This window comes from Coptis chinensis, chromosome 3, assembly GCF_015680905.1.
Source record: "Coptis chinensis isolate HL-2020 chromosome 3, ASM1568090v1, whole genome shotgun sequence".
Taxonomy (NCBI): Eukaryota; Viridiplantae; Streptophyta; class Magnoliopsida; order Ranunculales; family Ranunculaceae; genus Coptis; species Coptis chinensis.
Window position 1 is genome coordinate 5,259,294 of NC_141458.1, and position 71,225 is coordinate 5,330,518.

Here is a 71,225-nt window from a genome sequence, read left to right on the forward strand (position 1 = left end):
ATTTTTTATTTTTTTAAAATTATATTATTATTCTATTTTCCTGCCAAAAATACTGCATAATAACACCTCTGTAGAACACTAGAACTTGCCAAAACCAACACATTTAAAAAAACAAATTGCTCCATAAAATGCACATGTACACCATCATTCTTATTCAAGAATATAACATTCATTTTATCATTGTACTTATATTTTCCTCCAAAAGAAAAGTACAATACAAAAAGTACATTACATTAAATTAACTGCTAGCTAGAAAGAAAATCTAGTTAGAAAATTTCCAAGTTGTTACAGTATAGACCACCTCCATTCTTCAAGGCAACAAACAAATGCCACATACGTTGCCTGTTTCATTTAAAAACAGAGTTTAGATAGACTTCAATCTTAATATTCATAACTTAGATGAAAGCTGGTAGGCACTAGGCATGCATTCCACTAATAAAGACTACTCATCTCGACAAAATGAAAAATAAAATAACAATTAGGAAATCCTTAGGTCATGCATCCATATGCAAGTAAACAACTCAAAACATATAAGTTTAAGGTAATAGGTACCAAGAGTTCAAGGGTGAAACAAATATAGCAACAACTATAGTTATCCGAAAAACAAACTACTTACAATAAAAGCCTTGTAATGTAGGAAAGAACTAAAATTTCAGATGAACTTCATGGGGCCATGCAATCATTTCTAAAACTCAAAATGATATGAACATTGTGTTGCGAATGTGCTTTGGCCGGAAAATTAAATGGGGTAAAAGAAATTAATTGTGAATTCACTTCAAGACCGTTACAACTTCTGACCTACTGTAAATATCTATTTCGACCTACTGTAAATATCTAGAATAGTACAAGTAGACGATAATGCAATATAATTTACTAGATAAACCAAGTCTCAATTAAAGACTTTAGGAACAGATTAATAGATATGTATGAAAAATCACACCTGAAAAAATAATAAAACACCTGAAAAAATCAACCATACAGATAGTTAGACATATACCGTATTAAACATTTTTAAAAAGGCCTCAACAATGTTGGCTTATTTCCTTGGGCACACTTCAAGATGTACTTGCTTTGGATGAAAAACAAGGGGCTGCCACATAACAAGCTTATATTCAGTAAAAACTTCAAAAGTTTAAAACTAATTCGAGAAAATCTTATTACTAATTATCTTTTACACACAAGGGATAACTCAAAGCCCAGCCCAACCAATATCTTAAATATTTATATACATCAACAAACTGACATACAAGTAACAAACATGTGTAAGAAAAACAAATACGAAAGAGAAGCAGGTCCATGGTAGCAAAGCAGCAAACAAAGAACAACACCCAACAACAAAGTAGCAGTGCAAAAGCAGCAGAAAGAAGAAGAAAGTGTCAAGCAAAGAACACACACTCCATCCAGCAGCAACAACACCCAGCAGCAATAGCAGCATATACCTTGCAATTAGTAGCCAAGAGGGCGACGTAAATCCCTAAGTGTGAAAGGGGATAATATAGTTACAAGGCCTAACCAAAAATGTCATTGCCACAGTAGAAATAATTTAGTTTTCTTATCTAAAAAGTCAATTTTAAACAAATAACAAGATGAAAGAGTCTTTATGTGAGCCCTGGTCTTCTTCCTTGACTAGTCTACAACCATACATTATTTTGGCTATGGTGTGGTACGCGCCAACTCGAAAGTATTTTGATATAAGTACCCAACTGCAATTGGTATCAAATTTTAACATGTAACTTATTAGTTCGGTGCACAACCTCCAGATCTTAACAACCATTATATGTGAAACAAAGCCAATTCAACAAAAAAAAACTTGAATTATGCATAACAAAGTGATCCTCTAAAAGATACATACCTCTTAACATGTTGTACTACGTGGCCTGCCCCTCACAATGTCAAATCCAGGAATTGCAGCGAATCACAAGGAATACCAAGCATGTCCACCACAAACCATAATGCATTTCAAAAAGAATAACAAACACAACCTAAAAGATACAATCAATACATAAAAAAGAAACTGAATATATATATTCATACCATTGCATGCAAATATATTAACTAAAACAAATGCTCGATCAAGTTAAACAAATCAAGTAAATATATTTTGCACTGGAGGGTCCTATAAGCCTCACCATATAAAAAGGATCAATAAATATCTTACCGAACAATAAATCACAGACTAAGCTAGTAATAACGTACGAATCGATAAAGAGAATTCACTTACGTAAAACAGGAAGTTGTTAACAATTAGATCATACATAAACATTTTGCCAAAGATTTCCATCTTATACACGGTATTCCTAGAATGGTACGATCTATAGAGCTTGTGGTCCTTGGTGCTCTTTTCCATTAAGCATGTTTGATTAGGGAATCTACACTGAGTATATAGTATGTTTTTGACTACCTCTTCCCTTACCATCTGCCCTCTCTATTAGATACACACTTGTTTGGGACGATGATCAACCATGCATAACGGTTAGCGGACCACTACTAGTACTTATTTACTATTGAAACACCAATTTCACTAGATAGAATAAATTAATTAAACAATGCTAGTGTTGGTAACAAACTTGTAGTTACCAATTGACGAAGAATTTAACTTAAGAAAATGTGAGCAAGACCCACTTACTAAGTAATATGATAATCACCTCTCAGAAAGCAAAGTTCCTCTTGCAAGCAACCGCAAAACCTACGAAATCAAAGCACTACACCAAGACTTTTTTCATGTATCCATCCAATACCTAGAAAACCCAAGCACATAAAACATACTTGAATACATTTTCATCTCCACAAGGTGATTGTAATTTTTAATTTCAAAATGTCAACCAATGGTACAACAAGACAAGGTGTTAACGATTGGTAACAGGTTACCATGTAAGCAAAATAAAAAGTTGATAGTGTTAGCAAGGGAAGAGATAGATTCTTTTCACATGTAGATAAGGTTTCTACTTACAATAACATCTTCCTCAAGTGTACTAATCTACATGTACACCTTTGCATGGACCACCTGAAGAAAAGGTAATGAATGGATCCTCCTGATCAACAATAAAATGAAAATTTTCCTTGAGTCACAAACTAGTAGCACCATACAATGAAAACTAACTTCTAGTCCAGTGTTGATCGTAATCAGTTCTGCTTCCATTATAAGTTGAATCAGTTCTGCCCTATTATAACAAGTCAACCACAAAACTATAGTAAGTCTTATAGCCATAAAGTACTAAAGAAAAAACCGAATGGAAACAACCTAATTAATTCATTTTAAATAATATCAAATAACACATCTGAATGTGAGTCATTCTCTTATTAACTTTGTTTTATGAAATCTATTTATAGACCCAAAAGTGTAGTGCTTGAAAACATAAAGAAAATGTAGGTAGCCAACACGTACTATTTGCTTCGGTATTGTACTATACCAAAGCAATGTGCGAAAGGCTAAGTGTTAATTTTAGTTTCATAGCAGATTAACTTTAGTAATGAAGTATTGAATCTCTTAGAACTTCCCAATCCTTCAGAACACTTGAGCACCTTTAAAAAAAGCAAATTGTAAGGAACTCTACTTTTCCATGTTGGTTGCCAATAAAAAAACCACTTTTGGCAAGGGTAGCCACTTAACCCAGACCAAGGCACTATGGACACCTAAATTACCAAGCTAGCTAAGTATAGGGAAACCACCCATCATATATCCAATTTTAGCTCTAACGTTAACACTACCAAAAAGAGCTACTTGTCAGTCTTTGCTTTTTTATTCTTATTTTTCTATTAAAAGCCCTTGTTATTCACATAAAAGCAAGAGAAAATAAACTAAACATAAGCACCAGATATACATTTTTTACCACTGATTATATTTCAACAACTACAAAACCAACTACTTCTTTCCACTTCTCTTCACGCTTCAAACACAACCATTTAATCTTTGTCACCGTTTACTTTTACCAAAAATGTGTCCGGCCACCGAAGGAACCATCGAACTCACAAATAAAACAATAAATCTACCATACAAAGCACCACTGCATATTGTACTAACGCTAAGCTGAAATATGGAGCTAAAGTATGCAAATATCTAACACAAGTTGAACACAATATTCATTACCAACATCTCTATATTACTTGTACGTGCTGCATAGCTACTCCATACACAAATATGTAATTTGTTCAAGGTTGCTTATTAAGCTAAGAATCAGGAGGAGTAACGGCTGACTAGCAAAGAAGAAAAAAGGAGCAATACGACAATGTTAAAAATTTATTAGAAATTTATTCAAACAGTTTCTGTGCACTTTTATAAAGACCACAGGCATTGTAAGAAATCGCAAGATCTATAACCAGCCATTATATCCACCACAAACCTTGAGAAATCTTAGCTGCCTATATATGAAGAATAGATTTTTTATATCATTACCTCGAGAGAAACACTGTACACTGAGAGGTTAAGTCGCTGCTGTTGTTCCTTTGTTGAGCTCGCTCACTCATCTTTTTTTCTAGAGAATAACCCAATGAATTCAAAACAAGGAAACATGAATTTTATTTTATTGAATTCTAAAAAAAACTAGGAATTCAAAGTCGGGATGTATATATGTCAAAATAATATAGAATTAGTGAGCAACTAAATTCAAAACTGGGAGCGAAGAGATCTCTCAAAATTTTAGAGAGGAGAAAGCAATCTCATTTGTTGGGTTAGGGGTTTTGAAAGAGAAGAGAGAAGGGGCAGAAGAGGTAGTATTGCCCTCTAATTATTTTCTGCCCTCTTTTCGATTCAATTTCTCTGATGGTCCACAGACCGAGAGACGAGATTTTTGGAGGCTATTTTCTTCACACTTGACTTAATGACTTCTTGACGCTTGACTAGTTGACTCTAAATTAAAACACTACAATTAACTAGTCAGTATGGTTTAAGTTTTGGTTATCATAATTCCGTCCCATAAAATTTGTCGACGCCTCTTAAAATAACGTCATTATAAAATATGAAAGTTGTCGGTTTGGTCAAACCCGTCATAATATTTCATGACACTTCTTTTAATTATGTCATAAATTGTGCGCAGGCGTCATAAAAAAAGGTTTAAACTACTTATTTTGACAGTTTTTAATAAAGCTGTCAAGATAGAAAAAATAATAGCCGTCACAATAAGTCCTTTTTTTAGTAGTGTCAATTTATATATGGTTAGAACTATAGTGCAAAATATCGCGATATATATCGAGATTTCAGAGAAGGGCATCAAAATATCGCGATACTAATTTGGATACAAAACAGTACAAATATCGATGATATATGTTGATATATCGCGATATTTCGACGATATGTTTTGTACATGATATTGTCGGAGATAATTGGTGCTGGTGATTGCAAACCGACGAAGGAAAATAAAAAAAGGCTACTCCTACAGTCCTACCCTCTCCCACGCGAAATGAACATGGCTATAAAAGCTCATTCTTCTCCACTCTCAGTCTCTCGCACACCTCTCAAACTTAACAAGTGAGTTTTTTCCTCCACAAATACTTTCACATTTAATTGTATTGTTTTTTATGCTCTGTCATGTTTGTTTGTTCTTAGGCACAAAACTTTTCTTTCCCACTTTATGGAATTTTGGCACTCATATCTGGTAAAACAATGCATATTCGTATTGTATTTTTTTTTTCCAGTACTCGTTCTTTATATAATGGAATTGAACATGTTCTCTATTTTTAGCTATTTATGGGTTTAAAGTTAGATCTTCATTGTTGTTGCTATGTGATCTTTGTACTTTTCAGTGTTTTTAGAAGTTGACTTACTACGTGCTAAAACTCAATAATTCCTTACTCACTATTTTTTTTCTTTGAGAATGTCGGAGTCTAGTTCGAAAGGGTTGGCATTTTATATGAAATACTGATGTTGATGGATTTTTGATCTCCAACTTGGTTCAAAGACAAGAATTTAAATGATCTGGGGAGTTTGGAATCTACACTTTGGAGAACTAAGAATGAGAAGGATTTTATAGATAGATTTTTTTACACAAGTTATCTAAAATTTGTAAGTTTGTTTATAGTTAAATGAGTTCCAAAGAGAGAGATAAGGAAGGATTAATCCTACTCATGCAAAGGCCTAGCTACAAGTCTTTTAGTTTAAACCAAAGAAGTCACTACCATCTCAAATTTTAACATAATATACCTATCTCAATAAACATATCATGCTCCCATGTAGATTATTTGAAATGATATTTCATCTCCGAAATATCATTCCAACTCTATTTCTAGTTTTACAACAATTGATTAGATAATTGTCAATAACCTCATTCATTTTGGGACGAGGATGAAAAATAGAACCTAAGTCTTTTAAGTAGTGATTTTGGAATCCTAAATTTGTAGCATGATCCTCACACATGAGCATCATTAACCCTCCCCTTGGGAAGTTTTAGCTCATGATCCTAGGATTGAATTAAACTACAAGAAGATATGTGAAATGAAAAGAAAGAGAATGAAACAAGAAAACTACAACTGTTTACCTAAATGAAGAAGAGTTTTTAAAAACTAGAGAGAGTTCCCCATTAACAAGTTACAAGTTTTTCTCTAAAAACTAAGAACTAAAAAACAAAATTAAAGACATGGATGTAAAAAAAAAGTAAAAGTCAAAGAAGTAAAAGCTTCCAACTCCCAAAATCATTCCCCCCTTTACATAAGAGAGCCTTTTTTTCTTCTCCCATTCTAAACACTCTCCTCTCATTTATTTTCACTTATCACAACAAAACTAACTCCCATTTGACACCTTTCATTTTTAGATAATCATCACCTAAATCCAACTAACTCATTAACTTCATGCAAGGTGTCAAAATTGCACCAATTATTTGTACCTTTGTCTTGACTTGCATGATGACTCATCAAATCTTATGGGCCCATAATTAGTGGGTCCCGCGTCTGATGTCGATTAAAAATCCGGTCTTTTGGCATTTTTACAACTTCCCGCCCTATTTGTAGAGTTCATCGATCGATCGTCGAGCAGCTCACTCGTCGCGATTCGAGTCCTGGTTCAAGAGATATGAGCTTCGAAGTTTGATGCTTAACGTATATGTAATCCCGTTTAAATTGGATTCAAAAAGGAATAATTTGAGTATTTGGGCTTTAGTCCGAATTTTTTTCCCATGGGCTTGATCGGAAGGCATGTGTATACTCCCTATTCCGTGCTTAAATGGCTTTATCATAATTTTTACATTAGTTGTCTCCAACCGCAAAAGCCAGATTCTAAGATCACGATTATTTCATGATTATTAAGCACAAAATTGTTCTATCTCATGCCAAGAAATGTTATGTCTCTTTACTGTGTTTTTATAAATACAAGCATTTTGGGTGCTTATCACTATATCCAACATTTATTTTGGTTTTTTTTGGCTAAGTGAGCAGATTGTATTGATATGTTGAAATATACATAAGTACATTACACATCAGGTTAATTGATTATGCAACACTTGTTTTGGTGGTTCTTTTTATGTTGAAAATGGCCATTTTAACTCAATCTAAGTCCGTAATATAATTGGCATTTTATATGAAATCTAAGTCTTGTTGATGGCACCTATTCCTTTTTGATCTCCTCATTCTCTCTTTTTGTTGGTTCAAAGTTACTCTCTTCCATTTGGGGTTGTTTAACATTATTTAAAATATTGGGAGTTTGGGATCATAGAAGACCTTGTGTTTCACTTCATGAATAATTAGAACTTAATTATTTTCATTTGGTTTGAACAAACCCGGTTGAACCATTTTACAGTATTGGTCCTAAACTAACAAAGGTTTTGTCCTTCCAAATGAGTTCCATTCACTCGTGTATGTCCTTCTAGTTCAGTCTCATATTTATTTTTTCTAGTGACTATGCTATCTAATTCCAACTGGCGATTGAAAGGATCAAAACGATTTGATATCTGTTAGTAGGGAATGCTCTTCAGGTTTAATTTATCCGAAGAAGTGCAGTGACGTTTCATCCCTTGATTAGATATTTTAACACTTTTGAAAACTCAATTGCAGAGCTCAATAAGGTAAGCTTTCTTGTCCCCTCCCATCCATGATTATTTGCTTTGTGTCTAACTTTCCAACTCTAAATACTGTTATTTGTTTTAGCACTCATTTAAAAGTTTATTTTATTAATTTATTAGTAAGAATAATTCAAATAACCTGTTCATTGTTGGTGCAGTAGTGGAGTTTGATTTGTAGTAGTGGAGTTAGGTTTTGATCCTTTCAACCCTCTTTAATTATAATTATAACTGAAAATACAAAACAACATTTGTCTCAACTAAAATCTATTACACCTTAAGGGAAAACAAAACATATCCTGAATGTGACGCTAATGCAAACCACAAGCAGCAACCAACCTTCTTCAACATTAATCCTGCCAAGACTTATCAACTATGTTCATTTAATGAACACACCCGATAAGCAAACATGCAAATCGGGTAAGTATTATAAACAATGCTAGTGTGAGTAGCCCTAAAATACAAATCATACTAATACATATATATACCCAATAAATAAAAAATTTTAGTTAGTTCCTCCACCAATTTACAAATGAAAATTTTAACTTCCAATAACTAATACGACATTCTTAATTACAATAATTAAGACAGGTAGTTCCTCCACTGAGGCGTCTTAGCTTCTAATAATAAAAATAATCATATCGATATGTACATATAACATGTAAGGCAGTTAGTTCCTCCACTGAGGTGCCTTAACTTCCCACTAACCACACAACAAACCATACGCATAATAAAAAAGCATTTAGTTCCTCCATTGAGGTGCCTTAGGTTCTAACTAAACTAATAACCAGCCAAGCATATTCTATACTTAACGTCTTTCCTGCTCAATTACAGAGTGAGTTGTCTCTGCACAAGTAATTAGTTTGACCCACCCTTCTGCAAAACCATATACAATCATAAATTTAAAGATATATCATTAACCAACATATTACCATAATTATATTATTTAAGGCTTTCTTTGCGTGTCCCTAAAATCACGTCGTAACTATGTCTTACCTAGTTTCTCTGGCTACTACAATCACTATCCAACGCCGAACATGTACATCCACATGCCTCCCCTCACATAGCGGACCACTCCGTGCGCAATTACCTTGAGCGGGATGCCCCACCAGGTAACCCTCACACGAAAGCCATTATGTAAGTACTGCCACTATTCGGCATAAAATATCGCGAATCTCGTTCTAAATTTTGCGAACGGAATAATCAAGCCACTATTTGGCTACGCCAGAAGGGCCAATCAAATTACTTACGCCCGAAGGGCCATTCAGATTCACTGAAACGCCAAAAGGCCAATCAAATTACTTATGCCCAAAGGGCCATTCAGATTCACTGAAATGCCAGAAGGGCCAATCATATCACATACGCCCATCACAAGGGTCTAATCACATGAGTTGTGGTAGCTAGATTCTAGGATTTTCGTTACGTAATTTATTCAAGTGTCATATATTTATATCTCATAATAATTCTTGTTCTATCTCATGCCAAGATATACTTAATTATATCCCAACATATGATGCTTAACGTTTCTCGTTATAATACAATCCACATTATCACGTGCCAATACTATTCATTGCACGATATCCAAGTATCTCTATATCAAATCTCGAAACTTATTATTTCATGTGCCAATCATATATTGCACTACACCATATGGAATATCTCAAGCCTTCATAAATACTACAATTCATTTAAGTAGCAACTCATAATAGTAATCAATCCGATAATGTATTCGTTCAATATATTTATGTGAACTCAATTCACCATCAAAGCCCAATACTAAAGTCCATAAATCTAAGTCCGTATATAATTTAATTCTCATAAAAACGTATATATCTAAGTCTTATAAGAATTCCCCTCTTGTTACGTGCCAATATTTATATGCTTTACACACTACTCACGTCAAATCTCAATTAGATAATGACAAACCAATTTATACATGCTTCCATAACATTTTAACATTTGTTTTGTCCATACAATTTACAACATAAAACGTAGTACAATTAAACAGTCCACAGTCCACAATCAAAGCCCAAAAATCTAAATATTTAAAGACCCCTTTAGATCCATTTTAAGTTATATGGACCGGCCCCAAAACAAACTTGAAACTGGTCCAAAACTTAAACTAAACTGGTCCAAAACTTAAGATTAATTTCGGCCCAACAACTAACAAAGGTTTAGGCCCAATCAAACAAAATAGAACTGGCCCAACCAACCAAATAGAATCGGGCCTAAAGAACCGAAAAAAGAAATTGAAATTTCGGCCCAAAACATTTTAATAAAAATAGAAATGGGCCCAACAACTAACTCATGTTTAGGCCCCAAAACAAAATAGATTTTTTGGCCCAAAGCCCAACCGACCAAAATGGTCGTCTTCTCCCCACTTCTTCCTCCTCCGCACTAGCTTCTAATTTTCCCGCCACCACCATCTCTCCTCTCCATCCCATTTCAACCCAAATGGTTGGACAACAACATTAAGAAAACCCTAAAACTTTAATACATACAACAATCGAGTTTGTTAACTTCTGAAAACACTCCTTAACCGATCTCAACCGCCATTAACAGCCATTACCAACCCTTCAAAGCTCCGAACAACACCAATCTCCAGCACGCCATCACCCCACTCCCACCAAACCTAAATTAACCAACATATAACACAACTAACAACTTCAAACTAATATACCACCACCACCAAAACGATTATCACACTTTCGGCCCCATTATTGTCGATCTCTTTCTCTCTAAACAACGATTTTAAACCTTCCACCACCACCAATCCTCCATCAACCAATCCCATACCACAATATAACAATTTAATTGAGATAGAAAACCAAATAGAGTTCAAACAAACCCATTAAGCCGATTCCAAATTTCTTTTTTAAACAAGCATTCCATTTTCCATTTTTAATATATTCTATTGAGCGAACCCTAACAATGTACCACCACAACCCAACATCCATCCCTAAACCCGACATCAGCCAAACATCAAATCCCGTATACCGGTTCAACCCATTTTAAAAATAAATAATTAAATTTTGGGCTTTAGTAGAAAAATTAATGGGCCCATAAAGCTTCTACAGTTCCATTTCAATATCCGAGTTTCACGGCAGTTCAACAAGTTTTAACAACGACAGTTTAACAAGTTCTAACAACGACAGGACGAACAATAATGACAGAAGAAACCTTGAATAGTAAAATTATACGTGAAATAGGAAAACTAATCTACTTACCTTAATTAAAAGCTCCACGAATCCCTTATAGTCCGAATCGTTGTGCTCCAACACTTTAGCAAGCGAGCTTTTATCTCCGCATCCATTTTTATTTTATTTTTATCTAAAAACCCTATTCTCTGGAAAAAATATGTATATATACCTGGGTTTGAAACCTAAGCCCAACACAGACTCGGGCCCAGAAATCAGGCCCACGTATCCCAAATCCAATCCAACAAATTTTAAATAAATAAATACGTATTTTAAATACGGGCATTACAGAAAGCGTCCTGCAAGTGAAGTGGAATTTGTGAGGTCGTCGAAGCAGCCTGGAAGGGACGCGGAGTTGTCGGGGATTATGATTTCTGCTCGACGAACTGCCGTGAGAGGAAGGGCTGGTACTCCTGGGCTTGCTCCTCGGGGGAATGGGAGGGAGGGGTCTCCGCTTGAGTTGGAGGAGGTGGAGTTTGTTCCTGGAAGTTCAGCGAAGCGGAAGGCGGGTGCCTCTAAGGAGAGGGCGACCAAGGTCGCGCAGCGTACTGTGCTGCAAACTTCAGCTGAGTGAACTAGGAGAAAAAGCGGGAGAAACGCCAGGCCGGTATTGAACTTGAGGATGCCCGTCTTGGAGGGAGTGGATGCATGCACGGGTTTTGGAATGGACACTGTTGGAAAGGGGAAGGCTGCTGCTATTACTAAGGGAGGTGGAAAGAAGCAGAACACCACAGTCTTTGGTGACGAACTGGATCGTCACCTGGTCTACGATGATGAGCGGTCCGGGGACGAGTGCTCTGTGAAGAAAACGGACTGCAGCTTCAAGGTGGCCCCAATCACGAGCTGTGTCCTAGACGTTTCAGTCTTGGATGGGGACAGGAGGGAGATGGACACCAAGAGCTTAAGGCAGAATTTGAGAGCGATGGATCTGGCTCAATGCTTGATAAGCTTTGATGTTCGTGAGGTGTTGATTTATTTTTTGATGAGCGATCTGAACTTAGATGTTATGTGTTATTATGCGGTTGTTGATGAGGATATCAAAAGTTAAAGCGGATAGCACGCATTGTTGAGTTGGAGAGTGGCGAAGTGGAGAAGGTGAAGGACGAGTTGGCGAATCTCCGGGCTGTCCGGGGAGATGGAGAAGAGGGAGGCGGAGGAACGTCGAAGAAGAGTAATGACGAAGGCGTTGGAGAGGATGACATTGGTCGGTGCAAATGCCAAAGTTGAAGGAGGAGTCGGGCATCATGAATCGAAGTATGCCAAGAAATGCAAGGTCGTTGCCAAGGAAGCACGGGGATGCATACAACGCTTCGGCAAATAGTATGAGGACCTAGAAAGCGACCTACCTTCTATTGAAGTGGAATCGAGAACGGGGCACCCTAGGTACACCGAGGAGGAGGAAGTACACGGGAATGCCGGCGATGTTCCGATCCACCCGGCATTGTCATTCCCGGATATATGTATCGATCCACAAGTGTGTAGAAGTGACTATATCGTGGTCGTGGCTAAGGATATTTGTCTACAATGTTATAAATAAAATATGATGATATAGTTAAGTTACAAATGTCTTAAGTGTTAGTTATATTCGCTTGATTGAATTGTGATTTCCAAGAGGGTAGACCCTACTAACTCTTTGTGCAGGGCTCGTGTCTACCCTATGAAAAACTAACTCGGGTAAAGGTAAAAGAAAAGTTAAATATAGTTATTTTGTATAATCGCGTATATGATACTTTGATTATTTTGTTAAGGGGAATAAGGAACTACGATGCCTCTGAGGGAGGAACTACCTACCTTATCCTTAAATCACTCACACCAGCTTTATGCTTATCCCCTTGTAATATGTTTTTTTGCATGGGGGTGCGTTCTGTGTTGGAACGCAAATGGAGAGCAGCAGTGGGAGACCTAATCGCGTCTAGAAGGTATTGTATTTGATCAATTTTATTTGTTTTATGATGAAGTTGTATCATATTTGAGCTCTTTTATTTTGGAAGATGGGTTTTGATGTATAAGTAGTGTGGAGGACGTGATGTATATTGTTGAGGTTGTTATGATAATGTGGAGATGTATATATGTTAGTTTGTATTGTATAAGACCTATATTAGGATTTCTGGGATTTGTTTGTATATAAATTGTTTTCTTTTGATTCGAGGGTTGATTACTTGACTTAACTGGCACTAGTCGAGATGTTTAAGTAGCCGGTTCTACGAATCAGTATATCTTTTAGTAGTTGGGTGTAGTTTTATTGGATTTCCAAGTTATAACAGGATTTAAGTTTATGAAATGTTGAAATACAGAGGAAATTCTGTCAAAATTTTTGTAGGATTTTTTTGATTCGAGAATTGGTTACTTGACTTAACTGGTACTAGTCGAGATGGTTAAGTAGCCGGTTCTGCGAATTAGTATTTCTTTTAGTAGTTGGGTGTACTTTTATTGGATTTCAAGGTTATGACAAGATTTAAATTTATGAAATGTCGAAAATACATAGGAAACTCTACTGAAATTTTTGTAGGATTTTTCTGTCTCTGTGTAGTTTAGGGTTTTGCTTAATTAGTTGGTCTATATCACGTCCTGAGTTTTGTAATAATTATAGATGTCATGTGTCTTTGGTATTCAGTGACTGTTTTATTGTTATCTTCGTTCTCTTATCTCTCTGGAAATGCTAGGGCTAGTTGTTCTTGTGTGCGCGCATCTGTGCTGAAGATTCATACGTGAAGGAATCATCATAAGAAAAGATGATGAAATTAGTCTCAGCAGAAAAGATGATGAAATCGGTCTCAGCAGAAAACGTCTTTGAAATCAATGAGAGTTATATTGGTAAAAGCATGGGAATAATGATGGTCAATGGTCCGAACGAGACGATGGGTAAGGTTCTAGAGTTCTTGCAAGAGACAAAGGATCATGATCATATAAAAGGAGAGGATCTTCTTGATTCAGTGTTGTTTGTTGGGAAGTACTTGGCGGAATCACCCTTTGCTTGCATGTTAAGGCTCTGGATCTTCTCGAGTACCTTCTTTCCATCAAGGGTGAGGATGAACCAAGACCATTCTATTCTGTTTTATTTATGCTTCCCCTATTGTCCCAAATAACAACCTCCATTGAATGATGTAAAATCTGGCTTCAACCAAAGGGCTGCAATATGTTGTAGATTGCCTGATCAAGATGATAGATACGGTTTATGGCAGTGATAGGGAGGATACTAGTGGGAGCATAGTTTTGGCAAGTGATGTAATTGAACACATCATATTGACAACTGATGAAGTGGATTAGAGTTGTGTTGGTCGTCTCCTAAAGACGTTATAGTGTTGGATAGACTCTATAGGCGAGGCATCTATGGACAATGCATGCCTTCACGCTCTCATCATGGATTCAATCACAACAGAAGATCTAATAGATGCGTTATATGATTGAACGCTCAGTGCAAGTGCAACAAGTATTGTAATATGTAGAAAAAAAATTCAAGATTCATTGTTAAAGAATGAAAAGTCAATGTAATATGTAGGAATTATGAGGTGTATTTTTGAGCATTAGAGAGTAATTTATATTAAAAGTACGACTGTGAAGGAATAATATATTTATATATATTATGCACGTGTCCAACACGAATTAGGAAAACTCATGGAAGATCGTTACAACATAACACCTCGTCCAGAACGAGGTGACAACCTCCAGGACTCATGACAGATCGTTACAACATAACACATCGTCTAGAATGAGGTGACAACCTGGCACATGCACGCAATGGGCAGTAACGCTCAACGTAGTTGTGTTAGTTAAAGTCCGTAGCATCAATCGCGCTCATGAATACACTGTCTAAAAGCTCATTTATTCTCATCAAGACAGGGACCTGAACTGACGGAGGAAAAGGGAGAAGCATTGGGTACTTACCTATAAAAAAGAAGAGAGGAACTACGTTTAACTTGATTCAAGTTCATCATAAAAACTTGATACGTAGGCAGCTCGTCCCAAAGCGAGCTCAATCAAAACTCGACCCATCACAATCTTCCCCATTATTCACACTTGTAAGGACTGATCAAATTCAACCTTTACAATGACCACATTCAAAGAAAATATAGTTGATTTGTGGATATTTATCGATATTATCGATATTTGCCAATATATCGCGATATATCTACGATATTTGCAGTCATAAATACCCACATATAGTTTGTGGATATTTGTAGATATTTGTCGATATATCCATGATATTTGTAGATGCCCCAATGTAATATATTCCCAAATAGGGAAATATATCCCCAATACATATCCATAAATCAGAAGTCGATATTTTGTACTATGGTTAGAACAATACAACGCAATAGCCTAATGTCAATAACAGCTTTGCTTCGGTCGTACTGCTTGCCATTGAAAATCAAATAATTATGCGTATTCCATATAAACCCAAATAAAAGCATAGGGAAGGTCCTTCCATAGCTTTATTCCAACATCGCCACACCGGGTGGAAGGCCCCTGCTTAAAAAATGCTCCACTGAAGGTAAGACTCTTGATGGGATGTCTTTCTTCCCATTAAGAAAAAAAAAAAAAATCTAAATATGAACACTATTATACAAAAACAGATTCTCTTCTCACTGTTCTACAGCTTAGCAAGACAGCAATACCAGCACCATTAGTGATAGCACCATAGCATTTTCACACCATAGCATTTTCATCAACACGTTGCAAACATATTCAGTGTCCTGAAGGTTTTAATACTTCGAAATATTACTCCTGCCCATAAGTTTTGGGTATTCCTTGTACTGAAATTCTTCATTGACTACTATGATTAGGAACTCCTTCAACTAGCCACTCCACCTTATAAATGGAAAAGTCGGAGAGGATCACATATGTAAATGAAGTGGCATAACTATTGAACTTCAAAGGAAGGGCTGTATATAAAGGATACAAGATTTGAGAGATACGTCTGGCAACCATGACCTGGCAATAGTAGAGTCGTCAATAGTAGGCTGCAACTGAACACCTTAAAAAGTTGGATTCACAGATCACGAAAGTAACCAGTTACTACACTACACTGTAAGTAGGTAGTTCAACTATAAATCTAGCTCCATAAAAATAATAATCTCTATATAAACATGGCAGTGGAAGCCCAGAATTGAAGAGGGGCATGTTGATCATGGCAAGCATGGTTGACATTAGATGCATCATGCATGAGAGATTACTTAGTAATTAGAAGCATGAGCAAAAGACGGTAACAACTAATTTCATATTTATTTGTTCAGATACTCCTTTCAAACAAAAACCACAAGCACAAAGTTATGCTCTCGAAGGAGATGTGGCCTACTCTAAATTATAATGTTACATGAATTAATGGTACTTACTGGCAAATTTCTGTAGAACATCACCAAATTCCCAGATTCATTACCAAAAATCTTTGCAAGAACACAAGCCATCCTGGAAATGGTGAAACCGTTTGGTATCTCGCATGATGAATTGCCTACCAACAATCTTTGCCATGATCTTCAAGGCCTTATGGCAATCCACACACACACGAAGGTTTTTTATTACCCGAATAGGCATTCGAGCCGCACTGTTGACAAGGCCATGAGCCACAGCAAGCCTTTCACTATGGGAAAGAAGAGCTTCTTCTTTGCTTTAAATTAATCAACATCGTGTAACACTTGTCTAAGCTCGGGCACATAACCAGCCTCTTTCATTTGTGCACTCATTCCCTTCAAGAGGGAATAGTTCTCTGGGTGGCATGTATCCCCTGCCCTGTACTCCTGCACCTTACTTCGCATATCTCGAAGGTCATCAGACCTTTTCTTCTTCTCACCCTCTTTCTCAAGTTCAGATTCTTTCGCTGGCAAAAGGCCTTTTTGGACAGATCTGTCAGGCGAGAAGGATCTAAAAAGTTGACCAGCTTGGCACAATGATCCCCGAGTTCTATGTTACCATGAATTATGCAAAGATTCATCAAGGATTCCCAAACTTCTACATTCGGGTCAAAAGGCATCTTTTCAATGAACTCCATGGCCTCTTCCAAACATCCTGTACTCCCCAACATGTTCACTACACTCAGATAGTGTTCCATGGTCGGCACAATACCATATACCTTGCTCATTGATTCAAAGTGCAACATCCCCTCATCAATATCAAATAGGACACCACATGCTAAGAATACTCCAACAAACATTTGCCCATCGGGTGTTAGTCCCATCCCTTTGAACCGAGTAAATAGGTCGATGGCATCTTCTCCACACCCATTTTTTGCGAGACCCGTTATCATGGTGTCCCAAGATGTCAAATTACGTTCATTCATCTTCTCAAATACGTCAAATGCATCTGACATGGAACCACAGCTGGAATACATCTCTAAAACCTTATTATGAACACTAAGATTTACATGTCCCAATGATCTGATAAGGTGATCATGGACTGTTTTTGCATACTGTAGAACTCCAATCTCTCCACATATCTGCATTAATAGGAGATATCTCGGTAAATCCACAATGATGCCATTATTCTCTAACACCGTCAAAACTTCCACAGCGTCTTTCACTTTATTCTCCTTGCAGAAACCATCCAGCTCCTCAATAGTACCCACATACTGAATCTTTTCAGCTGCTTCAACTGATCTACTATTAAGTCCGAAGCTCATAGGTGTTGAAGAATCACCAACTCTTCTCGGTAACCCATTTGTATTCATATTAAAACCCCCACTGCCTTGATATCCATTTGTAGAGTTGTTAAACCCTTGAACACTACCTGTATAAGACCCAGTTGTATTATCTTGAAAACTCCCACCGTAGTTCGCATTCGACTTAACATTACACCCAACTGTATTCTCATTAACTAGTCCTACAACATTGCTAGCATAAGACTCATTTCGATTTCCCTGAAACTCCAAAGAACTCCCTTGAGGACTAGTGGAATAACCACCATTCGGGTGATTTTGTCTCAAGCCTCTAGAAATCCCACCATTAAACCCATTAACATTCTGTGAATACCCATTAGTAGTAATAAAGTTTGTATCCTGTCCACTTAAATTGTGATTTTGAACTTGAGTATCGTTATAAAAATCGATTCTTTGAGCAGAAACAGTGCTGAATTGATTGAATGTTAAAGATGAATGTAATATTAACAAGTTTTGAAGAGAAGTAAAGTGTGACGAGAAATAATTTACCTTTATGAAAGCTTTACAAGCGTTGAGAGTAACAAGTGTTGCTGCTCTGTTTATGGCCATTTATAAAAATTAGGGGAGAGCTGGAAATGTGATAAAAGGAGGAGGGTTTTTCCAGTTTCATGAAAAAAATGTCTCAACTTTGTCAAGAAAAAGAATGAGTTAAACCGTTATGAATCGCTGAGTTACGGCCACCCAAACCAAACATTGGGCCTACATTACTCAAATGTCTCAGTCTAAGCCCATTGGGTATTTTTCAAACAAAGCCCAAAAGGAAACAGCCCGTCGTGGTCGGTTTTACACTTTTTTGCAGTATACTCAAAATAAGAGGTCCTCTCCAATTTCGGCAACAGCTACTCGGCGTATTTTGCAGCAATTAATAGAGTAATGTCAGCAACTTTTTGCACTGAGTTGCTTACAATGTTCGAATTGGGAACACATTGACATTATCATGGTCGAATCAGAAATTTACTCTAGATATATCAAGTACCATTGATTATGGCCAATGAGTTTGAGGATTTGCAATACAAGACGGTGCCAAAATCTTACAAAATCTAAATAATTTATTCACACCCAAACCAAACCACATTCCATCAACTCGATATTGCAAGAGTCAGTTCAAAACGGTCATTATGTTCAAGCCTTTTTATTTAAGAAAATTATTGAGTTAAGGAGACCCAAACCTATTATTAAAGACTAAAAATCTTACACATGGATTAGACCCTGAGCATTCTCAGTTACATAGTTGTGTAAGGTACTATCTAATAACATGCTTAGCTGCTCTAGCATGTGCACCTTGTTCCTAATGGACAACACAGTGTTAAGGTAGTACCAAGATTCAGAGTTTGTAGATTTTTTTTGCACTCAGACAAGGATTGTATTAAAAATGAAAGAATGTGTTACCGGGAGAAGGTTTTACATTGCTCAAATATTGAATTAATTAAAAATTGTAGCTAGGTTTTTCATCAATGAGACTGGGGAATGGCATTAAAAGAGGGTGCCAACTGTGTTCAAAATCTCACAAATTTATTCACAATCACAATCACACTCACACCCAGACCAAACCACATTCCATCAACTCCTTAATAAAAGACCTGGTTCAAAAATGCCATTTTAGTGAAGCCTTGGAACATTACACAGAGCGATGGAATGCTGGTTTTAGACCTGATAATTTCACATATCCATACATTCTTAAAGCGACAACCCAGCTCAAGGATCAAACCATGGGTCATTTAATTCACAACACTGTGATTAAAACTGGGTTTGAGTCTAATCTCTTTGTAGCCAACAGCTTAATCCTCTTTTATGGTCAATTAGGCAAGTTAGAATCCATTCGTTTTTTGTTCGATGAAATGCCTGTGAGAAACATTGTTACATGGACAGCAGTCATATCTGCATTCTCGCAAAACCATAAATTCGATTCTGCGATTGGATATTTTCGTGAGATGCAAATTGAAGGGGTTAAGCCCAATTCCTTTACAATGGCTACACTTCTTCCAAGCTTTTGTAACAGTGAGGAATTGATTCAGATTCATAGTTTCTTGATAAAATGCGGATTTGATTGTGATGTTTTTGTGTCGACTGCACTTATTGATGTTTATGCAAAGTGTGGGTCTATTTTCCCAGCTCAACAGGTTTTTAATGAGATGCCTGAGAGAAATATAGTTTCATGGAATGCAATGATGTTGGGTTATAACCAGAACGGAGGTGCTCTAGTGTCACTCGAACTATTTGCCAAGATGAGGAGATCTCGTAACGTTCAGCCTGATTCATTCTCAGTTGTCACAGCACTTAATTCTTGCTCAGTTTTAACCACATTGCGGAATGGAAAAGAGATACATGGTTATGTGTACAAGGTTGGTCTAGAAGGAGTTGTCTTTATTGGAAATGGACTAATCGACATGTATGGAAAATGTGGATTGTTGGAAGTGGCAGAGCGGGTTTTCTATGAGATGCGTGAGAGGGATGTGAGTTCATGGACTGCACTGATTACATGCTACGGCTTGCATGGACAGGGGGCCAAGGCCATTTCTATCTTTGAGGAAATGAAGCAAACCAAAAGCATCACTCCTAATTCAGTAACAATAACTGCAATCCTTACAGCTTGTAGTCACTCCTGTCTTGTGGAAGATGGGATCAGGTATTTTGAAGCTATGACTAGTGATTTTGGTATAGAGCCAACCATGAAACACTATTCTTGCATAGTAGATTTGCTGGGAAGAACAGGATTCCTTGAAGAAGCTTTGAAATTCATTGCTAAGATGCCAATTCAAGCTGATGTCCGATTATGGGAATCGTTACTGGGCACTGCAGTTATTCAAGGGGACAAATCTATTGCTGAAATTGCTGCCAAGAGCCTTATTACATTGCAATCTGAAAATCCTGAAGTGCTTATACAGTTGGCGAATGTATATGCAAAATTTGGTAGGTGGGAAGAAGTTGCAAAAATAAGAGTGGTGCTATGCAAAACTCCGGGTCTTAGCTTTGTATCCAAATTTTGATGGAATTTGGTTATAGTCTTCGAAATAGGGAACTTAACCCAAGATCTGGTATGCAAATCTTTAGAATTATGCCAAAAACTGCCATTGTTTGTTATCAAATATTGCACTTTGCCCTCTATGTCCAGTAAAATGTCTAATATCTTTTACACTCCTCATCTTATAACTTTATCGCAGTTGGAGGAGATGTCCTGAAAGAGTCAGGCTATAATGATGAGGAAAGAAGAGCCATTCATCTTGGTATATGTTCTAGAAGAAAGGCAACCGCAGGCTCCAGCACAAAGATATATATGGGCAATCAACTGGCATGAAACATCCGGTTGAATTAGAATGCCATATAGGCACAGCGGCTTCACAAAGATAAATGTTGCAATAGTAGTATAGTACAACAAGAAGAACATACTACCTGTAAGTAACATGTCTATTTCTATTTCAATTACCCGGCCTGCATTCTTATTCTGATACAAACTTTCTTTTGTAGGATTTTCAGGTTTGCGCATTATCCTGTTGGTCTTGGTCCCCAACACCATTTAATGCCTCTGCCTTCCTTGCTGCAAACGCAGGTTACTGTTCACATAGTCTTTGTTTGGTTAGTTTCTGCTTTAGTAAAGTTTTGTGTGTGCACCGGCACCTACACGTGTGTGTACTTAACCTGATCATGGTTAAGTAGTTAGCTTTCCGCTCCTTCAGAGTTCGGGCTTTTAAGGAGTGTTGGATGGTTACTTAGCATACTGTGTCAGAGCCAACTCCAAATTCAAGGTTCGAACCTCGGGAGGAGCGACCTAGATGCTAGTTTAAAAAGGCTTGCTATTATGTATGGTAATGGTGCTAAGTCAGTGGATACTCAATACTGATAGGTGAGCGAGCAATCAGATGAAGAAAGGGCTACCATCAGGCCAGTGTCGCTGGGCTTGGCCAACTTGGGCGTCGACTTTGGAAGCGTGGTGGAATGTCAGGATCCTGGTTAAGTGTAATAAGCTTTCTGCTCCTTGACAGCTTGGGCTCTTGAGGAATATTGGTTGGTTAACAGTGGTGCGTGGAAATCAGTAAAATAAAAAAGAGAGTAGGAAAGTGTGTTTGTTCCTGTGGAGTTATATGCAGTTTGAAGAAGTAGTAACTCTAGGAATGCCACAAATCAGTAAGTGTTATGAAATGGTACCGTAACCTCTCCTGTCCATGAATAAGCTTACCGTTCCACCACGTCACTTAAACTAGATTGAAGAAACATACATACAATTTCTTTTTCTTTTCTTAATTTTTTAGATGGAACGGATTTCAGCATCATCGTCATTGGCAGCAGAAGCATTGTCAGTTTGAATTTCAATTTCAGGAACTTCGGGTGTTATCAAGCTCGAGATATTACTCCCGCCAGGAAACGACCACTGAACTAGAGCTTCCAATGGTTCGATTTTCCAAAGGAATCTCAAAGAAAGTCTTACTCTCTCTTCATATTCTTCAGGTGGGCTCTCTGTGACTTCCTTGTATATGGCGATAGGAAGTTGAGCAAAAAATAGATGCAACATGTCAACCAATAATTGCTCTATGTAATTATATAGATCTTTGATAGATGAGTAACTCCGACGGTTGATGAAGTCTGTGACAATGCCTATTTCATCCCACACTACATCTGATGGCAATGCAGTTTTCAGTTCCCGGATTATTAAAAGTGCACGATCAATGTCAGATGGAGGTTTAGTCGTCCCAACACTAGATCTTCCAAATATGATGGGAAGGAGTACGTGAAAACCCCTACCTTTCCGCACAAGATTAGCTAATTTGGATGTCTCACTATTCCTTGTGCTAACAAAGTTTATCCTATCATTAATAAAGTTAATGGTATCATAAGATTCATTCAACGTCTGTGCTAAAATACCACTAAGAATGGGTGGTACAGAAACAACGGCGATTCTGACAAGGATTACCATCGAAAGAATAGATACTTCTATACCTTCCTCGAGATAAATTTGATCTCTAAGTTCCAGCGTATACAACTGCTGGGAAGGTGGCCGTCTAGAAAGGAGTTTGGACAAATGGTTCAGCGACTCACTTTTACTTGCAGCCATCCATCTCGTCATTTCATCCACACTTTTCCAAAATGTCCACTCATCCAATTCCATATCGCCGCAATTCATATCTTCAAATTCTGCAGCAGCTTTACTTTCTTTGTATTTTGTAATGCAAATTGCAGAGATTGTTCCAACAACTTTATTGACTGCTGTTGCAGGAATTAAGAACGCAAAAATCATAATGTAGTCCCCCATCTGGAGTAAGCTTTGATATATATCTTTCCAAATGTCACGGGCTTCTATTCCCAGTATTGGATGCAAGTAAGTTCGCTTTTCCCTCTTTAATTTTTGGTACTGATTCCCGTTCATTTGGGTAGCCATGGCGAGCCATCTAAAGCTAGTGGCCGAAGTTCCTACTAAAATAGTGAAAATCTGAGTTACAACTATCGTCCACATTGACCAGCCATAATCAGAACTGCCCCCACAAAACTTCAGCTCCTTTCTAATAAGAGATCGAAATGCAGCTTGCATTACGACGACCAGGGAAAGAATGCATAGAAAGCCAATCGTAGCAGAATGCGGATCTTTACACGGTACAAATTGCATATTGGAATTGAATCCATACAAGCAGCACAGCTTCAATCTTCTTAACATACTTGGTTCACCTTTTTGAATGAGATCTTTTTGATGATCAACGAATAACTTCTTTTGATAATTAGTAGCCCAAGCAAGAAACCATAACATTATGAGTAACCCCAACATGCAACAAATGATGATGATATGTTCAGTAATGAATAAGAAGATCACCCCAGTGTACATTTGCATGGAGAGGTTCACAATAACAGTGACTAAAAAGATGCTCAAACCAATCATGTTCGCCAAACAGTCAGACTCTTTGTTAATCCCAATCGAAGGCATGAAAAAACCCATTGAGATGCATATAACGGCAGTGCTGCTAAGCTTAGCCAATTGGTCTGGAGCACTGGGCATTGGTGAGGTGAGATCTATAGGGAGTTTTGCTACTACTGCAAGAAGAGTCAGTGTCATCGAATTGAGCGAGAATAAGTGACATGGTAACCAACGTTTCCTTGTACGAAATGCCACCCAAATATCATTGATCATGAATGCTAGACACACCAGAGTGGCTGCTGCTATGTATAAGCCGATTATAGGTAATGGAGCAGAATACCCAGTGGCATCCAACACGCCATTCGCACACCCCATCTCTTCTATGCCTCAGTAGTCTGAATTATAAACTGGCACATATCATCCTGGAAATACAAATATGTCTCAAATCCGATAGAAATGCTACTACAGATAATCCTTCCCAATCGAGCTACAGACCTTCGCAATTCTTTTTTCAACGGATTACTACCACCATTTTCCAGAAAGCGTTGGGTCTTTTAATTATCTAGTGGATTAAAAAGCAGCAGTCAGTCTCAACTCTCATGGATGGTTCATTGTTTTTTAAACCTTTTATATGAAATGCTAATAAGCAACGCATTCAGAGAGTTTTGCCGATACAAAGGACGATTCAAACTGTTCTATTCTTGGTTCCTTGTTACTAGGATCAGTATTGGGGGTTTCACATCTGTACGATCAGTTACTTAAATGATAATTACTGTTGACGTATTCTTCTAAGTTCTATCTATCTATCTATCTATCTATCTGTAGTTCTTCAGATCTATGGAATCAGTTTGTGGATATGCGTGTCACATGGAAGACAAACACATTCCACCATATTCTTGTTGAATGTATGGATAAAATAATTCGTAGAAACTTATGCTTAGCTTTTAAAAAATACTATAGACGTATGTTCACAATCAATAAAAGGACATTAGGACAATAAATGTCTCTTGCTACAATATGGCAAATGAACAACTTAAGGTGTTAGGACTATGGTGTAGCCCTTTCTATCTCAGAGTTCTCTGGGCACTAAAAATTAAGGGCATTGAGTATGAATACATCGAAGAAGATATTCCTAACAAGAGTCCCCTGCTTCTTCAACTAAATCCTGTTCACAAGAAGGTCCCAGTGCTTGTCCACAATGGGAAGCCAATCTCTGAATCTGTAGTCATTCTACAATACATAGAAGACACTTGGAAACAAAATCCAATATTGCCCAGCTATCCTTATGACAAGGCGGTGGTGCTTTTTTGGGCTAAATTCTGTGATGACAAGGTATTAATCGATTTGTACACATCAGTAGAATTCATCAATACTGGTTGGACAACATGAAGCACTTTTTTCTTCCTTTTTTCCCTTGTTTAATTTTAGGGTGAACTAGTGTTACCCCCCACTACATGAGCCAATTAGGATTCCCCCACTAGATGGGAAATTAGGGTCTTTCTCCTAAACACACGGTCAACTTGGTTTGACCGTTAACTTTCAAATCAAGCAACTGAAAATGACTTAAATCTCCCCACCTAATTAAAATTGAACATTTTCTTTTTGAAAACAATGAGGGCATTTGTATAATTTTCAATTATTTGACTTGAAAGTTAATGGTCAAACCAAGTTGACCGTGTGTTTAATTTCCCATCTAGTGGGGGGAAATCCTAATTGGCTCATATAGTGGGGGTAATACTAGTTAACCCTTAATTTTATATACAAGCATTAAGTTAGTAACATCGCTAATATCTTCTTTTGCCCCATGCAGTTACTACCTTCAGTTTTTGATAGTTTTATCAAACAAGGAGAAGATAAAAAGGAAGCTGTTGCACTTGCTGGTGAGAACATAAAATTCATAGAAGAAGAGCTCAAGGGAAAGAAGTTTTTTGGTGGTGAGGAAATTGGATTTCTGGACTTGTGTCTTGGTTGGACTATAACTTTCTTCAGTGTCTTAGATGAGATCAATGGTCTTAAGTTATCTGATGAAGAAAGATTTCCCTTGCTATCAGCTTGGATGGATAACTTCTCAAATTCTCCAATCATTAAAGACACCTTGCCTGATCGAGAAAGACTTCTTTGCAAGCTTCGTCGAATGCAAGAAGCATTCCTTCCACCCGCAGTTGAATGATATACTTCTGATGTCAAATGAGGCAAGTGTATGCATTGTCGGAGTATGAAGATGTCATCTTATCCAAGAAACCACATCCCCAATATCTGTGATCTTCCATAGTTATTGTCACCAGTTCAGATTAATAATAGATCATTATGAATTACTAGTTGTTGCGTCTAAAAGGGAGGCTTATTTTTCCAGCTGGTTACTATCATTTTGAGTATACATACATTACTATAATAATATAATTAAGTAGTTGTAGTGGATTAACTAGTATTTAGATAAGAAAAAATGATACAGAAAACTAGTGTTATAATGTACCGGACGTGTGCTATGCTCAAATTCAATAGTTTACAAAGGCCGAACAGCTGGTGCTGTTATCATCGGAAACACCTTTTGGAATGTTTAATCATACAGTCTCCGAAAGTCTTAGCTAGAGCATATTTATTAGCTCGATCTGTTAAGTTTTCTTAAGCATCATTCAGTATTTTCCATGGACCAGTGACCTGTTTTCAGACGTTTAGCCATTGCTCCAGACTCATTTAGTGTCAACGAGGCCATTCTGCATCATAAACTATCTAAGTAGTGGCGTCTCAACTCTCAACGTGATTATTTACGCTTGCATGCTGAGCTGAACCTCGTCAACATGCAGAGCTTAATTAATTCAGAAACTCAAATATATTAAATAAAAACAGTCAGAGAAGCTTAATTCAGTGTTTTGGAGGCTGAATGTGGACATGTGGCACAGGGAGGAAGATCAAAATCTAGTTCCCACTTAAAGAACTAATAAAATTGGACCATGGGTTTGAGCTGGTTTCCATGAATGCCCATGCCCCATGGTAGACCGTGCAAAAGTCGAGTTTTATGGCAGGTGTGCCACTCACAAGGAAATTGCCCGCCAGCATTCCTCATTATACAGTGCTTCTTTTTGGATGAATATGGACAAAACTAGAAACGAACAAGAAGGCTACATACAGGCGGTCAAGGGTAAATAAAGTCTGCCTTTTGAGCAACTCTCTGGAAAGTGGAAACAAGGCTATGAATGTTTACCTGTAAATTTTTCCAAGTAATTTTAGACCAAAACAAAGTTTGTTAGAAGGGATGTAAATCCATCACTAAAATCCTACCAAAAGGGGTGCAAATATAGTGAAGTCTTTGCCGCCATTTTAAAACGAGGAATGCTGGAGTGAAGCTTGATTGTGTTATGCTCCACTCCTTAAAAAACCACAACTTTTTCTGTGGGATTCTTACAATCAAGTACACTTCTCATTTTATGGTGTCTCTCAAGACCGCGCAGGTTGAAGAAGATCCGAATTTTCTCTTCCAATATTCTGTTTGATCATGGGGGATTCTACCTCTCAACCGATTTCAAGACAACCTATGTCTTGGAGCTCTCTTTTTAGTAATTCTTGTATTTCTAAAAATACTACACCTTTGAGAATTTATACACCTGAACTTACCGATGGAGTAGCTGTAGTACCTCAAGACCTCATTGATGAGGGCGTTGAGGAGTGGAAAGATACCTTGGTAGGGTATTTTCTAGAAAAAAGACTAGCTTTTCCTTATGTGAAAGCTTCACTTGAGAAAGCTTGGAAATTGAAGGGTTCGATGGAGCTAACTACAGATAGGGACTTGTTTTATTTTACCTTTACTGTTGATGAGGATAGGAAGATGGCTCTAGAAGGGGGGCCAATCTTTATTGCGTTGGGAGAATTTTCATTATCAGACCTTGGAATGTTGAGGCTGAAAGGATGAGAAACAAAATCTCTACTGTTCCAAAGATGGATTAAGATGTCGAATGTTCGAAAGAGTTGTGGGACGAAAAATGGACTGTCTTTTCTTGCTAGTTTGGTAGTGAAACCCATGTGTATGGATGAAGCCACCGCTAAAAAGCAGAGACTATCGTTTGCGAGGGTATGTGTTGAGATTCCATTACTCTTTCACTACCCAAAATCTGTTAGTATTGAAGTTGGTGAGGGAAATGAGCATTGGTGTCGAAAGTATCCATGGAAACCTTCCTCCCCGCTTCCACTGTATGAAGTTTGGACACAGTACAAACAAATGCAATAGCACTGTATTTAATACTTGGATTACGAGAAGAAATGTAAATGGTCAGAGTAGTAATACTGGTGCTCAGCAAACAACAACAAGGATTGGTCAGCTTCCTACTCAAGTGGTGGTCCAGACCATTACAGAGAATGTTACTGCAGTGCCGAACTCTCATCTTGCAGAGTCAGTACCAATAGTTTGTGTGGGTCCTTCCACTGTTAGAACAGAAGAATCTAGCCAGAGTAGTGGTGCTCAGGAGAATGGAACAGTGGTTGAAGAGCTCAATACTAGTAGACATGATACTGGAGCTGATCCTTCCATTGGACTTCAATTAGCACTTTATGTGCCTGCTGAGATAGCAACTCCTATAGTAAATAGGATTGGTGAAACTATGGATACTCCTCAATCGCAAAGAGGAGCTTCAAATAACCAGAGAGATAAGAGTAATACGGTTACACCAACACAAAGTCATCAGCCTAGAGTTATTCCAATTAACCAAATGCCAAGTAGTAGAGAACGAAACATGTATGAAGGGCTAGTTGCTGGATATGAGGATGAAGATGATGATCTCTCAGAGAATGAGACCGAGTTTTTTACGGATGTTGCTACAGTAGCCCCAACAATTGGCTTGCATAAGAGCTCAGCGCCTTCGAAGGATCAAAATCAATGGACTACTATGAAGCTAAAAAGAAGCAAAAGGATCCAAGAGCGTTCTTCAGGAGAAATAGAGCCTACGCTTGCTATGATGAAGAAGGTAAAGTCGCTAACGAAAAACAAGAAGATGAGAAATCTTTAAGACTACACCAAAGAGTTTTGGGATGATACTTTGGGACTTACATATGTGTGTTGTGTGTTGTGCTTGCGAATGTTTCTTTTGCAACTATGAGAAAGCACAGACTCATCTTAGAAAGGATCATTCTAAGATTGTTAAAGAAATCATGACTAGAAAGTAGGAATATCATCTCTACTTTTGTAAGTTCGATTGTAGGATGACTAATATGTTATCTTGTGTATGTTAGGTTTGAAGCTTGTCGATATAGTGCTTTTGTGCTCCTCCTTTCAATGATCTAACTCTTAGGGAGGCTTAGCTTGTAAGGTTTAACCTGTTGCAATAATATCAGGTGGGGGTATACTTTAACCCCAGCTTACTTTTTCAAAAAAAAAGTACACTTCTCATTTTTGTTTTTCATACCATTGAGCCCTGTATGCGATTAGAAGTGATTAGTGAAATGATAATTGCTGAACATGGTCGAATATGTATTTCAATTTGTCTGAACAGAAAATGCAAAATGAGGATTGGTATGCTTAAATGACAGACATGACTGCATTGTAGTTTAAAATGGACGGCCTCACTAACTTCTTGTGAAGTTCTCATGGAGAGAGAATTTGAACTTGTATGGAACGTAAATGACAATGTTGCGCATACCTACTCTATTAAAAATTGAATACCAACTCTTTTCAATTCATATAAATCAGAATTCACTCTCGTAAAATTCGCTAAAAATTGTCATACATACTTGTCCTAATGTTGCATCTCTTCAAGAAACTTATGCTCAAGTTGTTTAAATACTACATAATATTGATGTTCTTCCTCAGTAAAAGAACTTATCAGCACTGAATACTAATCTTGAAACAATGGCAAAGGAAGACCTTAAGTTGATAGGAATATGGTCAAGTCCATTTTACCACAGAATTGTTCTGGCATTGAAAATGAAGGAGATTGAATACGAATACATTGAAGAAGATCTCACTAACAAGAGTCCTTTACTTCTTCAGTATAATCCTATTCACAAGAAGGTCCCCGTGCTTGTTCACAATGGAAAACCGATTTGTGAATCCCTTGTCATATTGCAGTACATAGAAGATACTTGGAAACAAAATCCAATATTGCCAAGTGATCCTCATGAAAAAGCCATGGCGCTATTTTGGGCCAAATTTGGCGATGACAAGGTAATAAATGACTTGCCAAATGCCGAATGAACTAACTAACTGTATGTGTAAACACTCTTTTACCAAATACTGATATAGCATAATTATAAGCACTACATGAATCAATTTTGCTGTTGTTAATTCCATGCCTTTTGTTCAATGCAGTTATTGTCTTCTGTTTTCGGTTTTTTCATGAAACAAGGAAAAGAGAAAGAGGAAGCTCGCAATGTCGTTGGGGAGAACCTGAAATTCTTAGAAGAAGAGCTCAAGGAAAAGAATTTTTTTGGGGGGGAGGAGATTGGATTTGTAGACCTTTGTCTTGTGTGGATAGTTTGTTACTTAAGTGTTTTGGATGAACTAAATGGCATCAAGATGTGTGATGAAGAAACATTCCCTTTACTATCTGCATGGATGGATAGGTTCTCAAGTTCTCCAATCATTAAAGAGATAATGCCTCCTCGCGAAAAACTTGTTCGCAAGCTTCAAAAAATGCAAGCGGCACTCCTTCCTAAATGAGGCAGTTCTGATCTTAATGTGCTCCCTAACGAGGTAGGACTGGAAACAGTTCTGATCTCTGATTGAAGCATTATGATTCTTGAGCCACTGAGATCCTGCGTTTCTGCAGTTATGGATATTTTGTTCTGTTTCTCTGCGTTCTGATGCTCATTTTAGCTTCTTGCTAAAACGTGCCACTCTTTATTAGCAAAAATAAAAATAAATGAAAAAACGTTGATCTGTGTATGATTGCTCCATTAATTAACAGATCAGTTTTTAACATCTCAAACAAAGACGAATCTAGTGCACTAATTTGACCTTTATAATTCCATGTTAAAGTCCTAATTGCCTCATAAAAAAAGTGCCTTCAGAAGTGATTGGTCAAAGCAAGAAGGGTTTTGAAACTGTTAAAAGACAGAATGTCCCATGAACAAGTGCACTATTTCTGTCGAGAATACTCAACATGAGCAGTCAAGAATACACATGTAGATCAGTATACACTATACAGCCTCGTCAAATAAATTATAAATGTGCGATTCAGCTTGATGATATAATTTGCCCTTTTCTTGGGTAAAATTTTTCAACATCTTTCTTTACCATTGCTTAAACTGCAGTATTATAGGAAAGGAATAACAACTTGTTTCATCCATCCTAAATAATCAATTTTTTTTTTTTCATTTTCCAGAACACAGTAGTTTTTGCAGCTGTTATTATTGGTAGACATTATGACTCTTCCTATTCTTCGTTTCATATTAGTGCCAGAATTGGTCGTCAATATAAAGTTCAGTGTTTGTCAGCAAATAAATGATGCCGAATCTGACCATCCTCCTTTTTTCCCGATAAAGTAATGATCATCCTTATTCTTCTTCATATGGGATTGCCACACGACAATTAATTATCCGAAACCTAGGCTACAATTAGGCCAGGATTTGTATGGAGTACACCGAACATCTTGGCATGTTCTCTGACACTAACATTGGGACTTTAAAATCCTACATATGGGATTGACACTAACATTGGCATCTTGGCACGAATGAAATTTAGCAACACACCTACTCCTTTTAAAATCCTCTTTTTCAGCTAAAACTAGAATGCACTTAGTAAAATTCGTCGTTTTTTTTGTCTTACGTATGGTCCTAGTACCTCATCGCTTAAAGAAACTTATTCTAAAATTTCTATAAAATACTATACATTGGTGTACTTAAAAGAACTAAAGGACCATAAAATTTTAAGCCTCAAGTATTGTTGAGAGTTGCAACTATGGCAAAAGACGACCTTAAGTTGTTTGGGTACTGGTTAAGTCCATTCTACCACAGAATTGTTTGGGCATTGAAACTGAAGGAGATTGAGTATGAATACATCGAAGAAGATCTCACTAACAAGAGTCCTCTGCTTCTTGAATATAATCCTATTCATAAGAAGGTCCCGGTGCTTGTCCATAATGGGAAACCAATTCTTGAATCTGTTATCATGCTTCAGTACATAGATGAGACTTGGAAACATAATCCGATTTTGCCTGACGATCCTCATGAGAAAGCCATGGCACTTTTTTGGGCTAAATTTGGCGATGAGAAGGTAATTCATTGTTAATTGGTTTATAAAATGCTAGATTTGAGGTGATCTAGTTCACGTACACTAGTTGTATGCCACGTGAAGCAAAAAGGTACATGTTCTATGGCTCTTTACTATCAATTGAGTTAGAAATTGTTGTACTTGTAATCATGCTGCTTGATTATACAGTATCATACTGAAAAATCTATACTGGAAACATTCTTTCCAGCATTACTACATACAAATATATTGATGGTGAGCTAGACCGTGAAGTGCATTTTTTGTTTCATTGCAGTTATTGCCTTCAGTTTCTGGTAGTCGCTTCAAACAAGGAAAAGAGAAAGAGGATGCTGTTGCTGTCATCAAGGAGAACCTAAAATTGTTAGAAGAAGAACTCAAGGAAAAGAAATACTTCGGCGGAGAGGAAATTGGATTTTTAGACATTTGTTTTGGTTGGATGGTCACTTTCTTTAGTCTCTTACATGAGTTCAATGATTTGAAGATGTGTGATTTAGAAAGTTTCCCCTTACTATCAGCATGGGCGGATAGGTTTGGAAGTTCTCCAATCACTAAAGATACATTGCCTCCCCAAGATGAATTTCGTCGCAAGCTTCAGCAAATGCAACGGGCACAATGAGGCTAATTTTATTAGTTGTCATTAGCAGAATGTGCACTACTATCATACTATCATATTATGTAGGCAACCGCACCTAATAACACAATAACAGCGTATTGACTTCTACTAGTCCGAAGCATTCTCAGTCCTAAGTCCTAAACTATGTGAGGGATTATGCTGCAGCATCAACTGAGTTTAAGGAGGAACGGTCTGTTGTGCAAAAAGATTTGTGATGTAACTCGAGGATATATAATGAGATTCGAGGACACTCGCTACATTTTCAGTTGTTTCTGTTTATGTAGTTTTCAATGTGCACAAGTGAATTAATGTTCTTTGTGAGCATTTTAAAAATACGAGGATCATTCCATATGAGTAATAATTAACTAGTTTCATCCTCTAAATATATTTATTTTTTTTATTCTCCAAAAGAAACACAACTGTTAGCTGCTATAAGGCCTAAAGCCATTAAACTGACAATTGGTTTTCATGCCAGACCTCTGCTTTAAAGTGGATGATAAGTATTAATAAAGCAAATGCACTTCATTCAAATTAATTTTTTGTGGATGTAGTTGACGTAATATAGGATTGTACTGTGTTATAAGCCAACACATACCATAAAGTAAGCCCAAAAAATTAAAAGTAATATGTATGAGATTTTAATCTGCACTCGATTGCAAGTAAATTCAACAAGTGATTTTGTGACTTCGATCAGTGATGAAATTATAAATTGTACACTTGGAAGTCTTTAATAATAGACTATAAATTTAAATTTCTCAACAATGGAATTAGATTTGTATTTGTTTCTATTCCAATGGTAGGTTCATTGATAAATAACTGACAATCCGGTCTTGCATCTGATTTTTACAAAAAAGTTAAACTACATCAAGTGCACTACGCAAATCACTTGTGAAATAACAGGTTGTAAACAGTGCGGTAATTAAAACTTCTTTTTTCATTAGCGAAAAAAAAATTAAAATTAAAACTTCTTTTTGGTTTTTTTTCAGTAATACTTTGCCACTTCTAATGCTAGCTCCCAGGGATGCTTCATATATATTAGAACCATTTGGACCCTCACCTGACTTGTATCCTTTGAAATGTAGGAGTGGACCATATCTGGGCCTCACATGACTCAGTTTTAGGAATTCAAAGGAGAATTGAAACAAGCCTACTCTTTTTTCAAATGTAAGTATGGAAGACCAACTCTCGTATAAAACTAGATTAAAAGCGCCCTTGTAGTTATCGCTAAAATTTGTCACACTCCATTGTCCTAGTGTTACATTTCTCGTCACAATATAATTCCAAGTGTTTAATACGTTAAATTTGTGTTATCCAGCAAATAAAAGGACATTAGGAGGTAGGTGCAATGAATATGTTCTTGCAACAATGGCAAAGCAAGACCTGAAGTTGTTCGGGGTTTGGTCGAGCCCTTTTTATCATAGAGTACTTTGGGCACTGAAGATGAAGGAAATAGAGTATGAATACATCGAAGAAGATCTCTCTAACAAGAGTTCTTTACTTCTTCAGTATAATCCTATTTATCAGAAAGTCCCAGTGCTAGTTCACAATGGAAGACCAATTATTGAATCCGTCGTCATACTCCAATATATAGACGAGACTTGGAAACATAATCCAATATTTCCCGATGATCCTTATGAGAAAGCAGAGACGCTTTTCTGGGCTAAATTCGGCGATGACAAGGTAACTGAGTACTTGGTAGTACTTGTATAGTGTAAATCTCAAGAATATATATAGTTCACCCACTTTTTTTTTTCTAGTCCAATTTGATGACATAATGCTAAGTTCTGTATGTTGATCACAATGTACTCTTCAATTGTGTATAACTCTTTATTTACATTTTCTATGGTTTAATTAAATCTTTTTACATTCAGCTGTTAGCTTCATTGTGGAGTGCTTTTATCAAACAAGGGAAAGAAAAAGAGGAAGCTATTACTGAAGCCGTGGAGAACATAAAAATTATAGAAGGACTACTCAATGGAAAGAATTTTTTTGGTGGAGAGAAAATTGGATTCTTGGATTTTTGCCTCGGTTGGATTTGCAATTTGGTGAGTGTTTTAGATGATATTACTGGATTGAAGACGATCGATGAAGAGCAATTTCCATTACTATCGGCATGGATGAAGAATTTTTCGACATCACCAATTACAAAAGACACTTGGCCTCCTCGAGATAGACTGGTCTCGAGGCTACTTTATGTTCGTGATGCGGTACTTTCAACAGACGCTAGTTGAAACATTTTCTATGTGAGCAGGCCAGTGCAATGGTTTGAATAAGTTCGTGTTTCGTGACGTCCACAAATACTCAAGATCACTTTTGTTATCTTCTGTATTTTCACTTTTCTTATGTAGTGCCATCACTGATTGATGTTATATTATTTCTAATACTCTTCTAGGCGGCAGCCTAGATGCCCTTCGGCCTAGAACGGCTAGAAGCCACTTTGGACAAAGGGATAGATTTCTACATAGATAATGGAATGACTGATGCCAATCAAAACAAGCTCACAATCTGTTATTATGCTCGTCTGTAGTCTATACTCAGTGTATCATATCCCTACCAAGGTTGGTGTATTAGCATCTCAATACAAAATGCAGAGCAGGCATCCCATCTCAATCTATGGAACCCTGACAATGATCAAAGAAGGAAAAGAAAAGAAAAGTACGTGTAAGAAGAAAAAAGTTCTAAAAGTGTATGCATTATAATGTACAAATCAAGAACAAATATACGCAGTGACTGATAGTTCCTTGTCTGCAGATAGCGATGTTATGTACCTACCATACCAGCTCATCATAAGAATCCTTAGGTTCAACTTCTTCTCCGTAAGCCCAACAACAAAGAAGAAAATACATAAAATTTGCAGCACACAAGATAGCAAGAACCCAGTAGAAATAATCATAGTGGCCCTTGTTAGGAGGGTCTTTTACCAACCAACTCTGCTTCCCACCATGTTTGGTAATCCCATTCACTACATATAACACCCCGTGTTTTTATTTAATATTTTCCTAGTACAATAAATAATAATAATAATAATAATAAAATAATAATAATAAGTGATAAAATAAAATAAAAGGATAAATATTAGAAAGAGATAAGGTAAAGAGGATAAACCCCATTCCCTATTTTTAAGGGGTTTTTGAAAAAAATGGTGTTTACACAAGAGTTTACACGGAGAGTTTTAAACAGTAGAGAGAGAGAGTGTTTTTACACAGAGAAGAAAAAATAAAGTTTTACACATAAAGGAGAGGGAGGATTCTTGCTAGAAATCTACTAATAGATAGCTGATAACAGGAGCGTATCACGGGTGAGTGGATTTTTCTTTTTATTTCTCTTTGATATATATTCGCTTCTACGATCTATTATCGTAATTATTAATGTCTTGTGGTTTGACAAAAAATCGGTTAGAACGGATGATGCAAGTGCTGTTTGATATGGTGTCAAGGTTAACAATTAAAATATAATGGGTAATTTCCACGTTGGTTTCCTGTTAGATAATTTCGTATGTATTAATACACTTATCTTGTGCATGCTGGATTTCTTCTCTTAAATTTTGTTAAGGTTTGGTTACTTATATTAACTAGGAATATTTGAGAAGAAGATGAACTGAAAAAGGGTGACCTGAAAAACTACACTGCGCAGTCATAAGTTTCTTACTAGATGGAGGTCAAATTATTATTGGATTGACTTCATATTTAATCTGTAGTTTTATAAGACATTGTAGTCTGACATATTAAAAATTTAGACAGATCCAACGGTTGGATTTCTGTCGAGGCGCGCATAAGCGTGACAAGTTGTAGTGTTTCTACACCAGAAAAATTATAGTGCACAGTCTTTTGTTTCTGCTGAGATGGTGATCTTTCCATACTCGGATTTGTATGAAATTTAATCCATAGTTTCTTGACACATTGTAGTATTTCATATTAGATTTTTAGATTTATCCAACGGCTTGATATCTGTCGAGGCTTCCATTAGTGTGACTGGTCGTAGTAGAAACTACACTAGAAAACTGATGGGCGCAGTCCTTTGTTTCTGCTTAGATGGAGGTCAACCTATTATCGGATTGACCTCAAATTTAAATCCGTAGATTCTTGATATCCAGTTAAATGACATATACAAATTTTAGGCAGATCCAATGGTGGGTTGTCTATCAAGGCACAGATTAACAAGGTTGTTAGAATTAGCTAAAGTTTAAAATGGATATAGTTGGGTGGTTACATGATGGCATTAGATGGTCAGTGGTTATTATACTTTCGATATATTCTCACTATTGTGGAAATATTGGTGTGGAATGAAAAGATATCTATATATTTTCTTTTATCGTGATTATTAAAATATTTAGAGAATTGGTTAAGAACTACGAAGTCTTGATTCCAATCCTGAAAGATTTGGATACGTAGGCAGCTTTGAACAAAAGTGCAGCCACTATATCTATAATATATATATTAGTTTGTGTGATAACTATGTGATTGTGTTAGAAATTACTGTTGTTTTGAGACTACATAAATATATGTGTGAGATAGAAGTTGTATATGAATATTGACTTTAGTATATGTGGATCTGTTTTGGACATTAGTGTGTGTGGACTTGAATTTGGGCTAATGAACTATTTGTTTACGATATTGTGTATATGAGTGTAGTTATGTAAATTGTATTTGTTTGATTATAAGTATGTTTACATTTAATGATATTTAAGTGCTTGATTTGCCTTGTCGCGCGAAAATGACTCTCTGCATGTGTGGTCTGTTTTGACATGAGTAATGCTAGTATAATTATAAGTGATAATAATGTTTTAATGTGTCACCCACATCTTTAGAACTCTCCACGCCTCAGGATTTGGTAATGAGATATTATAACTTGTGATGTCATGAGATAGATGGGTATTCATTGAATGTGCCATGAATGACCCAATAGTTTGGACTGCCCTAAAGAGGAACTAAGGTATTCACCTTGCGGGTTGGTCGTATTCCTTGAATGTACGGGAATGTAGGTTTGGGTATTCCTTGAATGTGGCGGGAATGACTCAGGGCATTCATTGAATGTGCCATGAATGGCCCGTTAGTGTTATTATGGGTATTCCTTGAATGTAGCGGGAATGACCCAAGGTATTCATTGAATGTTACATAAATGACTTGAGATTTTATGGCCAAAGAGGTTGTGATTATGTGTATGGAAAGCCTAGAGATGGCTGTGATATAGTGATATACTCTGTGGGAGAGAGGCACACGTGTATGTGTGATTTGGCAAATGTGTGGAGTGCAAATCGTAGAGTAGGAACTAAAGGTTGGGTTGAGTCTGTTATAAATGAGTCAACAAGATAATTAATAAACAAAGTGAAATATTGATTTTATGTATGAGTGAGTTATTGCCTATGAATATTTATGTATTATGATGTATATGCTTTCTTACAAATAAATATAGAGGTGGTTTGTGTGAGGTTATGGATGTGAAGTGTGACTGAGAATAATATTATTGAATGCTTGTGATCTTTTCTGTGATTGTGGAATGATTCTAAAATGATATGTTATTATGAAAGCATTAATGACTTGTAATAGTCTGAGATATATATAGTTATACACTTGGAAACTTTATGACGTAATGATGTCATGTGAATGACTACCCTTGATATAGGTGGTATGATAAGTAGTATTCCCCGAATATGCGGGACGAACTATGTTGTATTAATTAGACTTCAATGTCTTAAATGAGGTTTGATTATGAATGGAAATTTGACTGGCTGAGATAAATCCTTTTATAGTGCTGTCTAACTCTATTTTTGTAGGAGGGTAGGATCTGTTAATCTTTTATGCAGGGACGTAAATATCCTACCCTGAGACGACGTGCTGGCTTAAAGGTAATGTGTATCAAATCAATATTTAATTAAGTTATCATATGTGTATGTAATAAGTGGTATTTCTGTTGTGAGTTATCTTGGAAATGTATATTGGGATTAAAATCTTAGTTGGGAAGAAACTACACGCCGTTTTGGAAAACGGAACTATATCACAGGCTGCTATCCATAGAATCACAGTGATGACAGACTGACAGTGGATACAAAAACCGATGCTTTCGGTATTTGAAGCCACGACTCCACGAGTGAGGTGTCTATCCATGTGCTTTGCTTGTATAGTGGCAAGTAACATTTGTCCAACAGCCATGTTGATTATAATCCCAGTAAACCAAATGGGGAGAATTCTAGCAAGTGACTTCAAGGCTTCTAGTTGCTCAACCGTGACGTAAATTCCATAGTTTTGATGTGGAACCATCGGGGTTTGAGTCATTCTTAGGATCCCCGACGACACAAGCCTTGTTCATAAACCTCCTTATTTCAAGTAAGTCAGTACCACGCGTGTGTTCGTAGCGAAAGAGTTGAACGATGGTTGCAATATCACCCGTCTAATAATCACATTGAGTTCGATCTAAATATCTTATATATAATGGGAAAACTAGCCGCCGTTTATTAGTTTCCGTATCTTTGGTTTTAACCCAATCTTTTAAATCACAAGGGTACCCAAAAGTTTCACCCACCAAATTTTCTACAGATCACGTTCGAAGGTTAAATCGGTAATTTAAAATATTTCTAGAACTATAAAACTCAACGTCTTCAAAAAACAAAACAAGACACATTTTTGCGGTTTCCCAAATAAAGTAAACCGTTGGTTTGTCTTCTCCGTTTTTCCAGAACTATAAAACTCAACGTATTCAGAAAACAAAACAAGACACATTTTCGTGGTTTCCCAAATAAAGTAAACCGTTGGTTCGTCTTCTCCGTTTCTGATATTCCCAAACACTTTGCCAACCAATGAAACATAAATTTAAACCCTGTTTTCATTTTCCAAATCACAATTTCCCGGTTACCCTGTTTTCCATTTTAAGAATCAAAGGTAATACTTTCTTTCATTTTCGTTTTCTTTAATCCGGTAATATAAGTCTGCACTTTACCCTTCGGCATCGCTTCGAGCACTTTAACCACAATATTCTCTACCAAAATAACTAATCTCTTTCTATCTAGAACTACTCTCATTTATCCATCATTTCGTTGCATCAAACACACAGGCTCCATCACTTCTCTACTTTCTAACTCTGAGAAGACAAATTCGTTTTTTTTATTTATTTATGATTCAATACCATATCTCGATCAGAAGTTCGTCAATACCATATAGCAACGAATTGAAGTTCCCATTACGTACCGCCTTCCCTTTGGATTTTCTAATTGGAGTTCCTATATCTGAACAATTTTTTTTTCCTATTACTGAATTTACTGGTATGTTTTACGCTTTGTTTTTAATAAGCACTTTCTGTATTTTCTTTCGAGTAGGCATTAGACATATATATGGACTCCATCCTGCAAACTTGGAGAGGTATGTTTTTCCCCTTCGTTTCGATTCTGTTAAAAACAGAATTATTTCAATTCATTGTTTTTCGAGTTTAGACCTCAGTACAAATAATCATGCAAAAGTGGCATTTTATTATTTGTCGTTATTGTAACTTGAGTTGGTCATCATTTTATTTCTGCACAAGTAAGAAGAGGAAATTAACAGAAAAAAAAAAAAAAAAAAACGATATTGCAGAATTAAATTTCAAAGTGACATGGATAGGGTTTTTGAATGCGTGTTGAAACTGAACTAGGATGGTAGTGTTGTAGTAAACACAAAACTAGTTAGCAAAAACAAATTATGTTATGGTTTTGGTCATTATATTAAATTTTTCATTGTTTCACTTCATAGATTGCATCAAGTAGATTGTGGGACATTAGTTTTTGGGATAACTTTGCCTTTGGATTGAATTGTGTTTCTTTGTACTTAATTCCAATTTGCTCATGTATATAATCTAAGCAAGTTACTTCGAGATGGCCACCATGCCTCATTTGGTTTTTCCGTTGTTGACCAAGGGGATTACACAAGGGATGAATTGAAGAATGTGGGTTAGCCAAGGATCCACCGCTCTCAAATATTCCTCTCTCTGTGTGTGCAAGTTCTCCTCCTTCGTCGTGTAAATTCAAGTTGCAACAGCAACGATTATTCTAATGAAAAAGGTTTGGATTGATTCTCAATGCGAAAATGACTGTGGGAGACATTTAGATCTAAACCAGTTTTTGAAATTAGATTAAATACATTTATCGGAAAATAATATTAAATTTGCACGCTATAGTCAATATTTTTAATCATATACGTATAGCTAAAACCTATTTAAATTAGATGGTCCCTTTGTTTCTTAGATGTAGAGAATGAAGTATTAAACCACTTTATTCTTTATTTTTGTTCAGGTGATGCTTGATATCATGGGCAGAGCAATGCCTATTGTTTTGTTTCATTTTATACTCTCGAGGATGCTGCTAGAGCAGTGTGTTATTCTTAATCTCCTACATATACACGAAATATCACACACATGAATATTCTGCGGGCTTGAGGTCTAATGAACATGCACTTTCTCTAATAGGTTAATGGATATATCTACTCTCTAACTATGATTGGGTGCAAACCTCTATATATTGTTGTTACCTAGCGTAAGGAAGGAAGGCATTGCTGATGGTTGGAAACTCCAATTTACACAATGTGCTAAAACATTTTTTTTTTAAGTAGATAGGCATTTATTAAGTTTCTTTTTACTTGGAGTTTTCCAAATTATTTGATTTCATGTGAGCACTCCATGGAACCTTTGATCAGCTGGTTGTTTTTGTTGTGGGAAATGCATACCAGTTGGCCTGAGGTGCTTAAGGCAGATTGTGGGCTTGATAGAACTCATTAATGGTTTCCTCCCTTTGAAATGGAAGGTAGTTACAGTACTGTTTCATTAGACAAAGTTCAGTTGTGGTTTAGGGTTTAGGGTAAACATTACCAATGACGGTGTATGGCAAATTCAGCCACACGTTGTACTTTAATGGAGGATGGTAAATAAGGGTACTCGTGCTGTTACAGAGGTTTTAGTTCAATGGGAAAATGCTCCAGCTGAAGATGCAACATGGGAGGTTTGGGAAAAGCTTAAAGACCGATTTCCACTCTTTCAACCTTGAGGACAAGGTGTTTCTAAATAAACTGAATACTGAAAATAGTTATGTCAAATACTATTCGTGAATAAGCCACACAAGTTTTCATGGCAGGCATATTACCAAAACATGTTATGTATTAGCTTTAGCACTGTGCAGAAAAGGATGTCAGGTTTGTGCACTTATTACTTCTTTCTATGAATAATTTCTCACAATATTTTGTCGTCTTTGTTATATCTTATATGAATCCATGGAACCTTCTCAATTGGAACAGATCATTGTGCCACTCCCCGATGAACTCAAAAGGTTAAAGTCGATAATTCCTTTAGAGTTCCACGATTGTGTGATCACTGCAAGCAGTGCTAACATATATAAATGCAAGGTACTAGATTTTCTTTAAATGTTTTAGAACAAATTGCAGAATAATAGATGGAATCTTCTTTAGGCAATTTAACCAGTTTTGGTTCGCAGAAGAGGAAGGGGAAAGTAATATGTTGGGGTCTCCAAAACCATAATATGTCGTTGTTTGCCTATGACGATGTTGGACCAGCTCATTGATTTTGCTTCTAATGCTTGGGGATTAACTATTCTCTGGCGATTTGGATTTTACTGCTGTTTGTCTTTCATCTTGCACACCATTAGCTACATGGTAGAGCGGGTTGTTGGAAATGGATCTTTTGGAGTTGTCTTTCAGGTACACATAACATGAGTAACATGGGAATTCTGTTGATATTTTGATTTATAGACCGTTCTCTTTGATATCATGCTTTCCGCCCTCTTTCATGTAGGGTTAAATGCTTATAATCTGGAGAGACTATGGCTATAAAGAAGGTTTTGACAGGACAGACGATATAAGAATCGTGAGCTTCAGTTGATGTGTTAAATGGATCACCCAAACGTTGTTTCATAAAGCACGTACTGTTTTTTTTCTACCACCAATAGAAATGAACTTAATCTCAACTTGGTAATGGAATATGTCCCTAAAACTGTCTACCGAGTTCTTAAGCACTACTCGAACATGAATCAGAGGATGCCACTCCTCTATGTGAAACTCTATACATACCAAGTATGTTGTTCCCTTCTTTTTCATATATTTTTTTTTATCATAGTACTTTGATAAGACACTATGTAATTGATGAATTTTTTTCAGATCTTTAGAGGGCTAGCATATATTCACACTGTACCTGGAGTTTGCCATCGGGATGTGAAGCCACAAAATCTACTGGTAATTACTCTCTGTGTTTTATATTCAATTAAAGTGTTATGACATGTATTGTTTAAGTTTTCTTCTTTTCGAGCAGGTTGATCCTCATACCCATGACGTAAAGCTTTGTGATTTTGGAAGCGCAAAAAATCTGGTATATACTTCTTGCATTTTCTTACAGCTGTTCTCTTAATAATATTTTCATTGCGGAGCTCCATAACTCAAAAATGATCTAATTATCTGCAGTGGAATATATATATTTATATTGTGGAGAATGGAGATAATTTCTGCTTGCACTCTTACTTGGTAGTAGTACTGTATCACTGTATTGTGTCTCTTATAGTCATTTGTGGCCTCATTTCATCCAGCATACTTTTATTTCTATCAAAATGTTCATTACGAGAGACGGTTTAAACATTTCTCGACTTTGGTATGTAAAAAGAGATACCTCGGTGCTTTCTCTTGCCAGGTCAGCGCCTCACACCAGGAGCAAGCTACGTGGTTATGACTTGCGCCTGATATATCTAATGTTTACCATTTAGCAACCCTCTGATATATCTAACTGGTGCGCATATTTAGCCATATGAAGAGGTTTCGAATTTTTCCGAGAAGAAAAGGAAAAGTTAGAAGCTTCAGAAGGTCATTTTACTAGAGGGCAAAACTCAGTATCTATGAATGGAGGGCAAGAAATCAATAGAGGGTAAGTTATGTGGCAAGAAATCAAGAAAGAGAGAAATGGGATACATAGTGTTTTAAGAAAAGAAAAGTTAGGAGCTTTGAAAAGTCATTTTGGTATAGAAAAGATCTCAGTATTATGACTTTAGGGTAGGAAATCAGGCACAAACGAGCTATGAAGTGCGAGCATACAAATAAAGCAAAATACAAGGTATTGATGTGGTTTAGGTTCCAGTAGACCTTGCTCTTGGAGGTTTGGCACTAGCCTAATCCCTTGAAATGATATTCACCAATTAAAGGACTGCCAAGATTAATGTAGTGCACATCCTTAGCCAGCTGGTTTTGCAGAATGAAAAACACACAGTCGGTGAAAAGAAATGATAGAGAGGAGATATTTAAGAAAAGTTTCAAAGAAAAAACAAACTTGGAACACAGTGTTGAAAAATCCCCACTTGATCACAAGAAGACCCAAATTTTTTTAGCCTGGTGACGTCCCTGATCCAGAATTTTATCAATTCGATGATTATAGAATGGAAGTAAGTTTTATAAACGATCAAATATGGACGTCACTGAAGTTGATCTCCAAGTACGCAAAGTTTTTTGTTCCAGGTTGGTCAGATAGTTGCGCCCCTCGGTTCATCGCAAGACAGCCCGGTTTAGCTCCAGGGGGAACTTACTCATTGTAGATGTCCACTAAATTCAGTTGGCGTTTAACATTATTCTGATTTGCTTTCACTTTAGAAAGGATCTGATGACAACTGGTATTAATCACTGCTACGAGCCAGAATCCGGGCCTGAAAACAGAAGAGCAATGCATTTGTGTTTTGCTAATACGCTATATTGAATTGCATTGATTTATTACTCTAACATACCCTGCATTTTTTTGAAAACAGCAGATGGAAGAGAAGGGACTCCAACAACAATTGACCCGCCAGAAGACAAAAAGTTCCTCGGTGGTATAGCAAAATCATTGAAACAGCATAAGACCGTCCATCTTTTAGAACCACCACATCAAATTGTAAAGGGGATTTATGATCAATCTCCGCCAACAAGCATTCCTCATAAATTTATTTCTTCAAATGGACCTTCTGAACACTTTGAGACTCCAAGCAAAGTGAGCAAAATAAATTTTAAATCTACGGGAAGAATGAAACTGATTAAACCGAAGCGACTCCTGTACTTTCTCAAGAGCATAACACACTCCATCATAAAGAAGCAACTCAGAAAATACGGCAAGAACTTCATCCTCAGTTACCATCAACTGATGTTATCACAAGGTGTAATTCTTCGCAGAATGAAAAAAGATGGAACCTGCGTGTAGGCACGAAACAGATGGGAATGGTTTATTCTTCGCAGAGCAAAATAAAAGGTATTATTTTCTACAAATTCATTCCCCTAAACGTAAGGTGTTAATTTGTGACATTTAATAGGAAGGTCAGAAAATCTTATTTCCTCTATTCTAAGCTGATTATAAAACATGCAAGGCTGTGTTTTTACAAGAGGTTTCAATAAAGCTATCTTAATCAGTGATGCAATGGTGACCGGAACAGTTCAGATAAACTCTGCACTTGCTCGTGGGCCAGATCATTTTCCTTTCTAGGTACACTCGATCATCCCCAAGGGCAACCATTATTTTTAGAATTTTTTTATATCCTGAACTTTTGCGTTTAAGCGGAAACCAGTAAACATCAGTGTTTATGACAGTGTTTGAGGGACAGTGGCATTGGGTCACAATGACTCACCAAAACAATTATCATTGCTTAAACGCGTGTAACAGAAGGTCAACCAACCAGAGAAAATAAAGTTATTTAAGTATTAAAGTTCAGCAATACTGGAAACTTGAATGTTAGTAATTACATCATACTACGAGATATACTAATACAAATTTGTTTCTTTCTTTTCAGCTGAGCAACTATTCTTCACTGTAGGGAGTTCTGTACTACAAGCCTCACTTTGAGCAGCTCTTCGAGGAGCCTGGGAATTTCAGCTAGAACTTACACTAGAAATATAGTATATCGGGATGTGTTGCTTTATGACGATGATGATGCTATGGATGATTTACATTGAACTTTTTTTCATGTCATTATTATGCTATCATTCAATAAATCGTTGTTTGTTTGTTTTTTTTTCCCTCTCTTCCTGATTTTCGCCTATGCAATAAGTTGTTGTGTATAACTGCATTACCTTTATAATATGATTAGTTGTCTATCGCTGTCAAATAAACAATATGGTTAGTTTGGGATACTCACCCACAATAAATCGTTGCAATTAGGGATACCTCTTCCACAACCCTCCCCACTTCCTAAAAAAAAAAAAAAAAAAAAAAAACTTTTTATACCCGCAAAGTTAACCATTCCCTAGCGCTTAAACTTTTTCTGTCGTAAACAAGTTCTGTTAAGCTGCTTGCCTTTTGTTTGTACAATACACGAGTGCCTTTTGTTTTTAGACTCTTACTGTAAATAAATCAAATGGCCCGACAATAAGATTAGCAACTGTTAAAGGGGAGGGTATCCACGACTGGCCAAAAAAAAAAATTAACTCCGCAATGCATTCTACCCTCGTGCATTACTGGTCCCAAGCTCAGATAAAGGAGGAGGGAAAATAAAAATATTTTGATGTTCTGTGCTCATAGTAATGCTTAGTCCTAATAACTACAGTTGGGACTTTTAACATATCATGTCAGGCACTTAAATTTTTCTTAGGAAGTGCTGACTATCCAGTTGTTATTTACTTTCGTTTCAAACTTTTTCCATTTCAGGAATTGCATTTGATGCTTGAGCAATTTAATTATAACTGAATTTGTTTTCAGTTACTGCGCCCCACAAATTTCCGTTTTAAACGCAGAGGTATGGTATACTACACATTCTTCATTTCCAAATTCTTTTTATCGCTATCTGTACTGACTACTCATGTTTTTTTTCCCGTTTGGGATTAATGTGCACTACTTATAATTTATGCTTTACTCTGAAATGAGAAAATAGTTAACAATGAGAATTTGAACACATTTTGCGTTTTATTACTGAACTGAGTTTCTTTCGTCCTCTAAGATGTGGAGAGCTATTTAACCATTATATTATTTGTTTTGTTCAAAAGGCTTGATTATGCTTTATTGCAAAGCGGGGACCATAGTTTGGTTGCATTTTCTTCTGCTGTTGTTGCTAAAGCATGGTGTTATTAGCCTCCTACATATATACTCTATACATGATTATCCCTTTATGTTGCTGTTGTCTAGCATAAAAACATAGAGTAAGGCCTCTTTACATGCTATCCTTTTCTTTTTAAGCAATAACAAATGGATTTGGTGCATGTGAGCCTTCCTAATGTATCCACTGAATAGGTTATTTTTTATGTTGTTGACAATGCATTCCAATGGCCGTCAAATTCTCATGACACGTAAATTGTGCGCTTGCAGTCCAGCTGGAGTCAACTACAACCGTTACTGAGTTCTTAGAATAAAATGTGACCGACACTTTCGTGCTCTTGACGGTATGCAATATCTTAATCTTTGCTCTATCCGAGCCTCTTAGACTACACCTTGCAAGTACCGAGCGTTACGCTCAAGGCTGATCGGATAGTTGGACTAATTCGAGGTGTTTAGCATAGTTCGACTCATTATTCAATTTAGATAGGATATGATGGCAACTCCTATTAACCATCGCAAGGACCCGAATCCGGGCCTGAAAACAAAATAGCATTACATTTGTATTTTGCTAATAAGCTATATTGAAGTCCATTGATTGATTTTCTCGACATTCCCTGCATCTCTTTGGAAAACATCGGATGAAATAGAATGGACTCCAACAACAATTGAACCGCCGAAGAAGAGAAGCTCCTCGTTGGAAATGGAGCTTCTTAACACTCGAGATTCCAAGCAAAGTAAGAAAAACAAATTTTGAATCTAGAGCTAAGAATCTGAATGAATTTCTATTAAAATCCTTTGCATCTCTACGAATGAAACGTCTTTAAATGAAGCAACGCCTGTACTTTTCTCAAAGTGAACACGCTCCATCATAAAGAAGCTACTCGAGAAAATACGGGAAGAACTTGATGCTCGGTTACCATCAACTGATTTTATCACAAAGTGTAATTCTTCTCACGACCAAACAAATGGGATTGAAGCACACCACCGTAACGACTAAAACCCTCCATCTCGGATAAGCAAAGCAGAAAATACACGAAGAGTTTGATACTCGATCCGCACCAATTGAGGTAGCAATAAGGCTTAATTCTTCACAGAATCGAACTCATATTGTTATAGTGGAGTTTTGAATGATGATGAATATGTGGTCACTCGAAACAAGTCAAGGGAAAGTGGGTCTCTTAATGTCTTCAATGATCAAAGTGAGTGAAGCATTGTCCGAAAGACTTGATGTTGGAGCCCTTTGCGCTACTTGGTTGCATCTTTGGTTTTGGACATCACTTCGATAAAATAGAAGAGTTTTTGGATCCGCACGACGTTGAAGTGGATACGGAGAGGATGGAACAGGCCCGCACGAGGACAAGACCGACCAACCTACGGATTTGGATGTCCGCCGTGTAATATAAAATTTCAGTATTACAATGATATCTTTGAACAAAGCTCTCAAGTGTGTAATGTGTTTGAAAATTTTTATTGCTAATGATTTGAATCTTCAAGGTGTACCTTCGAATTCCTAGAACTCATCCTGTTGTTCCCGGCAATTATAGGCCGGTTAGGATGGCAGATTACGAAGTTCCATGACATCTCGGGCTTAGACATCACTTCCGGGGGATTTCAAAGGCATAATTCAAGCACTTCCACCACGGTTACTAGGTGTTCTACAAGCAAAGGCAAGGCCTATGCGGTAGTGGGTGGATCTGGAAAGTAAGCGATGAATGCGATTGTATTTTTTTATCGCTCAAGATAGTGTATGTCTAAGAGGTTCGGGGGCTAGATCAGATAGGTGTGCCAATTTAGTTTTTTTTTCCTGATTGAAGGTGTTGTGTGGTAATTGGTTAATTCAGGCTCATCCTTAGTCCAGAAGATATCTATTTAACTTGGAGCTTTTGCCTTCAATGCTCCTAATCCAGGACAAAAAACTGCGACTATTAATGGAAGTAGTTCATGATTGATCAAGATCCAAGACATGTCTTAATGTAATTGGTATGTATTACTTTTCTATAATAAGATTTATAGTACAAGTGAAACACAATGATGCCGCTCTCTGTCTCTTTTCTCTCGCTTTCTAGCGCAAATACACACCAATACAACAACAATAAAGTTGAACTTCTACTGACAATGATCGCCATTTTCTTTGATTTGCTGCCATGTATTTGAGATACACAAGGAAGCTTTTGTTTAAATTATCAAATTTTTTGTTATCTCTACGTTATCCATCACATGTCATCATGTCAACATATCGATGTTGTGAAATACCAGAGCCAACGTCCTCAGTCAAATAGAAGCAATTATTCAAAACCACCTCACCAACTCACGCTCAACGAGCTTGCCCAAAAGGCTATATATAAATCTATCTATACATGAACAATGCACAATGGCTAGGACTGCAACAAGTAAACCTACTTGGAGACAATCAATTGGGAGTGTCAAATTGTCAATTGGGTTAAACAAATATAATTCAGCAATGCAACTAGATTCAAACAAATGTAATATGTTACTATTCTAATTTAATCAATATTAGAGTTTTTAATACCAGTCCAACAATTTTTTTTTATGAAGAACACTATCATTTTTCCCAATACCTATTTTTATGTTAAATTAGTTTGTGACATATGCACTAATAATTATATATTGACTAAATTACATGCGGTTAAATACCTCTTCAAATATATTTATTCGCAACATGACATAGCATCAAAAATCGAATCGAACAAAGAATACACCTAGCGTATTGAAGTGTTTTTTTCTTTTCTTATTTAAGTTTTTAATTTACTATTCTAATTTACATGCGTTCATTCCCTTGATTTTCTCCACCCTAATTTTCTTTCCTAGCACGTGCGTGCCGGTTTACTAGTATATATAAAAAATGACTTATGGATCCTGTATAGTGTATATATAGTGCTTAAGAACATACCTCAAGTTTTCTGATGGCCTTACAAGGTTGGATTCCTTGCTGCAGCTGCCAATCGGCTGGACAAGCAAGAGATCTGTTTTTGAATGAAACGACAATCACTTGAGCGAATCGGGTGAACAAACTTTTATCGGCATTTACTTTAACATAAAGAGAAGAACCAAGGAGGAATAGTACCAGCTGAAGTAACTCTGTAAGGTTCTCTTATATTTGGATTGTCTTTTTTTCTCATAAATTGATCAGCTCCAAAGGCCATATATGGAGCATGGTCTAACTCCAATTCCAATGGACATCAGAATTAATGATGAATACAGAAGTGCCAATTGGCCGAAACTCGGGGATTTGCCCATTTGTGGCTTTGCTGTTGGAATTATTGCTGTTAACCATAGTAGAATTACTCATAGCTAGTAATTCGCCGAATTATTCACAAATTATTCGCGAATTATAAGGTTTGGCGAATAAAACGAATAATTCGGTGAATTTTTGAATGATACGGTTTAATTCGCGAATTGGTTGGGTCGGGCTTATAATTGCGAATTATTCGCGAATTATTCAATTTAATTATAAGGTTTGGCGAATAAAATGACATTTGTATTATTTTTTCATGAATAAAATTGTAAAAATAAAAATAAAAACGTTATATACTTATATATCAAAATTTTAAATGTAAAATATATAGCCGAATTTTAAAGAAATATATTCGTATTATATCCGTTTAAAACACGTATATCGTATTTTTACCGTTAGCGTTTTATTGGACCGAATATTTAAAAGTATTATTATTGAAAATTTCGAATCTTAGGCGAATAATTGACGTACCGAACTTTTGCCGTCCACGAATTTACTAGCTATGGAATTACTCCCTGCGAGGAAGAGAAACTAAACTGGATGATTAAATATAGAGAGAATTTTGCACATAAAGAAGAATTCTATCAGATCTTAGAATAGCTAGTACGACTAATAAGCAATTTGTACATGGGAAGTTGCGATATAATCAAGTAGTTTACACTGGCATTTTGCAGTGGGAAGTCATGCCATTTTGAAAGTTCAACATGGAATACAAATGTTTGAACTTATTAGAACATTACTTCTGTACCGTACCAATTCAATAAACCAATACAAATATTAATGTGCTAAGTGAAGCAAAACAATTGGAGCTGTGCATTCTAGCTACTTCAGTAAATGTAATACACTTTGGGTGTGGCTATTTATAAGTACTGATGGTGGTCAAGTTATAGCAAATTGACATACAAGAAAGCTTGAGATTGAGCCCATTGCAATCACTTGAAACCTCCCCAAGTATGAATCAGAGAGAAAAGCTCCGACAATAGGCGACAATAGGAGAAAAGCAGACGACAACTGCAAAGTACTTTGACCATTGGCATAACTCATGAGATACACTTCCATCAAGTAATTAAAAATAGTGTTTGGCGCACCCCTTGCATAACACCCCGTCTTTTTCTTTTATTTTTTTTCCTAGTATAATAATAATAATTATTATAATGGATAATAGATAAAATAAAATAGGATAAGTGTTAGTGGAAATAGGAGACGTGGGTTTATGGGATAAACCTTCTTCCCTATTTCGGGAGGTTTTTTTTAACAGAAAATAAACAAAATAGGGTTGGTAAAAAATAGAGAGTTTTATAGAAAAGAGAAGTTTTTCTAGAAATCTACGAATAGCTAGCTGACGGTCGAAGCTAATCACGGGTGAGTAATTTTTTTCTATTTCACTGAATCTAGAGTTTGACATGTATAAAGAAATAATTTTGTTGTCTACAATTTCCGCGCATTTTTACTGCCCTTCTGTTATTATCCTTGGTACTGTCGTTGTATCGTTAAAACTTGTTAAATGCTAGGATATTGCTCGGTTGAAATTCTAAGATTTGAAATTAAACCGTGAAACTCTGAAAGTGAAGTGTTTGTTAACTCTGAAGTGATTTGTAAAAAACCCTGTTGAACTCTGAGATTTTAAAGTGAACTGTTAGAAATTGATTAGTGAAACTAGGAAATTTAATCTGTTAGAGCTCAGACGAGGCTGTTAATGGTGGGCAAGCCTACAAAAATCGCCCTGTATAGTATTTTTGGATTGAACCTTGATAATCTTGTTGTTTTGTTATGGTATACTTGAATGAGGTTTGATTGCAGGGGGTGTGTGAGTGTTGTAGAGTGAGGGGAAGGCGCTGGCGAAGCTTGTAGAAGTCAGTAATGGTGTCGTCAAGCCAAAAGAAGGAAATTGTCGAAATTGTTTTAGTTTGAACTTTTTTTTTTTGTTTTGATTGTGAATATATTGTTGGTGGTTTATGGGTGGTTGATGGTTGTTTGGGTGTTGGAGAGTGTGTGGTTGAAGCTTTGAACAAGCTTTAATGGAGGTCAAAATTCCCAGATCTAGTTTAGAGGGAGTGGATGGAGTTAAGGGTTTTAGTTTACCTTTTGTTAAAGTTGTATGGTTTTTCCTCAGGAGCAAAACTGATATGATAAGGAAGGGAGGAGAGGTGGCCGGAAAATGTGAGCTGGTGGTGGAGGGGATGACCGAGATTTGGATCCGGTGCCCCCAGTCTCACCAATTCTAATTCTATTTCGGTTGGGCTTGGGCCTAAACATTAGTTTGTTTGTTGGGCCGGTTTCTAATTTTTGTGGGCTTAAGATTATTTTAGATTGGGCCCGGGAAAGATTAAACCCTTTGGGCCTTAGTCTTTGGGTTTTTGGTTAGATTGACCCTTGACCAGTTGACTGATGTTAACCAGTCAACCCTTTGAATGTTGACCAGAGTTGACTTTTAACTCGGATTATGTTTCGGTCTATTAGGATAGGTCTAGGGCTATTAGCATGCTTGTCTTTAGGCTAAGACCCGTCTATATACGAGTGTACGTGTATTAACTACTATGTGATATTTCAACTTTTATGATATACAACGTTATGACACTTAGACATCAATCTAATTAATAACGCGTAAACCAAAAATACATGAAACATAATACTCTTACGTTCTCTGAAATAATATATGCAACAAAGTTCAATAATATGTAAACAAATTTACCGCATCCTTTTAGAACTCTTCACGCCTCAAGTTTTGGATTTGAGTTTTATGACTGATGATGTCATATGTTAGGTGGGCATTTATTGAATGTGCCATAAATGGCCCGTTAGCGTTATATATGGGTATTCATTGAATGTGTCATGAATGACCCGGGTATTCATTAAATGTGCCATGAATGACTAGATTGTTTGGACTGCCTAGAGAGGAACTAAGGTATTCGCCTTGCGGGTTAGTTGTATTCATTGATTGTATGGGTGTGCTTGAGCTTACATTTGAATACCTATATGATATCTACATAGGTTATATAAAAGTCCTAACTTTCTTTTGTAGGAGGGTAGGACTTAATAATATTTTTCTTGAGGGGACGTCCCTACCCTTTTATACAAAGATGGATATCAGTAAGTTTTAATTCAGTTACTTAGTTAGCAAAACGAGTTATGATAATGAGTTAATAAGATGGGAGTCTTGTTTGGGAAGAAACTATGCCGGTTGAAATGACGGAACTACCTGTCTTCCAAGCTGAGAATGATTATATTATGATATATTTAAAGTGTTAGTTGGATAAGTCAAGATTGGAAATGTTTATATGTGGTTAATCTACTCATACCAGCAAATTCCATTTTGCTGACCCATGTTTGCTTTGTTTTGGCAACGTGGGTGTGTTCTTGGGAACATAGGTGGAAGGCAGTGGAACCGCGGCGTGTGATTTGGATTTTGTTTCTGGAGCAGTCCGGGAGTTTATTTTAATAGGTCTGATTTTTTTTGGAAGGATGTAATAATGTAGTTTCATATTCATCATGGAATGAGAATACGATGTTGAAGACCTATTATTCTTAGAATGTTATATTGATGATTTTTTTTGAACGGAAGATAGTCTTTTAATAAAGTGATGGTTGAGAAATTTTGGAGATATTTTGTTGTTAAGTTGATTCTTTATGATATAGGTTTTAGGTTTTGACATATGTTGTATCCACCTCGATATAGCCTGGGTTTTTAGACAATTGAACCGAGTGATGTTTGAGATATTTATATTTCAAATATTCACTTTGTAATTGTTTAGAAATTCGGGCTGTGACACCTTGCCACCCTCTCAAGTGATTCATTAGCTACAAAAGGAAACTGTTGTGAATAGGACAATGCGGAAACAACATTATCCACAACAAATAGATCAATCTTACACAAATATCGATCCTTCTCACTAGACAAGACTTCAACACCCTCCAAGCAATATCCCAACACTTCTCAATATCAAATAACAAGCATATAAAGTAAAACAATTAATGTAAAATAGAACAAACCATAAGACAAAGATATATCGTGGTTCGGCAATTTGCCTACATCCACACTGCGAGTTCCAAGTTTTACTTGATGTCAAGAGTAACAGATTACAAGATCTCTCAATTCACTCACAAAGAATTAACACTCAACTCACTAAGAATTGCTCTCTTCTAATCTCTCTTTATTGGTTTTGGTTAGGTTAAGTTTTTACAGAAAAAACTTATATTTATATTGTTTCCAAAAAACTTCCGAAAATAGTCAAACCTTGCTGAAATACGGTGGAGCGTGGGCGCGCCCTCGACCAGGCAAAAGTCGAGCGCGGGCGCGCCAAAAGTACTAGAAGTCGCCAAAGGCATGAGCGCGCCGCGCGCCTTATCCAGTCACACATAGAGCGTGGCCTTAACACCAGAGAGAGAAAAACGTCTTTTTCTCTACATTCTCCACCTCAGTGAGGTTTTAACACATAAAACCGAGCCGAACACATCCAACAAGAACACATTCATCTGGAACTCACAATTAACCACCCCGAAGGGCCATGCCCACAAAGGGCTCTTTCAAACATGTAGGATTTTGAACAAGTCCAAACAGTATTGGAACTTAATTCCGGTGACAACCTTTGTCAGCATATCAGCAGGATTGTCATAGGTGTCCACTTTCTCAAGTGCTACATCACCATCCTCAACAACATCCCGTATAAAGTGCGAATGGACATCAATATGCTTGGTCCGAGCATGATGAACTTGGTTCTTCACCAAACGAATAGCACTCTGACTATCACAATACAAGGCAACATTGTTCTGCTCAATACCCATATCATCCAGAAGAACTTGAAGCCATAGTGCCTCTTTAACTGCCTCTGCCACTGTCATGTACTCTGTCTCAGTAGTAGATAGAACAACTGTAGCCTGTAGCATAGACCTCCAACTAACTGGTGCACCATGCATCATAAACACATAACCAGTAGTTGATCGTCATCTATCTAGATCACCTGCATAATCTGAATCTACATACCCACTGACATAACAAGTGCCTCCACCATAAACTAATCCTACATCCAAGGTACCATTCAAGTACCTCAATACCCATTTCACTGCTTCCCAATGCTGCTTCCCAGGATTTGCCATATACCTGCTTATAACACTAACTGCCTGTGAAATGTCTGGGCGTGTGCACACCATAGCATACATCAAACTTCCCACGACACTTGCATAAGGAACATTTTCCATATGCTTTTGTTCCTCCACCGAACTAGGAGAGAACTTAGTTCAAAGCCTAAAATGTCCAGCTAAAGAAGTAGAAACTGACTTTACATTCTCCATACCAAAACGAGAAATTACTTTATGAAAGTATTTCTTCTGAGATACAACTATCCGTCATTTCTTCCTATCTCTGTCAATGTAAAGTCCTGAATTATTATTAAGGGTAATTGTGTAAATTTCATATCAACTCTAGGGTCGTTATGTAAATTGGTCGTCGGGTTTATTTTTCAAACGTACATAACTGGGTGAAACTTAACTCCGACTCATAAGTCACGTTAGGTAAGCGACCCATATGCGAAAATTTGACAAAATGCCGGTTAGCGGTTTTCTGCGTGCGAAGCTAGCACGAAGTTAACAACTTTACACGATTGGGTCATCGTTATAGCCTGCGGTGAGATAGAATATAGAAGATTAAATTTAACGGGATGGGCCGGAAAAATAATTACGACGCGACGTCAAACGAGTTGGCGGTTAGGAGTGTGAGGACCTTAAGTCTAATTGTAATATATTGGGCTTGGGCCTAAATATATCGGCCCAACTAAAAAAAAAAAAACGAAAATCGCGAAATAGGCCCAAAAACAGAAATCGCGAAAATAGAAATCGCACCTCATCTTCTCCAATTCGACAATACCCAAACCCTAGGAGAGAGAAACCAAAATTCTCTCAATTCACATCGATCCAAACCTCAAATCTTCACACTCAAACCTAGAAACACTAGAATGAAGTGAGAGAATTCGAAATCTCTTGGAAATTCGAGCATACCGAAGCCAAATCGCGGCGGCAGTTGGGTTAGTTCCTCTCCAATCAATTCAAACCAAGAATTAGAACACCCAATCCTTAGAAACTATAAAACCAAGTGTACAGCTTCGAAAATTGAGTTGAATTTCAGCGTAGTTCCGCGAAAGGTAAGTTTGAATTCGTTTCAATTAATAGTTAGCTTCAATTTCGATTTTTTGAGGGTGTGATGCTGAAATGGATTGTATTAGGGGTGTTGAAGGTCGGCAATAGCAGTTGGACGAGCTGGAGTGGAGTGAAACAGTGGTGGAGTCGAAAAATTATTTGAATTAAGGTCGTGTTTTCTTAAAGGTGAGTAATTTGGTTTCAAACAATTAGTTTAAACTCGTTTTAGTGGTATTGGATGAAAGATATTTGAATGGGTTGGTTGTACACTTGCAAGAGCTTCGGTTGAGAAGGAGAGCTGCGATTTTGGTGAAGCAAAATGAGCTAGGAACGATTGTTCTTTGCTGACTTGGTAAGAATTTGGTTATTCATTACAATTTCAAAGAGATTTATGTCGATTTATAAGCGTATAAGAGTTGATTGAGTAATGATCGAGGGATAAGGAACACCCACCGATTTTATTAATAGAATTAATGTTAATTGAGAAGTGGAGAATGGGTTGTAGTTGAAATTTGACTGGGAATTGGGATAGAATAGGATTGGCGTCGATATGAGGGCTGCCATGGCGAAACAACCGTAGAGAGACCGTCGAGTTCACGATTGCGAAATGGCAGTAGCTGCTAACGATAGTTAGATGGAAAGTTATCGAAACCAAATTCTCTTAATGAGAATTCTTCTCGACTTACACTAGATAAGAATTCCTCGTTGTTCGATCAATTTTAATAATCGACATATTTGTATATGCTATTATAGGAATGAATTGAGTGGATTGGGTTAAGCGGGATTGATTCAGTTAAGTGGGCTTGAGGAGAACGGAGCTTGCTAAGGTAGGAACCTACATACCAATATATAGCATGCTTATTTTCATGCATGATTTGAATTGTTAAATTGGAAATAGATAGTTTGTATATCAACCATGCATGTATATATGATATTCATGTTTTGCATTGTATTTCTTAAGCTATAAATTATATATATATATAGCTTTCGTGTGAAAAGGGTTTTGGTAAAATCGGGGTAACGGGGATTTGTTTTCTTGGTTAAAAAAAAAAAAAAAAAAAAACTGGTTTTGGGAAAGGTTCGCGTCTCTTGTCTCAGTAAGGAGACAGAGAGATGGATTTTGTAATGCGGGTAAGGATTACCCGGTTGTTGTGTAACTAGGTGCGAGGGTTACGGATTGTTTCGGGATGGTCGTGTTATTTACGATGATTCGCCGTTTGGGAATCATCGGTTGTTATTTACTATGACTGGCCCGTTTGGGAGTCATAGGTTGTTCTACTCGATTTCGGGAAATCCATGAACTCACACCTATATAATCAACAGTTTTAAAAGAAAAACTAGATATGTAACTAGAGTATTTGAAAACAATCGGTAATACGAGTATATATATATAGATATTACTATGTTTATCACGGGGAATGTAGAAAAGGCGTGAATTCTATAAAGAAGGATTTCTTTGTCGCATTTCGAGGAGGCGGCGATTAAGCTCTAGGATTCCAAGCGTGGTGTACACCTTCGAGGTGGTGGGCCACCTTTAAAGGGATGCATCACTGGGTGTAGTCCGGGAATTCCTTTTCTACTTTTCTAGATAACCATGCTTGTACGTGTCACGCTGTATGGTGATTAGCTTGAGTGGGGTTACATGCTACCTCGATGAGGTTTAGACGCGAGGAGTGAGAGTTTAGTCCACTCCTGGATGTGTGTCAGGATCCTGAGCAGTCTGCAGTCGTCGAACGGTTGACCACCGTAAGTTAGGTGACAGCTCGTATGGGGGTCGTGGTCATAGGGTCCACCTGAGCCCTAAAAGCTTTGGGGATTTTGTGTGTACGAACACAACAACGGCATTTCATCTCCTGCCCGGTAAAATCGGAAAACTGCATGGTTCATAGGGAAGTTGGGAAATCGAGATTGCCCGAGATTCACCGAAAAGTACGGTCGTACCCTCACCGTTCTAATAGGATCGTGCCGGTCACAATAGTGGTATGATGATTGTGAAAATTCTATTTTGAATATCAATGAAGCATGTCGAGATGATTTCTGCTAGTTAGTGATGTATATATACATAGTCACAATATTTGAATACTATTATAGAAACCCTGCATGTTTTAAATGTTTTTATAAGTAGACTATTTATTGGCTATATGCGTTTTCTCTTGGGCATAGTTGTTTGCTCATCCTACTTAACATTTCAGACGAGCCAGTTGCGGAGGAGGCTTTTCCTAACCCTAGCGATGAGGGTTATGGGGATTTGGGAGGATTCCCTTATGCTTGACGGGGATAGAGTCAAGTTCTTACTTTTGGTTGTATATATATAGAGCTCGCTCCTTTTGATGTATTTATTTGATGTATTGGAGTGTAGTTAATATTAAACCTTTTGGATATGTATATGAGCATCACAAATTGGTGTATAGGGTGGAGATTTTGTATATATATGGTTGTTGGAAGGGTATTATGAAGTGTCGGGTTTATGACGAGGTTATAGTTATGGTTTTAGGGTTCTGACGTCGATCAAACAAAGGAAACTCTGCGAAATTTCGGTAGAATCGGGATAGATGTCGCCTCGAGATTCATTCCACGCCCCCGGGATGTGTGTTGGGTCTCGGTATGTAAAAAAACGATGGTATCGAGGCGTCCACTATTAGATCCGTCTCCGGGAGTCAGAAGGGGGGACTTCGATCCACGCCGGGTTTCATAAGTTTTAGTCGGAACCCGATAAAACCCTAACTAGTGTTTACGTTCCATTAAACGTTAATACTAGCTTAGCAATGTCGAGGCGTCGCGACGGGTAGTTGTCTTGTCCGCCGAGAGTGTGGACACGATGTCGGAGAAATTTGTGAATCGGACACCATTAGGTCGGAGTGAATTTTCATTTCGAGGTGCAGTAGCGACTGCGCTCATCTCTTGAAATTTCGCTCATTCATTGCATGTAATGAGTTCCATAGAGCGCGACCTACGCTTCTTGTATAATTTTGAGAACTCTCTCTCTAATGTATCATACATCGTTGGCTCTTTGTGTATGTGCGAGAATAGTCACCATGGATCGGAAAGTACTAGTGGTGATGATGCTACGGATCGTGGTCGGGGAGGACCGAATGGATAGGCTCCTCGCTATGATGAATCAAATGGCTCAAGCAAAATGAGATGAGAGTCGAGATCGAAAGTTTGGGGCTAGTGAACGAGCCCCAACCTCTTCTAACATCCGGCTGTTACTCCACTGGTGTAGCACCGAGAGGTAGCATCCCGACCACAGTGAGGGTTGAGGAGTTCAGGCCACCGATTGCAAAGTCAATCGGGGTTTCGCTTTTGCAAATTTCATAAGGCTACGCCCTTTGAATTTGTGGGGTCTTACGAGGTTAAAGTAGTCAAGACTGGTTGTTAGACATTGATAAGAGCCCAAAACTGTAGTTTTAACCCTTAATAATCATCTTTGTTAGATCAATTATGTGAATAATAAGTAAGAGTTATCGATTACGTGTTTTTATGCATTTCGGGCTTCAAAGTCCATTATGTGTGAGAAATGTGCCACTTTAGCGAGATAAAGGAGCAAAAGTCGTGAGAACTTCGAATGCCATATCTTTGGACTCAGACCCGAATTGGGCCTACCTTATGTCAAAAAACGACCGGCTCGGAAAGAGCTTTCCAATGGACTAAGCCTTGACCCAATCAGAGGAGTAGAAGTGGACGAAAAGTCTGCTGAAGCCAACTGCAGCTGAAGAGGCCTTTTTGGACTGAAAGACTTGAGTTTTGGGCCTGATTCTCTGGCCCAAAACATGGCTCCAAGCCCATGCACGATTTTTGGATCTGGATGTATAAAAACAAAAGCTTGACTCTTTGTTAATGGTAGATAGTTAGGTTAGAAAATAAATTAGATTAGAATAAGAAAAGTAGCCATTAAACCTTAGTTCTAGATCTAGTTTTAGATTAATTAATTAGTTTTTATTCTTGCCTTAAATTCAGTATTAAATTATTGTTATTGATTTCATTAGATAAATAAATTAGTGTTCTTGATAATCTTGTTCAATTTCTTTACTTATTAGCTTAAATCCTTAGATTCAATTACTTGTCATTATTAGTTTAATTCAATTATTGCATGAGTAGTTTCGAATTGAGTTTAAACAAGTAAAGTTCAAATCTTTATATTATGTCTTGTTTAGATTTCATGAGAAATGATAGTTTAATGACTCTAGGCTAACCCTCCATTAGAGGGGTTGAGGAAGCCTTGATGAAGACTTGATTTTGTTAGCGTAAAATTCGTCCTCATAATCTATTCACTCTAGAAGGTCGTGTTTCGCCATGAGAATGGGTGGGCGACCTCACATGCTAGTTAGTACTTGGTAGAAATGCCATGAACACTAGGGATTAGACTCGGAATTCTTGCCGTGAAAACGTAAGAATCGAGATACCACAATCTGTACTAGGTGATTAAGTTGGATTCGAGGTGGATTCAATTCCCCTCTAATTCATTTATCTAGAGTCAAACAATAGTATTTCCATAGCATTTGTAGTTAATTTCTAGTAATCATCTTAATAAAGTATAAGTAGTATAATATTTTCGTAAAGCTCTCATTGACTTAAAGAGTTTAACTAGTTAGACTTAGAAAACAATCCATGCTAGGGAACTAGGAGTGGAACGAACCGTACTCCATTTAGTGCAATTCGCATTGAGAGTAGAAGCTTTGATAATCAAACACGTAAAAGTGCAGTTCTAGTTTACTTACGTTGTGAATCCATAGTTCATTTTGAAGGTAGACTAGTCATTTTACGTTTATCAAAATTACCGCCATCTTAGTTGCACTTTAGCATTGTTTTCTTTGTAGAAGTAGTCATTTTAAGTCCCATTAAACCCACCCACCCTTGTTTGATTCATATCTGTGGTTATTCGTTTCGGCGCCCGAAAAATTCGGAAAAAAATACCGGGCGCCCAGCCAAGGAGAGCGCGACCCGCTATGTTCTTGGAATTTCATCAATACACCGAGCGCCACGCTTCAAAAAGAGCGCGACCAGCGCTTAAGTTCTGTAACTTTTTTCTACCACGTAGGCCAGCAGGAGGAAGAGCGACCAGCTAAGTTCTGGAACTTCGAATTTTACCGGCGGCGCTTACTTTAAGATAAGCGGCGCCAGCTTTAGCTGAAATTTCGGATTTCCCAGTTTGATTCGAACTTCGAAGTTGTCAAGTTTTTCGGTGTTCTAATCTCTTATTTAATGAACACGCGCGTAAACAAGACGCTATTCAAACGGCGTAGCAAGGAGGCATTCAGGTACTCCTTCTTCCACTCCTCGCCCCTTCTGTCAGAGGAGTTTTAATTCTAGTATTATCAGGCTTGTTTTTCGTAGAAATAAATACAACACGCCTATCTAGAATTTCACACACTACACCCGATATTATGGTGAAGAAAGAGAGACTCCTCTCTCGACTTTTATAAAGCCTTGGCGATAGCCCTAAATCTTGCATCGTTCTAGCGGATCCAACGGGGATTTTCGAATTCCCCAAACATATTTAATTGTTACCCGCTTTTCATGGTCTAGACCATGAAAAACCTTACCAACACATCGTGGGATTGAACAAGTCCTTACAACATTCCATCATCCTACCGTTTGTGCGAATGCATTAAACCGAGGGTATTTCCTTTCACCTTAGGCGATAAAGGCGTCTTGGTTAACGCGCGCCTAATTGCGTGGACTCGTGGGCCAAACTCGTTGACTATTTATGGAACATTTTACCCACCCCTAAAGGCGGATGAAATGCTTTCCAAGATTCATTTTTCCGACAAAATCCTCATGAATCATTTTAAAGGGGCTTGGAATCGCTTTTCACCGATCCGCTTATAGAGTGTCCACACCATAACCTAGCAAAGACACGTTAGTTCGTGCCTTTTCAAAGGACTTCAACATCACCATAAAGAAGTCCTTGACATAATGAATGGGGGTAGTTTCCTAAGTAAAGGAGCCTCGGAGGCTTACAAATTTTTAGAAGATCAAATTAAGCGTAATAACAATTGGGGGTAGTCATGATATCCCCGGCCTGTTAGTTCTTCTAATTGATTAAGGCCGCCGGTATGTTTGAGATAAAACCCGATCTAGAACTTAAAAATTTAATCGAATCTCTAACTAAAAAGGTTGAGGCCATTTCGGTACAACAAAAGCCTATCCCCGTCATGAATGTAAATTCAAATCCATGTAGTTTCTGTTGGAGTCCCGAAAGCATCGACTTTAATCGCCCTATAGCCTATGAACATTCTTGTTCAATTAATAGTGAACCTAACGCCCCTTGGAGACAAAATCCCAACTTCGGTTGGAGAAATAACCAACAAGTCACACCTCCAGGGTACAATAATCAATATGTTAGCCACCACCGCGGTTACAACCAAGCTACACGGGGACAAGGCGTGGTCGGGGTAATTATAATAATTATAACAACCAAGCACAACCTCGACAAGGTCAAGCACAATGTCAATATAGTTATAATAATTATAATGCTAATAGAGGTATCGTTAGGTAAATAATAACTATCACAATCCGCCTATAAATAATCAACGCGAGATAGTTCGATCCACACCACCCGTGACTACTACACCCACACAACCGGATCGTCTTGACACCTTCATACAAGTGAGCCAACAACTTTTCCAAACCATGGCTCAATCTAACCAACACATTCTACAACTGTTAATAATATAAACCAACAGTTAGCCCAAGAGAAAGCCCAACAAAAGGCGTGTTTCCTGGCCGGCGATCCCCAACCCTAGAACAACAAACCACACGCTTTGAGGTAAACGGTAATACTAGTGCGGAAACTACAACCGTAGGTGAGCTAAATGCCATCACCACTCTCCGTTACGGAAGAGTGGTTGATAACAAAGTAATTATGCCTATAGTTACCCCATCGATTACTCTACACCGGATATTGAACTAGATACCGAAATAGAAACGAAGAACCTACCTTTGTAGAGGTACCGGTTAAACCACAACCTAAGAAACGAAAGCCAAGGTTACACATCAAGTCGAGCCATACGCTAAATATAGAGCTAAACCACCGTTCCTCGGAAATTAGCCATGCTAACCGGGGATACTAACTTTGAGGAGATTAGGAACGTTTTCAAAAATCTAACGATAAACCTTCCTTTTCTCGAAGCTATAAAAAGCTACCTAACCACGCTAAGTTTCTTAAGGAGTTGTGCACTACTAGGCGTAAGACCAACATACCTAAAGGCGCCTTTCTAACCGAACAATTCCCAACTTTATCCGAAAATAATGGAATTGTTAAGTACAAGGACCACGGTCGCCCTCTTCAGACAATGCACCTTAGGAGATTCTCATACGACGACCGGCTTACTAGACACGGGGGCTAGTGTTAACTTACTCCCATTTTATTTGTATAAACAAATAGGTCTAGAGGAGATGCAACCTACTAAAATGACATTGCAATTAGGCGATCGGTCTATTAAGTATCTAAGGGTGTGGTTGAAAATGTCTTTGGTTAAAGTCCAAAACTTTTACTACCCGCCCGACTTTCGTTGTTCTAGACACGAAGTCACTAACGACTGTACCTATCATTTTAGGCGTCCCCTTCTTGGCTATTGCCAACTTTATAAACTGCCAGCGATGGTTCGATGTCCTTGTCCTTTGGCCATCTTTTCATTTGAGGTAAATGTTTTCAAAACTAGGACACAAGTATCCGATTCATCTACAAATGGAGAGGTTAGCATGATCGAGAGCTTAGCTTAAGATTACTTCAAAACATGTTTCGGGAGAAACAGATTAACAAATTCCTTTCCTTCGAAATTCGACTTTAACAATGACTCCACGGTAGTAGGCTAAATTAAAGAAGAAGAATTGCAACTCTTTTAATCTTTGCTTCTTTACCACTTCATGAGTCCCCCTTGCCAACAACCATTCATCCTTTGATGCTATGACGGAAGATGAATTTTTCAATCTCTATCCCAGTGATCCTTTTGACCCAACTATTGAGGAATGTCTTGCACATATCAAGATTTTCGATGATATGGACTTGAGAGCTCTAGCTGAGAATCATTCACCTTCCCTCACCAATATTCCCCACCCTCCACCTTTTCAAAGGAACCTCGAAGTTTGCACTTTCGATCCTTTAGTTTCTCTCTGTGCTTCATGATTTTTTAAATCCACCTAGTAAACAAATACTTCCCCAAGGATAAACCACTAGACACCTTCATTTTAGACTTGAGGCAGGTCCCTAACTACACCATGAATGAGTTTTGTGCTAAACCCACATCCTCATTTTTCCATGCTTTCCCTTTAAAACTTATCCCAATCCACCATATCTTCCACAACCATTCACTTTTTCCACACTTATTCACTAGAACACCCTCTCATTCAAAGATGAAACATAAGGTGCCTACTTTCGGTTAAGTTATAGGTCTATCCGACTTCACTTTCATTCCACTAGGCTGCGTCGGGAAATCTTGGTGCTTGATTGTGTTTGGATATGTTTTTCGGTGATATTTATTTATGGAGCGATCCACAACTATTTAGGTTGTTGATATATGATAAACTGCATATTCATACATATGTTTTGATAAAGTCTCGAGTATCTTACTATAAAGCGACTCAATTTTTGTGTTTGGTGCATTTCTTTTCATTTCCATATATTGGTGAATGCACCACTTTCAGGTAACGGGCCCTCCCTATGGAGTGTGTGTGGCTGTAAGTACCGGATCCTAAGTCCGTTTTTCACATAATTCACGTTTTCCACTCTTGCATGTTTTCTCGGTTTTGAGTCATGTTTCTCTATGGTGTGAATTATGTCTTTCTTGCTTATTGTTTTATTGTATATTAAACCTAATTCATAAAAAGTAAAAAAGTTTAAAGATATAAAAATAGTAATCTAGCAAGTCTAGGGAATCTGACTTTAAAAGACCCAAGTTTTCGTACAATACCAACTTTCTAGAGTTTAGGCCAAACAAAATTTTCAAACTTAAAAGAGTTTTCCAATTTTGTTTGGGGGTGGCGATTTTGGTATTCATTTCAAATCATGTTGCCACCCTAAGCTTTGTCATGTTTACTCGGTAGAGTTTGTGTTAGTTAAGACGTGAACAGTTTAATTGTGCTTCATATTATCATATCATCGTTACAATATTTCATTCAGTGCGCCAATTTTTGCCACGTTTCTATGGTAAATTCTTTCCTTATCTCTTTACACTTTGAGGACAAAGCGTTCCGATTGTTTGGGGGTGGGATAGAAACATTTGCAAAATTAGACACTTTTAGGATGTAAATTACGCACTTTTATTTATAAAATGTTAAAAATTATAAAAATTAGTTAGTTACATAATTTAATTGTGCTATTGAATTGTTTCATGAACCCCCTTCTCCCAAATTGTTTGGGGGTGGTATAGAAACACGATGTAAATGTTAAGCACATATTAGGTTGTATATTACGTATTATTTGTCTTAAAAATAATAAAAATTCAAAAATATAAATAAATAAGTTATGCTATACACTTAGGAATATTGGTATTGTTTTCTTTCTTTATGCTCTTAACAATCTAGAAGTCTCACGTAGCTTTTGCATCAGAATAATTGTTAAAAACTTAGGTTAATATGTAGGTAATAATCTTTGCATCTATCTATAAATATATTACATGAGTATCTATGATTGTTAGCAGTAAGTTTCTGAAATCTAGGCTAGAGTACTTATTCTACAAATCCTGTGAGAATATAGCCTAAAGCCTTTATATGAGTTAAAACATTTGAGAAATGACACAAGGGAGAAGTAAAATCCGGATAGAGAAATCACACGTCCACTTGCTTGATCACTAAACCATATCCTAAGCGAGAATTTAGGCCCTTTTTGGATCGATATAGCTAGAAATTCTTACCTAAGTATATTTTTCGCTAGTCGCCCCACTGAGCCTTTCATTAGCCCTTCCATAAACCACAATTCCTTTACCCTGTTACAAAAACAAACAAAATAAAAAAAAAAAAAAAAAATCAACCTACCCAATTTAGAATAAGTCTGAGAATAGAATGAATGAAGAAAGAAGAAGAGAAAAACCTATGTAAACAAAAATTAGTTAGTTGCTTCAGAAAATAAAGAAAAGAAGTTTCCATCCAAAGAAAAGAAAAATAAAAATAGAAATAAAATAAAAACTCCAAAAAAAAAAAAAAAATAGAATAAAAGGAGTCAAAAGCCAAAGAAAAAAAAAAAAAAATGGCTAAGGATGGAAACAAAGTGTAGAAGCAAAAAAAAAATAACAAGGGTTTTCTAAGTTACATAATATGAAGACTCTATTATCTCAGACTTGTCCTTTTGAATATCCATTTCCTTCCTTCTTAAACCATCTCCTAATCCCCGGCAACACCTAATAAAGACCTCTAGCTCAATTAGGAATAGGTTAGTGTGATAGAAAGGGGCAGTGGGGTTTGATCGACCCGGCTTCCTTGTTGTCATTGAGATTGTAAGGTAAAGTGTGCCCACTGCATTAATCTGGAGTTGAAACTTGAGTGGAAAAATCAGAGGGTTGTTTCTTGACTATTATTGTGAAAACCTACTTAAGGACGCTATTCCGAGTTCTCAGAAACAAACCTGCTAAACATTTGATAGTACTACTCATTGTATATATGTTTATTATAGATGATTGATTATTATGCATATATTAGTTTAGGTTTTTGACTTGGTTATTCTTGTTCATAGCTAGTGAGACGTATAGATAATTTGGAGCATGAATGAGGAAACAATAGTTTTATTTCTTAGTCGTTGTAGTATAGATGAAGTTTGTGAGTACCTTCACTGGAAAACTCTCACGAGGCTATAACTCGTCCACTAGGGAATTCCTAGTGGTTTAAGGCCTTGTTGCATATGGTTAATGCAATCGCACTCAGCGAAACGAGAGTAGTTAGAACTCCATTTTTGGTCACTTATTCTAATTTCTCATCTTTGCTTGAGGACAAGCAAAATCTTTGTTTGGGGTGGTTTGATAAGAGCCCAAAACTGTAGTTTTAACCCCTTAATAATCATACTGTTAGATCAATTATGTGAATAATAAGTAAGAGTTAATATCGATTACGTGTTTTTATGCATTTCGGGCTTCAAAGTCCATTTATGCGAGAAATGTGCCACTTTAGCGAGATAAAGGAGCAAAAGTCAGCAGAACTTCCGAATGCCATATCTTTGGACTCAGACCTCGGAATTGGGCCTACCTTATGTCAAAACGACCGGCTCGGAAAGAGCTTTCCAATGGACTAAGCCTTGACCCAATCAGAGGAGTAGAAGTGGACGAAAAGTCTGCTGAAGCCAACTGCAGCTGAAGAGGCCTTTTTGGACTGAAAGACTTGAGTTTTGGGCCTGATTCTCTGGCCCAAAACATGGCTCCAAGCCCATGCACGATTTTTGGATCTGGATGTATAAAAACAAAAGCTTGACTCTTTGTTAATGGTAGATAGTTAGGTTAGAAAATAAATTAGGTTAGAATAAGAAAAGTAGCCATTAAACCTTAGTTCTAGATCTAGTTTTAGATTAATTAATTAGTTTTTATTCTTGCCTTAAATTCAGTATTAAATTATTGTTGTTGATTTCATTAGATAAATAAATTAGTGTTCTTGATAATCTTGTTCAATTTCTTTACTTATTAGCTTAAATCCTTAGATTCAATTACTTGTCATTATTAGTTTAATTCAATTATTGCATGAGTAGTTTCGAATTGAGTTTAAACAAGTAAAGTTCAAATCTTTATATTATGTCTTGTTTAGATTTCATGAGAAATGATAGTTTAATGACTCTAGGCTAACCCTCCATTAGAGGGGTTGAGGAAGCCTTGATGAAGACTTGATTTTGTTAGCGTAGAATTCGTCCTCATAATCTATTCACTCTAGAAGGTCGTGTTTCGCCATGAGAATGGGTGGCTTAATGACCTCACATGCTAGTTAGTACTTGGTAGAAATGCCATGAACACTAGGGATTAGACTCGGAATTCTTGCCGTGAAAACGTAAGAATCGAGATACCATAATCTGTACTAGGTGATTAAGTTGGATTCGAGGTGGATTCAATTCCCCTCTAATTCATTTATCTAGAGTCAAACAATAGTATTTCCATAGCATTTGTAGTTAATTTCTAGTAATCATCTTAATTAAGTATCGTAGTATATAATATTTAAGTAAAGCTCTCATTGACTTAAGAGCTTGACTAGTTAGACTTAGAAAACAATCCATGCTAGGGAACTAGGAGTGGAACGAACCTCATTACTCCATTTAGTGCAATTATCATTGAGTAGAAGCTTTGATAATCAAACACGTAAAAGTGCAGTTCTAGTTTACTTACGTTGTGAATCCATCGTTCATTTCGTAGGTAAACTACTCATTTTAAAGTTATCAGACATGTCTAGTATGCTAGACTCCATGATGTGTACTGATGCGGAACGGGTTACTTTGGTTGCCTTCATGCTTAGAGGTGAAGCCAAACACTGGTGGATCAGTGTTAAGGACGTGGAGACGTTTCCTATGAGTTGGGCTAAGTTTGAGGAACTCTTCCTTTTGAGGTATGTTACAGAGGCGGCGAGAGATAAGAAGCGAATGGAATTCCTCAAGTTAGAACAAGGAAACATGACAGTGGGGCAGTATGAAGAGAAATTTACTGTTCTTTCACGATATGGGAAGGAGTGGATTTCCACGGAAAAAGCTAAGGCGAGGAAGTTCATTGTGGCTGAAACCGTATATGCAGAGCAAGATGTCGGTCCTCCGATCGATTCCTATCTCGATGCTGTGAGAAGGGCTCAAAGGTATTGAAAGAGTGGATGATCAGCTATTGCTACTGAGGCAAAGAGGTTGGAAGGGTAAAGCGTTCGGCATCTCGGGGTAGGCGGGATACGGGGAAAGAGGCGAGGTTTACCAAGGTAGTGGTTCAGTGGTCGCAACAGATGTATAGGCGGTTATTCCGTGAGCACCACGTTGGAGGGCACCGGCATTATACGAGGGGTTTGAATGTGGTTAGGCCAGCCACAGAAGTCTACGATTCGCGAGACCGATGGAGTGGATCACGAGAGGCCACCGAGGGTACTGCTCCTTCTCGACAGAGCACCAGGTGCAGAATTTGAGGCCTCGTGGTCGAGAGAGCTAGATTGCAATCTGTAATACCACGAGCACAATGGGGGGAGAGAGTGTGGTTTGCTATGGTTTGCGGTGAAGTTGGGCATATCAAGCGGTTTTGTCCCAAGTCCACTTCGGGGTGGAAGCGAGACCACGAGGCCAAGGTGTATTATCTAGTGCCCGAGGAGGAAGAAGTTGTGGATCCCGCGATGTCCCAAGAGGAAGCCACGGTATATAATGCTATGGGGGGCAGATATCGGTGCTACCGATCAAGTGGTGGAAGGTATGATATGTTTGTTTACTCATAAGGTGCATGTCTTGTTTGATACGGGTTCTACTCATTCCTTCATTTCTAAAACTATGGTGGAAATTCTTGGGTTGGATGTAGTTAATACCGGGATGAAGCTTATTCTATCTACTCCTCTAGGAAAGAAAACTATGTTCTTTGAAGTTTGTCACCATTGTGTGATAAAGATAGGTGATAGGGAAATGATAGTCGATCTAACGGTGATGGACCTAAAAGATTTCGATGTCATCGTAGGGATGGATTTGTTAGGGAAGTATCATGCCCATGTAGATTGTTTTGCCAAGACAGTGACGCTTAGAGCACGGACAGACTCGAGGTTGTGTTTGAGGGGATTAGAAATACGGTGATCTCGAGTGGTGAAGGCCAAGTCCGACTTCAAGTATGATAGATAACGGATTGTTAGTCGGTCTTAGTCTCCGGGGCGAAGTTCAATCTTCCGAGCTGGTTCCTATAGTTAGTGAAGTTCTTGCGGTGTTCCCGGATGCATTGCCGGATTGCCTCCGGCGGGCGTGAGATAGATTTTGTAATAGATCTAATCAGGCCGAACGCCGCCTATTTCGATGATTCCTTATCGAATGGCTCCTCTCGAAATGAGAGAACTCAAGTCCCAATTAGATGAATTGAAAAGATTGGGGTTTATAAGGGAAAGCCACCACCTTGGGGAGCACGGTGTTATTTGTGAAGAAGAAGGATGGGTCATTTCGGTTATGTGTGGATTATCGGAAGCTGAATAATGTGACTATCAAGAACAAATATCCGTTGCCAAGGATCAATGACCTATTTGATCAGTTAAGGGGTGCCAAGTATTTCTCGAAGATAGATCTCAGAACAGGCTACCATCAGATGAGAATTCGAGAAGAAGATATACAGAAGACAGCTTTCCACACACGGCTAGGGCATTTTGAGTTTTTGGTGTTACCATTTGGATTGACAAATGCTCCAGCTGCATTTATGGATCTCATGCACCGAGTGATGTGGAAATACTTAGATCAATTTGTTATCGTATTCATAGATGACATCTTGATTTATTCCAAGACTAGGGTTGAACACAAGGAACACTTGAGGATTGTCTTCCAAACATTAGTTGATCATCAGCTTTATGCCAAGTTCAGCAAGTGTGAGTTCTGGTTGAATGAAATGAGATTCTTAGGGCATGTTGTATCGGAGAATGGAATCAAAGTTGATCGTTCAAAGATAGAGGCAGTGAATAATTGGCCGAGACCGATGTCAGCGACGGAAATCAGAAGTTTCTTGGGATTGGCAGGTTATTACCGTCGTTTTGTGGAAGGATTCTCTAGCATAGCGTCGTCCTTAACTAGATTGACACAGAAGGATGTGAAGTTTGAATGGACGGAGGCATGCGAGAAAGCTTTCCAAGAGCTAAAAACGCGATTGATAAATACCCCGGTTTGACTATTCCAGATCCGGGAGAAGAGTTATGTGATTTATACCGATGCCTCTAACACCGGGTTAGGATGTGTCTTAATGCAAGAAGGCCAAGTGATAGCGTATGCGTCTAGACAATTGAATGCCCATGAGAAGAATTATCCTACTCATGACTTGGAGTTAGCGGCGATTATCCATGCTCTAAAGATATGGAGGCATTATGTGTATGGTGAGAAGTTTGAGATATTCTCTGATCACAAGAGTCTCAAGTACTTGTTCTCGCAGAAAGATTTGAATATGAGGCAGAGGAGATGGGTTGAGTACATGGAGGACTATACATTCTCATTGCAATACCATCCGGGTAAAGCAAATGTAGTTGCTGATGCATTGAGTAGGAAGCGAGAACATGTTTGTGCTCAGATGATGATGAAGGAGTGGCAATTGCTGGAGTCTGCTGCTTCTTATGGTTTTGAAATCACGGGAAATGGAAGTGGAGATCCTCATAAGTGCTGTTATTTAGCACAGATGACAGTGACGGCAGAAAACACCTTGGTTCAGGAGATTGTGGATGCTCAGAATACATCGAGGGATGGACCTAGGTACCGAGGATATGTG

The 71,225-nt window shown here is 37.4% G+C and overlaps 7 protein-coding genes across 12 annotated transcripts; 6 read left to right on the top strand and 1 right to left on the bottom strand.

Annotated features, from left to right (window-relative positions):
- Positions 1-15,584: 15,584 nt before the first annotated feature.
- LOC147507491 (pentatricopeptide repeat-containing protein At2g25580-like) lies at positions 15,585-18,473 on the bottom strand. Of its 2 annotated transcripts, none has more exons than XM_086600208.1 (2): positions 16,513-18,473; positions 15,585-16,111 (listed from the first exon to the last, which is right to left on the bottom strand). In XM_086600208.1, exon 1 carries the CDS (start codon positions 18,375-18,377, stop codon positions 16,866-16,868), a length of 1,512 nt encoding a protein of 503 aa, XP_086456334.1. In that variant the 5' UTR covers positions 18,378-18,473; the 3' UTR covers positions 15,585-16,111; positions 16,513-16,865. The 2 variants fall into 2 exon arrangements, with proteins under 2 accessions (XP_086456334.1, XP_086456335.1); XM_086600209.1 differs by having other exon boundaries at positions 15,585-16,146.
- A 546-nt stretch (positions 18,474-19,019) lies between these two features.
- Positions 19,020-24,268, top strand: LOC147507492 (putative pentatricopeptide repeat-containing protein At3g23330). Of its 2 annotated transcripts, XM_086600211.1 has the most exons (4): positions 19,020-20,863; positions 20,990-21,220; positions 21,294-21,375; positions 21,670-24,268. In XM_086600211.1, the coding sequence occupies exon 1, from the start codon at positions 19,283-19,285 to the stop codon at positions 20,813-20,815; it is 1,533 nt and encodes a 510-aa protein (XP_086456337.1). In that variant the 5' UTR covers positions 19,020-19,282; the 3' UTR covers positions 20,816-20,863; positions 20,990-21,220; positions 21,294-21,375; positions 21,670-24,268. The 2 variants fall into 2 exon arrangements, with proteins under 2 accessions (XP_086456337.1, XP_086456336.1); XM_086600210.1 differs by having other exon boundaries at positions 21,294-24,268.
- A 394-nt stretch (positions 24,269-24,662) lies between these two features.
- On the top strand, positions 24,663-26,001 carry LOC147507493 (glutathione transferase GST 23-like). The gene is made up of 2 exons (XM_086600212.1): positions 24,663-24,999; positions 25,478-26,001. Exons 1-2 carry the CDS (start codon positions 24,685-24,687, stop codon positions 25,835-25,837), a joined length of 675 nt encoding a protein of 224 aa, XP_086456338.1. The 5' UTR covers positions 24,663-24,684; the 3' UTR covers positions 25,838-26,001.
- A 3,454-nt stretch (positions 26,002-29,455) lies between these two features.
- Positions 29,456-30,536, top strand: LOC147507494 (putative glutathione S-transferase). Its single transcript, XM_086600213.1, has 2 exons — positions 29,456-29,818; positions 29,963-30,536. Exons 1-2 carry the CDS (start codon positions 29,504-29,506, stop codon positions 30,311-30,313), a joined length of 666 nt encoding a protein of 221 aa, XP_086456339.1. The 5' UTR covers positions 29,456-29,503; the 3' UTR covers positions 30,314-30,536.
- Positions 30,537-31,494: 958 nt separating this feature from the next.
- On the top strand, positions 31,495-32,860 carry LOC147507495 (putative glutathione S-transferase). The gene is made up of 2 exons (XM_086600214.1): positions 31,495-31,867; positions 32,139-32,860. The coding sequence occupies exons 1-2, from the start codon at positions 31,553-31,555 to the stop codon at positions 32,478-32,480; spliced, it is 657 nt and encodes a 218-aa protein (XP_086456340.1). The 5' UTR covers positions 31,495-31,552; the 3' UTR covers positions 32,481-32,860.
- A 926-nt stretch (positions 32,861-33,786) lies between these two features.
- LOC147507496 (glutathione transferase GST 23-like) lies at positions 33,787-34,995 on the top strand. Its single transcript, XM_086600215.1, has 2 exons — positions 33,787-34,157; positions 34,349-34,995. Exons 1-2 carry the CDS (start codon positions 33,843-33,845, stop codon positions 34,706-34,708), a joined length of 675 nt encoding a protein of 224 aa, XP_086456341.1. The 5' UTR covers positions 33,787-33,842; the 3' UTR covers positions 34,709-34,995.
- A 4,142-nt stretch (positions 34,996-39,137) lies between these two features.
- LOC147507497 (shaggy-related protein kinase GSK1-like) lies at positions 39,138-44,690 on the top strand. Of its 4 annotated transcripts, XM_086599051.1 has the most exons (8): positions 39,138-39,352; positions 39,787-39,829; positions 40,735-41,626; positions 41,729-42,148; positions 42,243-42,520; positions 42,605-42,679; positions 42,756-42,812; positions 44,227-44,690. In XM_086599051.1, the coding sequence occupies exons 5-8, from the start codon at positions 42,422-42,424 to the stop codon at positions 44,293-44,295; spliced, it is 300 nt and encodes a 99-aa protein (XP_086455177.1). In that variant the 5' UTR covers positions 39,138-39,352; positions 39,787-39,829; positions 40,735-41,626; positions 41,729-42,148; positions 42,243-42,421; the 3' UTR covers positions 44,296-44,690. The 4 variants fall into 4 exon arrangements, with proteins under 4 accessions (XP_086455177.1, XP_086455174.1, XP_086455176.1 ...); XM_086599048.1 differs by lacking the exon at positions 42,243-42,520; XM_086599050.1 differs by lacking the exons at positions 42,243-42,520; positions 44,227-44,690 and adding an exon at positions 43,128-43,508.
- Positions 44,691-71,225: the final 26,535 nt, after the last annotated feature.

Excerpts from the sequence above, each read along its gene's own strand:
- LOC147507492 (XM_086600210.1), top strand. The coding sequence starts at position 19,283 with ATGAGACTGGGGAATGGCATTAAAAGAGGGTGCCAACTGTGTTCAAAA.
- LOC147507496 (XM_086600215.1), top strand. The coding sequence starts at position 33,843 with ATGGCAAAGCAAGACCTGAAGTTGTTCGGGGTTTGGTCGAGCCCTTTT. Across the intron at positions 34,158-34,348 it reads CTAAATTCGGCGATGACAAG|CTGTTAGCTTCATTGTGGAG; the intron begins GTAACTGAGTAC and ends TTTTACATTCAG.
- LOC147507491 (XM_086600208.1), bottom strand. The coding sequence starts at position 18,377 with ATGGCCATAAACAGAGCAGCAACACTTGTTACTCTCAACGCTTGTAAA.
- LOC147507494 (XM_086600213.1), top strand. The coding sequence starts at position 29,504 with ATGGCAAAGGAAGACCTTAAGTTGATAGGAATATGGTCAAGTCCATTT. Across the intron at positions 29,819-29,962 it reads CCAAATTTGGCGATGACAAG|TTATTGTCTTCTGTTTTCGG; the intron begins GTAATAAATGAC and ends TGTTCAATGCAG.
- LOC147507495 (XM_086600214.1), top strand. The coding sequence starts at position 31,553 with ATGGCAAAAGACGACCTTAAGTTGTTTGGGTACTGGTTAAGTCCATTC. Across the intron at positions 31,868-32,138 it reads CTAAATTTGGCGATGAGAAG|TTATTGCCTTCAGTTTCTGG; the intron begins GTAATTCATTGT and ends GTTTCATTGCAG.
- LOC147507497 (XM_086599049.1), top strand. The coding sequence starts at position 41,987 with ATGACGATGTTGGACCAGCTCATTGATTTTGCTTCTAATGCTTGGGGA. Across the intron at positions 42,680-42,755 it reads TGAAGCCACAAAATCTACTG|GTTGATCCTCATACCCATGA; the intron begins GTAATTACTCTC and ends CTTTTCGAGCAG. Across the intron at positions 42,813-44,226 it reads TTGGAAGCGCAAAAAATCTG|CAGATGGAAGAGAAGGGACT; the intron begins GTATATACTTCT and ends TTTTGAAAACAG.
- LOC147507493 (XM_086600212.1), top strand. The coding sequence starts at position 24,685 with ATGGCAAATGAACAACTTAAGGTGTTAGGACTATGGTGTAGCCCTTTC. Across the intron at positions 25,000-25,477 it reads CTAAATTCTGTGATGACAAG|TTACTACCTTCAGTTTTTGA; the intron begins GTATTAATCGAT and ends TGCCCCATGCAG.